The sequence below is a fragment of the Macaca mulatta genome, chromosome 17, assembly GCF_049350105.2.
Source record: "Macaca mulatta isolate MMU2019108-1 chromosome 17, T2T-MMU8v2.0, whole genome shotgun sequence".
NCBI classification, from domain to species: Eukaryota; Metazoa; Chordata; class Mammalia; order Primates; family Cercopithecidae; genus Macaca; species Macaca mulatta.
The window spans coordinates 82,855,454-82,927,542 of record NC_133422.1 but is presented as its reverse complement, the minus strand read 5'-3'; the positions used below and the strand labels follow the sequence as shown (position 1 = coordinate 82,927,542).

The window sequence follows — 72,089 nt, the reverse complement described above, 5'->3', positions numbered from 1 at the left end:
TACAAGAATGAAAAGAATTTTTGAAAGAGAAAAAGTCTATAAACTGAGACCTAATAAGCGCATTTACCAATGGCAATTTATAGACCTTATTTGTATCCTTATTTTAAAAAACAAAACACTTGCCAGAATTATTTGAGATAATAAGAAAATTTGAACACTGCATGTTCAATGATATAAAGAATCAATCTTTATCCATATCCAGCTTAAATATTTTTGGTTAGTGTTGAGAACAATTAACTTTTTCCTGTTTCTCCTAAAATAAAAATGTCCAGTATCTGGTAAAATCTTACCTAAGAATTCTGCAGCCCCACTGCAAACATCAAATTAGTGGTTTGCTAATACTATAACATTCACTAGTGGCAAAAAACAGAAGTTCTTTCTTTAAGTCCATTCAATATGGTTACTTAGGAAAGTTTCTGCTTGTGTCCAGCGTAACCTGGTCTAAAACGTATTCCAAGTTAAGTGCTGCAGAAAGTCTTTTTTTTATAGGGAGAAAATAATATTTTAAAAAGGAATGAATAACAAATATACCCACAGTACCTAATTTACTAGCTATTGAATGTAATCAGCTTAAATTTCTACACAGACAAATATGTGATTACTTTAAACATATAGAGAAGTTCTGGTTAATATGTCTCAATGAGTTTTTCTAGCCACGACAAAAACTATATCCTTCTATATAGCTGGAGCTGAAAGGCTATCAATATTCAGGCTCTACTCTAAATTTAAAATAGAGACCAAGAAACTCTACTTGCTTAGGGTCACAACTAGGACTAGATTCCAGACCTAATCCTAGACCATTATTTTTCTAACATAGTGTAACATGTTGAAGCTGTCTGTATGATCATTTCTGGCTTTACCTAGGAGAGAAAAGAAGGAAATAAGTCAAAGTTTCAAAATAACTTTGTATTACTATTTCTAGTAAAATGTCAGCTGGGTAGCTTCAGAAAGAGGCTACATTTCAATAAATGAAATTGCTAATGTTCAGTATTAGCCTCTATAGTTAAATAAAAACTAATCATGTCATTTGCTTGGTTTGAGTATGGTTTGTGCCCTCAAACTCATGTGATATTGATTTCTATTTTGGTACTGTCGGGAGGTAGGGCCTAATGGGAGGTATTTAGGTCATGGGGGCAGATCCCGTGTGAATCGATTAGTCTCAAGAGCGTGAGTTTTCACTATTGTGGGACTGGATTAGTTAACATAGAGCAAGATGTTATAGATCAAGGTGAGGTTCCTCCTTAGGTTTATTTTCTCTTTGTACGTACTCGTTTGCTTTTCTGCCATGTTTTAATGCAGTATGCAGCACATAGTACTCAACAGAACCCAAGCAGATGCTGGTGCCATATTCTTGGGCTTTCAAGCCACCAGAATTATAAACCAAATAAACCTCTTTTCTTTATGAATTACTCATTCTCAGGTGTCCTGTTATAGCAAAACAAAGAAAATTTGTAACCAGGAGTGGGATTATTGCTATAAAGAATACCTAAAACCTTTGAAGCAGCTTGGAACTGGATAATGAGCAGACATTGCAAGGGTTTACAGGAGTATGCTAGAAAACGTCTGCATTACAATTAGTCAGTGAAGCATTAGAGGCAGTTCTGGTGGGTGCTCAGACGAAGAATTAGAACTTCTTAGAGACTGTTTCAGTGGTTTTGACCAAAATGCTGAAAGAAATATGGATGGTAAAGACATTATGAGGTTACAGATGAATATGAGGAGTATCTTATTGAGTAATGAAATAAACGACACCCTTGTTAGACGGTTGTAAAGAACTTGGCTGCAGTGTGACCAAACCCTAGTACTTATTAAAAGTTAAATTTCAGAGTGACAAACTAGGATTTCTGGCAGGATAAATTCTAGCGAACAAAGTGCTCAAGAAGCTCTATAGTTACTGCTAACTGCTTACATGGAACTAGGGGAGCAAAGGAATTATCTAAAGGCAGAATTTATATCCAAAAGGGAAACAGAAAGTAAAAATGTAACTATGTATACGTTCAGGAGATTGTTCCAAAAGTGTGGGCCCTATGACCATTTTGTGTTAAAGAGATTAGCACAGATCAAAGGGATCCACGTGCTGTGTAATCAGGACATTGGAAAGGCCTGGAAGCCTGAGAGAGCAAAATTTATTTCAGGGGACAGAACCAAGGCACTCTTCATGGGCTTACTGTCGAAGGCCACCCCAGGACATTGTATCCCATATCCCAGTCATTCTGGTTGCTCCAGTCATGCCTAAAAGTGGTCTCAGGAGAGGTTCGAGCTGCTGCTTCATAAAATATAAGCTGTAACCCTGGGTAGTATGAAGCCATAGCTCATGTGGACCAACGTATGGCCTATTTTACAAATCTAGAGAGAGAAGCAGTAAGCAGGTGCACTGAATGTGTTGGCTCTGGAGTCCTGGGAGCTTCCACCTAGATATTAAAGGATGTAGTAAACAACTGGAAGTCCCAAGCAGAAATCTGCTACAGGGGCAGAGCTGCCACAGAGAATCCCTCCAGGGCGATGTCTAGTAGAGCCATGGGAACAGGTCTGCCCTTGAGACTCAAGAATCATAAAACCACCAGCAGCATGAAACACCTGCCTGGGAAAGCTACAGGTTCTGGAGGACAACCTGTGAGGACAGTCATATGGGCTGTACCCAGCCAATCCTGGGGACAGGGCTACCTGAGGACTTGAGAAAGCTAATGCTTATACTAGTGTGTGCAGAAAACACTGAAAATTTATTTTGAGGTTTTAAGATTTAATGTCTGCCTTCCTGGATTTCAAACTTACCTGGGGCTTGTCACTCCTTTGTTTTGGCCTATTTATATCTTTTCGAATGGGAATGTTTACCCAATGTCTGTATCACTGTGTCTTGGAAGTAAATAACTTGTTTTGTTTGTTTGTTTTAATTTCACTGGCTCTCAGGACTTGAACTTTGAATTTTTAAGTTTGTGTTGAAACAAATGAAGGCTCGTAGTACTATTGGAATAGACCGATTGTATTTTGTATTGTAAGAAGGAGGTGAGTTTCAGGGGCAGAATGCAATGCCTTGAATATGGGCTTTCCTCTCCAAACATCATGTGGAAATTTGACTGCCACTGCGGCAGTGTTCCAGGAATGAAGCCTAATGGGATGTGTTTGAGTCATAGGGGCAGAGCACCCATGAATAAGTTAATCCAGTCTCATGAAAGTGAGTTTTTATTCTTTTATGGCTGAATTAGTGAGAGACCAGGTTTCATAAAGCAAAATTCCTTCTCTTGCTTTTATCTTTGCACAGGCTTACTTGGCTACCCACTTCTCTGCAATGGCTTGATATAGCACACAGCCTTCAAGAGAAGCCAAGCAGATGCTGGCACCATGCTTTTGGACTTTCCAGCCACCAGAATTTTGAGCCAAATAAGCCTCTTTCCTTTATGAGTTACCTAGTCTCAGGCATTCTGTTATAGCAACACAATGTTGGTACTAGGAGTGGTTCTAGATAAACAAAATTTTAAGAATAAATCTTAATTGGTTTTAGAGTTTCTGGAATTGGCTCTCTGGTATGATTAGATCTAAGACTGCTAAAGACTGTATTTCTAATAATACAGAGAACACTGACGGTCCACAGCATTAACTGTTTATAGAAATATGCAAAATGAATGCGTTTGATACTTCTAATTCACCACTTAGAAGCAGGAAATTTGGTGGCTGTATATGATACTTTCAAACACTTATGGAAAATCAGGGAATATAATTATATTGGTTGGTTGCTACTAACATTGCTGGACAAATTGATGAAAGAAAAAGATGAGCTCAGGGATTCAAATTCTTGGCTCCAGACGTGCATAAATAGCCTAAAAGCTTCTAAATATGCCCTGAAGAATCTTCTCTCCTGTACTCATAGGGTTGAAATTGCTGCAAATCACACATAAGCCTTCATTATGCAATTAATTGGCTGATGTACAATGAAAGGCAAACTTTCATCCACTCAGGGTATCTACTGTTAAACAAGAATTTTGGGAAACAAGAGGATCCTGTTGGGATGAGGATGTGTGGGAGGACAATTATGATGTTGCAGACATTGGGCTCCTAAATTTTTATTAGTGTTTTTTGCCAGAGGAAGTAGCCCCCCCACCCCAATACCATCCCCAGTGGTATCGGCCTTTCTACTTCTTTCTGAGGGAATTAACCCTGCATTTCCTAAGGAAATGGTAATGACTTCCCAAGTCAGTCACCAAGCAAGACAATGCTTCTTTTCTTCAGAACCCACCTCCACCACCCCTTTTTGCTTCTAGACCTATAAACTATACTCAAGTCCCAGCAAGCACTCAAAGGTGCGGTGCACAGTATAATTCTAAGAAGATACGCTACACTCCAAAATAACTACTTAAGTTTTCCAGTGTATACATTCAGACATCCATAGAGCTTATGTGGGAATGGATATTAAGAGTGTGAGTAATGGTGGAAGAAACATACAATTGGATTAGGCTGAATTTGTTGATATGGACGCACTAAGCAGAGATTCTGCATTTAATGTTGTAGCTCAGGGAGTTCAAAAAGATGCTAATACTTTAGTTGCTTAGCCAAAACGTGTATCAAAAGATGGCCCAACATGGGTAAGATGAAGATGCCTGATCTCTCTTGTTTTAATGTAAGGAAAAGGATTCAAAGGCTTGCGGAGATTGGAATGTTAGAGCAGTTCTGTCACATAAAACCTACCCACCCACACTGGGAGAGTTCAAAAGATACGCTTTCCACCAATACTTTGAGGAATAGATTGATGAGGGGACTGCCAACATCCGTGAAGCACCCTGTGACTGCTCTTTTGTATATGCTAGACTTTACAACGGGAACTGCAGTCACTCAATTAGAAAGCTTACATCTAGTGGATGTAATTTTATTTCTGGGTAGCAGAGCCCAGGTGGCAGTACTCAGCCACCTAAGGCAAGGTGGGTATAGTTAGCATAATAAACAATAGAGGCAAAGGAACAGTTAAAATAGTCTGACTCATTCAGACCAATGATGTTAGTTAATAAACGGAATGTTGCTAGAAGTGATACAGATGGGAACTCTATTACATTCTTAGTTGATCCGTTACAAGCAGAAAACTCCCAGGTCAAGTGAACAGAAGAGTCTAACTCAAAGGATAACAGATACCATGGCCCTTCAATCAATTTCCAGACTTGAGCCAGCTTACAGACCCCTAAATGAAAGGGAGGTCCTTAAGGAAGGACTGAAAATTTATACCGTTAATCTTTGTCCAAATCCTCACCGAAAGGGACCTCCAGCATTTTACCATGGTAACTGTGCATTGAAAAAGGGGAAACAATAAGACATTCTGAGGACTTCTTGACACTGGCTCTGAATTCACACTGATTCCAGAACACAGAAAACATCATTGTGGCCTCCAATCAGGGTAGGGGCTTTTGGAGGTAAGGTGATCAGTGGAGTTTTAGTTCCAGTATGGCTTACAGTGGGAACAGTGGGTCTCCAAAACTATCCTGTGGCCATTTCCACAGTTCCAGAATGTATAATTAGAGTAGACATATTTATCAGCTGCCAGAATTCCCTCAATGGTTCCCTAACATGTGGCGATGAGGGATATTATGATGAGAAAAGCCAAATGGAAGGCATTAGAGCAGCCTCTACCTAAGAAAATAGTAAATTGAAAATACTTCATTCCTGAAGGGATGACAGAGATTAGTACCATCAAGGACTAGAATGACATGGGGATGATGATTCCCACCAAATCTTCACTAACTCTATTGTAAGCTAAACCACAAGTGAAGTGATGACTTCAATGGCAGCTGCTGTACCAGACGTGGTTTCATTGTTTGGGAAAATTAACGCATCTCCTGGTACCTGATATGCAGCTCTTGATCTGGCAAATGCCTTTCTCACCATCGCTGTCCATAAGTCCCACCAGAAGCAGTTTGCTTTCAGCCAGCAAGGCCAGAAATATACCTTCACTGTCCTATCTTAGAGTATATCTATGCCCTATGTCATAATTTAGTTTGCAGGGACCTTGATTGCCTTTCCTTTCCACAAGAAGTAATGGACCACACTGATCCATTACATTAATGACATTATACTGATTAGACCTAGTGAGCAAAAAGTAGCAACTGCTCTGGAGTTATTAAAAGAAGTGTGTATCAGAGGGTAGAGAAATAAGTCCAGCTAACACAATTCAGAGGTCTTTTACCTCAGTAAAATTTCTAGGAATCTCATGGCATGAGGCATGTCCAGAGACAGCTCATATAATGTGAAATATAAGTTGTTGGACCTGACCCCTCCTACAACCAAGAAAATGACACTATGCCTACTGGGCCTATTTTTAGGAAGCAAAAAATTCCTTATTTGTGTGTGCTACTCCAGCCCATTTATCAAGTGATCCAAAAGCTGGTAGTTTTGAGTGAGATCCAAAATAAGAAAAGGCTCAGCAGTAGGTCCAAGCTGCTGTACAAGGTGATCTGCCACTTGGGCCATATGATCTAGCAGATATAATGGTAAGTGTAGTGTAAGTGGCAGACAGATATAAACAGCATGCCTGTCACTGACACCTCATGTACCATTGTATCTGCTAGATCATATGGCACTGTAGGTGAATCACAGCGGAGGATTTTGGAGCAAGTCCCTGCCATCATCTACAGTTAACTACTTTCCTTTTGAGAGGCAGCTCTTGGCCTGCTACTAGATCTTTGTAAAACTGACAACTTGACCATGGACCACCAAGATACCATGTCACCTGAGCTGCCCATCAAAAATTGGGTGCCATATGACCCACCAGGCCATAAAGGTGACACGCACAGCAGCACTCTGAGCAGGTCCTGAAGGCACAAGTTACATGAAAGGTGGCCAAAATGCCCATGGTTCCTTCCTGTAATACACTGCCTTCTTTTCCCGGCCTGTACCTATGGTGTCATTGGAACAGTTGAGAAAGGAAGAGAAGACTAGGCTAGGGCCTGGTTTACAGGTGGGTAAATCCAGCACTGCAGCCCATTCTGAGACATCCCTGAAGGACACTGGTCAAGAGAACTCTGACTGGCAAAATTTTGGCCAGTGCACCTGGTTTCACACTTGGCTTGGAAGAATAAATGGCCATATGTACAATTAAATACTGATCCCTGAGCTATAGCCACTGGTTTGGCTTGGATGGTCAAGGACTTGAACATAATATAATTGGGAAATTAGTGACAGAAATTTGGGAAGAGTAACGTGGATAGACCTGTCTGAGTGGGCAAAAGATACCTATATCACATGGGAAAGCTCTCCAAAGGGTGACCTCAGTAGAGAATAATTTTAATAATCAAGTAGATAGGATAACCCCTTCTGTGGCTTCCAATTCGCCTCTTCCCTTGGTCACACTAATCATTACCTGATGAGCTTATGAACAAAGTAACCAAGGTTGCAGGGGTGAAAGCCGTGCACAGCCTCAGCAATATGAACTTCCAGTCACCAAAGCTGACCTGGCTATCACTGAATGCCTAATCTGCCAGCAGCAGAGACCAATATTGAGCCCTGACTATGTCATTATTCCTTAGGGTGATCAGCCAACTAACTGGTGGCAGGTTGAATACACTGGACCAATTTCATAATGAAAGGAGTAAGCATTTTGCCCTCACTGGAATAGTCATTTACTCTATAAATGAATTTTCCTTCCCTGCAAATAATGTTTCAGTCAAAACTATTATCTGTGCACTTATCCACCATCACAGAAGCCCACACAGCACTGTTTCTGGCCAAAGAACTCACTTGACAGCAAAAAAAGGTGCAGGAATGGGCCCATGCACATGGAATTCACTGGTCTTACCATGATCTCCAGCACTCTGGGCAGGTGGCCTAACAGAATGATAGAAAGGCCTTTTGAAGTCAGAGTTAAAGCATCAGATAGGTGACAATACGTTGCAGGACTGGAGCAAGGTTTTCCAGATGACTCTATATTCTCTGAATCAGAGTTCAATATATGGTGCTGTTTCTCCCATAGCGAGGATTCAAGGATCTAGGAATCAAGGGATGAAGATGGGCATGGTACCTCTCACCATTAACCCTAGGGACTCACTAGTAAAATTTTTGCTTCCTGACCCTATGATATGTTCTGCTAGCCTAGAGATCTTACTTCCAGAGGGAGGGAAGCTCCTACTAGGAAAAACAACAATTATTCCATTGAACTGGAAGATTGCCACTGGCCCCTTCAAGCTCAATGTCTCTGAGCCAATAGCCTAAGAAGAAAGTAACGTTGTTGGCTGGAGTGATTGATTCAGGCAACCAAGGGGAAATCGAACCATTGCTCTACAATGGAGATAAAGGAAGAGTAACTCTAGAACACAGAAGATCCCTTGCAGTATTTCTTAATATAACCATGCCCTGTGACTCAGTTCAATGGGAAACAACAATACTCCAATCCAGGCAGAACTAATGGCCCAGACCCTTCAGGAATGAAGATTTGGGCCACTTCATCAGGTAAAGAACCATGACCAGATGAGATGCTTGCTGAAGAAAAGGGGGAAATAGAATGGGTAGTAGAAAGTGGTTATAAATACAAGCTGCAATCACATGACCAGTTACAAAGAATAAGGACTCTAATTGTAATAAGTATTTTCTCCCTGTTTTGTTGTTTGTGTATCTATACACACATAATACATAAATAAATTTCATTTATTTGTGTTACATATTTACAAAGAACTTAAGATTTACTGACTTTGTATCAGTACTTAAGTATTGTCAACTTAATGTCTTAATATTTAAGTTATAGGACGTCAATAGAAAAGTAAACCTCACTCAAGAATTTTACCTCCTCTGGAAAAAGAATGGGCATGTTTTGGGTTGTACAGAGGATAGTTGTATTGTGTTAGGTGTAATTATGACCTTGACATTGGTTTTATTCAGAATTAACTATGCTTTACGAAGATGCCTATAGGTGTCATGTTGACAAGAGGTGGACTCGTGATGGATAATTTTATGTGTCAATTTGACTGGAGTAAGGGATGCTGGTAAAGTACTGCTTCTGGATATTTCTGTGGCAGTGTTCCCAGAGAACATTGCTATATGAGCCAGTAGAATACTAAAATAAAGAGCTACCATTGATGTGGGCAGGCACTATATAATTGGCTGGTGGTCTGGCTGGGACAGCTAGGCAGAAGGGGAATTCTCTTTTTGCCCTCTCTCTCTTCCAGAGCCTTTTCTCCTCCTGCTCTTGGACATAGACTCCAAGTTCTTTGGCTTCTGAACTCTGGGGTTTGCACCAGCAGCTCCCTGCCCGCTGTTGGCCTCAGATTAAGGGCTGCACTGTTGGCTTATCTGGTTCTGAGGCTTCTGGATTGAGCCATGCTACTGCTTCTCTGGTTTGCCAGCTTGCAGATGGCCTAACATGATACTTTCTTCACCTCTAACAATGTGAATTTCCTCTAATAAATTCCCTTTCACATATCTTATGGATTCTGTTTCTCTGGAAAACCCCACACATGACCATAAAGACAAGTACCTCTGTCATGACTCAACTGTATTATGTTAAGTAGGTCATGTCACCTCTCAGCATGAGCTGCATAAAGTACATAATAAGATGCTTTTGAAGGTAATTGCCATCACTAATGATTCCGAATTATAAAATTCAGATAACTTTCAAATTTCTTCACATGGCAATTTAGGTAGTAGAACTGTCACTTAAATTCTAATAGAATAGTAAGTTTCCTGTTACATATGCAGAGGTCAATAATTAGTATGTTGTTATTAATTTTTTCAAGTCTTCCTCTTCTGTAGACTGTAATATTGCAATATACTCCTAACTAGCTCTCCCATGTGGACTATCCATACTGCTGCCAGGATGGCATTTTACAAGTAGAATCTTATCAGACTAAAAATCCTTCTATGGCTTCCCCAACATTTGTAGAATAAAATCCACCCTTAATGTATCATAGAAAGTGCTTTGGCCGGGCACGGTGGCTCACACCTGTAATCCGAGCACTGTGGGAGGCTGAGGTGAGTGGATCATGTGAGGTCGGGAGTTCGAGACCAGCCTGACCAACATGGAGAAATCCCATCTCTACTAAAAATACAAAATTAGCCAGGCGTGGTGGTGCATGCCTGTAATCCTGGCTACTTGGGAGGCTGAGGCAGGATAATTGACTTGAACCCGGGATGCAGAGGTTGTGGTGAGCCAAGGTCATGCCATTGCATTCCAGCCTGGGCAACAGGAGTGAAACTCCATCTCCAAAAAAAAAGAAAAAAAGAAAGTACTTTGCACACTGGTTTCCACCTGCCTCTCAAGCTTCCCCTGGACTGCTTTCCACATTTCTGTATTCTCAAATCACATTATATAAACTCTCTAACATTTTTATAGTGTAGGTAACTTGATACAGACAACTGAAATTTTTTGATCATCTTTTATGTTTAATAGAAACAAACAGGGGGGCGGAGCAAGATGGCCGAATAGGAGCAGCTCCAGTCTCCAACTCCCAGCGCGAGCGACACAGAAGACCGGTGATTTCTGCATTTTCAACTGAGGTACTGGGTTCATCTCACTGGGGAGTGCCGGACGATCGGAGCTGGTCAGCTGCTGCAGCCCGACCAGCGAGAGCTGAAGCAGGGCGAGGCATTGCCTCACCTGGGAAGCGCAAGGGGGAAGGGAGTCCCTTTTCCTAGCCAGGGGAACTGAGACACACAACACCTGGAAAATCGGGTAACTCCCACCCCAATACTGCGCTTTAGGAAACAGGCACACCAGGAGATCATATCCCACACCTGGCCGGGAGGGTCCCACACCCACGGAGCCTCCCTGGTTGCTAGCGCAGCAGTCTGTGATCTACCGGAAAGGCAGCAGCCAGGCTGGGGGAGGGGCGCCCGCCATTGCTGAGGCTTAAGTAGGTAAACAAAGCTGCTGGGGAGCTCGAACTGGGTGGAGCTCACAGCAGCTCAAGGAAACCTGCCTGTCTCTGTAGACTCCACAGCTGGGGACAGGGCACAGTAAACTAAGACACACAGACACCTCTGCACAGACGCAAACGACTCTGTCTGACAGCTTTGAAGAGAGCAGTGGATCTCCCAACACGGAGGTTGAGATCTGAGAAGGGACAGACTCCCTGCTCAAGTGGGTCCCTGACCCCTGAGTAGCCTAACTGGGAGACATCCCCCACTAGGGGCAGTCTGACACCCCACACCTCACAGGGAGGAGTACACCCCTGAGAGGAAGCTTCCAAAGCAAGAATCAGACAGGTACACTTGCTGTTCAGAAATATTCTATCTTCTGCAGCCTCTGCTGCTGATACCCAGGCAAACAGGGTCTGGAGTGGACCTCAAGCAATCTCCAACAGACCTACAGCTGAGGGTCCTGACTGTTAGAAGGAAAACTATCAAACAGGAAGGACACCTACACCAAAACCCCATCAGTACATCACCATCATCAAAGACCAGAGGCAGATAAAACCACAAAGATGGGGAAAAAGCAGGGCAGAAAAGCTGGAAATTCAAAAAATAAGAGCGCATCTCCCCCGGCAAAGGAGCGCAGCTCATCGCCAGCAACGGATCAAAGCTGGACGGAGAATGACTATGACGAGATGAGAGAAGAAGGCTTCAGTCCATCAAATTTCTCAGAGCTAAAGGAGGAATTACGTACCCAGCGCAAAGAAACTAAAAATCTTGAAAAAAAAGTGGAAGAATTGATGGCTAGAGTAATTAATGCAGAGAAGGTCCTAAACGAAATGAAAGAGATGAAAACCATGACACGAGAAATACGTGACAAATGCACAAGCTTCAGTAACCGACTCGATCAACTGGAAGAAAGAGTATCAGCGATTGAGGATCAAATGAATGAAATGAAGCGAGAAGAGAAACCAAAAGAAAAAAGAAGAAAAAGAAATGAACAAAGCCTGCAAGAAGTATGGGATTATGTAAAAAGACCAAATCTACGTCTGATTGGGGTGCCTGAAAGTGAGGGGGAAAATGGAACCAAGTTGGAAAACACTCTTCAGGATATCATCCAGGAGAACTTCCCCAGCCTAGTAGGGCAGGCCAACATTCAAATCCAGGAAATACAGAGAATGCCACAAAGATACTCCTCGAGAAGAGCAACTCCAAGACACATAATTGCCAGATTCACCAAAGTTGAAATGAAGGAAAAAATCTTAAGGGCAGCCAGAGAGAAAGGTCGGGTTACCCACAAAGGGAAGCCCATCAGACTAACAGCAGATCTCTCAGCAGAAACTCTACAAGCCAGAAGAGAGTGGGGGCCAATATTCAACATTCTTAAAGAAAAGAATTTTAAACCCAGAATTTCATATCCAGCCAAACTAAGTTTCATAAGTGAAGGAGAAATAAAATCCTTTACAGATAAGCAAATGCTTAGAGATTTTGTCACCACTAGGCCTGCCTTACAAGAGACCCTGAAGGAAGCACTAAACATGGAAAGGAACAACCGGTACCAGCCATTGCAAAAACATGCCAAAATGTAAAGACCATTGAGGCTAGGAAGAAACTGCATCAACTAACGAGCAAAATAACCAGTTAATATCATAATGGCAGGATCAAGTTCACACATAACAATATTAACCTTAAATGTAAATGGACTAAATGCTCCAATTAAAAGACACAGACTGGCGAACTGGATAAAGAGTCAAGACCCATCAGTCTGCTGTATTCAGGAGACCCATCTCACACGCAGAGACATACATAGGCTCAAAATAAAGGGATGGAGGAAGATTTACCAAGCAAATGGAGAACAAAAAAAAGCAGGGGTTGCAATACTAGTCTCTGATAAAACAGACTTTAAACCATCAAAGATCAAAAGAGACAAAGAAGGCCATTACATAATGGTAAAGGGATCAATTCAACAGGAAGAGCTAACTATCCTAAATATATATGCACCCAATACAGGAGCACCCAGATTCATAAAGCAAGTCCTTAGAGACTTACAAAGAGACTTAGACTCCCATACAATAATAATGGGAGACTTCAACACTCCACTGTCAACATTAGACAGATCAACGAGACAGAAAGTTAACAAGGATATCCAGGAATTGAACTCATCTCTGCAGCAAGCAGACCTAATAGACATCTATAGAACTCTCCACCCCAAATCAACAGAATATACATTCTTCTCAGCACCACATCATACTTACTCCAAAATTGACCACGTAATTGGAAGTAAAGCACTCCTCAGCAAATGTACAAGAACAGAAATTATAACAAACTGTCTCTCAGACCACAGTGCAATCAAACTAGAACTCAGGACTAAGAAACTCACTCAAAACCGCTCAACTACATGGAAACTGAACAACCTGCTCCTGAATGACTACTGGGTACATAACGAAATGAAGGCAGAAATAAAGATGTTCTTTGAAACCAATGAGAACAAAGATACAACATACCAGAATCTCTGGGACACATTTAAAGCAGTGTGTAGAGGGAAATTTATAGCACTAAATGCCCACAAGAGAAAGCAGGAAAGATGTAAAATTGACACTCTAACATCGCAATTAAAAGAACTAGAGAAGCAAGAGCAAACACATTCGAAAGCTAGCAGAAGGCAAGAAATAACTAAGATCAGAGCAGAACTGAAGGAGATAGAGACACAAAAAACCCTCCAAAAAATCAATGAATCCAGGAGTTGGTTTTTTGAAAAGATCAACAAAATTGACAGACCGCTAGCCAGACTAATAAAGAAGAAAAGAGAGAAGAATCAAATCGACGCAATTAAAAATGATCAAGGGGATATCACCACCGACCCCACAGAAATACAAACTACCATCAGAGAATACTATAAACACCTCTACGCAAATAAACTGGAAAATCTAGAAGAAATGGATAATTTCCTGGACACTTACACTCTTCCAAGACTAAACCAGGAAGAAGTTGAATCCCTGAATAGACCAATAGCAGGCTCTGAAATTGAGGCAACAATTAATAGCCTACCAACCAAAAAAAGTCCAGGACCAGATGGATTCACAGCTGAATTCTACCAGAGGTACAAGGAGGAGTTGGTACCATTCCTTCTGAAACTATTCCAATCAATAGAAAAAGAGGGAATCCTCCCTAACTCATTTTATGAGGCCAACATCATCCTGATACCAAAGCCTGGCAGAGACACAACAAAAAAAGAGAATTTTAGACCAATATCCCTGATGAACATCGATGCAAAAATCCTCAATAAAATACTGGCAAACCGGATTCAGCAACACATCAAAAAGCTTATCCACCATGATCAAGTGGGCTTCATCCCTGGGATGCAAGGCTGGTTCAACATTCGCAAATCAATAAACATAATCCAGCATATAAACAGAACCAAAGACAAGAACCACATGATTATCTCAATTGATGCAGAAAAGGCTTTTGACAAAATTCAACAGCCCTTCATGCTAAAAACGCTCAATAAATTCGGTATTGATGGAACGTACCTCAAAATAATAAGAGCTATTTATGACAAACCCACAGCCAATATCATACTGAATGGGCAAAAACTGGAAAAATTCCCTTTGAAAACTGGCACAAGACAGGGATGCCCTCTCTCACCACTCCTATTCAACATAGTGTTGGAAGTTCTGGCTAGGGCAATCAGGCTAGAGAAAGAAATCAAGGGTATTCAGTTAGGAAAAGAAGAAGTCAAATTGTCCCTGTTTGCAGATGACATGATTGTATATTTAGAAAACCCCATTGTCTCAGCCCAAAATCTCCTTAAGCTGATAAGCAACTTCAGCAAAGTCTCAGGATACAAAATTAATGTGCAAAAATCACAAGCATTCTTATACACCAGTAACAGACAAACAGAGAGCCAAATCAGGAATGAACTTCCATTCACAATTGCTTCAAAGAGAATAAAATACCTAGGAATCCAACTTACAAGGGACGTAAAGGACCTCTTCAAGGAGAACTACAAACCACTGCTCAGTGAAATAAAAGAGGACACAAACAAATGGAAGAACATACCATGCTCATGGATAGGAAGAATCAATATCGTGAAAATGGCCATACTGCCCAAGGTAATTTATAGATTCGATGCCATCCCCATCAAGCTACCAATGAGTTTCTTCACAGAATTGGAAAAAACTGCTTTAAAGTTCATATGGAACCAAAAAAGAGCCCGCATCTCCAAGACAATCCTAAGTCAAAAGAACAAAGCTGGAGGCATCACGCTACCTGACTTCAAACTATACTACAAGGCTACAGTAACCAAAACAGCATGGTACTGGTACCAAAACAGAGATATAGACCAATGGAACAGAACAGAGTCCTCAGAAATAATACCACACATCTACAGCCATTTGATCTTTGACAAACCTGAGAGAAACAAGAAATGGGGAAAGGATTCCCTATTTAATAAATGGTGCTGGGAAAATTGGCTAGCCATAAGTAGAAAGCTGAAACTGGATCCTTTCCTTACTCCTTATACGAAAATTAATTCAAGATGGATTAGAGACTTAAATGTTAGACCTAATACCATAAAAATCCTAGAGGAAAACCTAGGTAGTACCATTCAGGACATAGGCATGGGCAAAGATTTCATGTCTAAAACACCAAAAGCAACGGCAGCAAAAGCCAAAATTGACAAATGGGATCTCATTAAACTAAAGAGCTTCTGCACAGCAAAAGACACTACCATCAGAGTGAACAGGCAACCTACAGAATGGGAAAAAATTTTTGCAATATACTCATCTGACAAAGGGCTAATATCCAGAACCTACAAAGAACTCAAACAAATTTACAAGAAAAAAACAAACAACCCCATCAAAAAGTGGGCAAAGGACATGAACAGACATTTCTCAAAAGAAGACATTCATACAGCCAACAGACACATGAAAAAATGCTCATCATCACTGGCCATCAGAGAAATGCAAATCAAAACCACAATGAGATACCATCTCACACCAGTTAGAATGGCAATCATTAAAAAGTCAGGAAACAACAGGTGCTGGAGAGGATGTGGAGAAATAGGAACACTTTTACACTGTTGGTGGGATTGTAAACTAGTTCAACCATTATGGAAAACAGTATGGCGATTCCTCAAGGATCTAGAACTAGATGTACCATATGACCCAGCCATCCCATTACTGGGTATATACCCAAAGGATTATAAATTATGCTGCTATAAAGACACATGCACTTGTATGTTTATTGCAGCACTATTCACAATAGCAAAGACTTGGAATCAACCCAAATGTCCATCAGTGACAGATTGGATTAAGAAAATGTGGCACATATACACCATGGAATACTATGCAGCCATAAAAAAGGATGAGTTTGAGTCCTTTGTAGGGACTTGGATGCAGCTGGAATCCATCATTCTTAGCAAACTATCGCAAGAACAGAAAACCAAACACCGCATGTTCTCACTCATAGGTGGGAACTGAACAATGAGATCACTCGGACTCAGGAAGGGGAACATCACACACCGGGGCCTATCATGGGGAGGGGGGAGGGGGGAGGGATTGCATTGGGAGTTATACCTGATGTAAATGACGAGTTGATGGGTGCAGCACAGCAACATGGCACAAGTATACATATGTAACAAACCTGCACGTTATGCACATGTACCCTACAACTTAAAGTATAATAATAATAAATAAATTTAAAAAAAAAAAAAAAAATAGAAACAAACAAATTCTAGGAGAGAAAAAATTAACAGTAGACACAAATTCACTGTGCTTTATCAAAATTTCCACCATATTCTGATTTTAGCTACATTTACTGTTTAGAAAATAACATGGCCAGTCAGCATCACATTTAAAAACACACACACACAGACAAAATCCTGCCAATATCCCCAAGACAATCTACTATATATAAACCTGGAAGGTGAAGATAGTCTGTTTTCTGCCTAATTGATATTTCCTTGGTAAGGTATCACGAATCTATAAAGGCTGCAACTATTTTCAAATACAGGTTTTTGGTCTTTTCCAAAGACATTAATAGCAGTTCATTAAAAAGCATAATTCCTGTTATATGACAAATGATATTCCATGTGCTAAGATACAATCGTGAACAAAATAAAGTGCCTGTTCTTTATGGACTTTCACTCTATGGAAGGATGTAGACAATAAAAATCAATAAAGATGTGTTAGATCAGTACTAGGAAGAAAAAGTAAGGTAAGAAAGAGAAAGATATTTTAGATAGAAGTCAGAAAAGACCTCTCTGATAAGGTGATATCTAAACACAAATCTGACTGAAAGAAAGAAGCCAGTCGTGCAGATATCAAGGCAACAAACAGAAGGAGGAAAGGGCCTTCAGAGGTGGGAGATTGTGGTGATCCAACAGGAAGGAGGCCAGCAGGGCCTGCATGGTATGAGTAAGGGAGAAAATGGTAGGAAGTTAAATACTAGAGGCAATGGATGTATGGGGCCAGAACAGGTAAGACCTTGTAACAGTTATCAGTTACACATAAGGCACTCTATTTTTGCCTTATATAAATTATTTAGTCTTCATAGCAACCCTATGAGGTAGATATCATCTCTATTTGAGAGATGGAAAACAGATTTATAGAGGTAAAACAAAATTTCCAAACATTGTATTGTAAGAGGCAGTACTGGGATTTGACCTTATGGTCTACATGACTTCAAGGCATTTAGCAGGCACTAACATATATATGTTTTGTGAATGCCTTATATATGTATATTTTACCAATAAACCAGTTTTCAGCCGCCTGTTTATATAGGCTTACGGGTTAAATACTTTGTAAACAGGTAAACAGTGTAAATTAACAATTTGGCTTCTGCTCAATAGGAAATTATCACCTACTACAAAGTTAGGGTAGGCATAGAAATGAAGCAAGATTTTAGCTAAACAAAAAGAAATAAACTTTCAGAATGTTGCAATTATCATATCATTCCTCATTGTAGTAAACTGATACTTGGTAAAACTACAAAGAAAAGAAAAATAAAAAGAAAATGGGATATAGATTTTAGTGAGTGGATATAATTGAGTCTACTTAATCATCAGCTTTGTGGTTGTCTTAAAAAATGTAGAATATGCCTTTGTCAAATATGTCAAAATTTGGTTATCTGTTTCAAGTTATGGTTACAGTGTAAAAATTTTTAAGCTCCGATTTTTATTGAGCAAATTACTTCCTTTATTTATAGGATATTTTGCTAGAGAAATGAAAGTTATCATTGTCCTTAAATTAACCTAAAAAGAAAACCGATGCATGCCATTATAATAATAAGGAATTGAGGGGAATTATGATTAAAAAAAAACTGCTACTCTTTTAGAGAAAATAGAATGTATAAGATGAAAGCATAGGTAAGTTCCTAAAGGATATTAAATCTCCACTTAATGCACTTGTCATAAATTTTAAGTATGTCATTTGGAATTTATCTTTTGTGTTGCAATAAATACAAGGAATGCAGGGAACCCCTAAAGTGTACTCACTTGTAGCATAGTTTTGTTACATAGCTACTAACAATTTTAACATCTTTACCATGAAAATTGCTAACATACACACGAAGTCATTACTATTTGTATATTTCCAATACAAAAACATATGGATAATTTATCACTCGGCCATTTCTATGATTTTCATTTAAAATAAGAATTTTTTTATGTTGTTGGATTTTGTGGGTTTTTTTAAATTTTCATAATGATATTTTTAAATTGCAGATACCTTCCAAAAAGCATGTGAGCAATTTTGAGGAAGGAGGCAGGACTCAACTACAGAAGTGGGGTTCAGATCGAGGACCAGCTAAAACAGGGCCAGGGCTAAAGCAGCTTTCATTCAGACACACCCACCAGTGTGCCATGTCAATTTACCGCTGACATGGCAATGCCCAGGAGTTACCACCTTGTTCCATAGCAATAATCCAATGACTCAAAAGTAACTACCCCTTCCCTAAAAATTTCTGCATAAACCACCACTTAATCTGCATGCAATTAAAAGTGAGTGTAAGTATGACTGCAAAACTGCCCTGAGGTGCTACACTCTGCCTACAGGGTAGTACTGCTCTGCAGAACAGTCACGTAGCTGTTAACACCCCGAGAGCTGTAACACTGCATCTTTAGTAAAGCTGTTTTCTTCTGTCTCTGGCTTGCCTTTGAATTCTCCCCTAGGTAAGGCCAAGAACCCTCAAGGAGGTAACCCTCCCCTAGGTAAGGCCAAGAACCCTCCACTTTGGGGCCCAGCTGCCCTGCACCAGCTTGACTGTCAATGCAGGGTGAAGATAGAAGGCAGTGATTGGTGATGTGGGAGTGGCAGCCTGTAAGGACAGCAATGTGCAGGATGGCCGTCTGGGAAGTGGCAGTCAGTGATCAGCAAGGGTTGCAGTCAGCAGGATAGCAGTTGGCAGGGCAGCAGTTGGCAAGGCAAGGAGTGGAGTGACAGAGAATCAGGGCTATATCACCTGAGCTCTAACACTACCCAAAGGCTCTCTTCAGAGCCATCATTTACCCTGGCAAACAATGGAGCCAGTTAAACAGGCAAGCAGCCATAGTACCATCTGCATCCTGTGACACCCACCTATCTGACAGGAAGCCCAGTGGGTTACAGACCTGTGCAGATCTCTCCCACCACAGCAGCTGAGCCCACTGGTGGGTCGGCCATAGTGCCATCTGTCTTGTGTGACACTCGCCTCTCTGACTAGCAGCCCAGTGGGCTACCATCCATGCAGGTCCCTCCAACTGAGACAGTTGAGCCCCAGTGGGCTGCTGGTCAGGGTAGCTATAGTGCCGTCTGACATCTGGGGTGGCCATAGTTCCATCTGCCTCATGTGACACCTGCCTCTCTGACCAGAAGACTGGTGTATTACTGCCCAGTGCAGGCCCTTCCCACCATGGCAGATGTGCTGAGGCCACCCAAGTTGAGGTACCCTGGAGAGATCTTCACCTGGCTCCCACATGGAAGATCAGTCAATGCCATTTATGTCTGCTGAATGCGTGAGTGTCCCTTCTGCCCCCACTCCATAGTATCAGGACAACTAGGGAATAAAAAGCCTTTGGCGAGGTAATTAGCTAGGCGTCCCTGATTGTTTGAGTGTCCCAAATCATGTTTTTGTCACCCCTTCTCCTGGTCCTTTCTCTTTTGACTCCATTGTATTGTCCTGGTATTAGTCCCTTCTTACGCTACTATAAAGAACTACTTGAGACTGGGTAATTGATGAAGAAAAGAGGCTTCATTGATCATAGTTCTGCAGGCACAAACAAAAGCATGACTTGGAATCCTCAGGAAACTTACACTCACGGTAGGAGGAAAAGGGGAAGTAAGCATGTCTTGCCATGGTGAAGCAGGAGCGAGAGAGTGAAGGGGGAGGTGCCACACACTTTGAAACAACCAGATCTTATGATAACTCACTATCATGAGAACAGCAAAGGGGACATCTGCCCTCATGATTCAATCACCTCCCACCAGCCTCCTCCTCCAATACATGGGGATTAAAATTTGAGATGAGATTTGGGTGGGAACACAGAGCTAAACCGTATTAGTTCCATCAGTCATTTTATTTTCAGTCCCAAAATGTGTGCAGTCTTATGTTTTCTCTTAACTTTCTGTTAATTGTGTGTAGGCAATTAGAGCAGGACACTTGGCTACGTGAGGTCCCCCTTTGTGTTGACTCTGGAATGCCAGAGTCACATTGTTCTGTGACGCCAACTTGGTGTTCGATTCACTGTTGGCTGCTCCCTGGGTGCCCCAGGGTTTTCGGTGTTTGGTGAGGGAATCCTCATTGGCTGAAGCTTGGGCACTCCCAAGTTTTCAGCATTGGTATTTTGGTCATCTCCTCCCCACCAGATGCTCTGTGGTATTAGGTATTGACATTCCCTCCAGGATTGTGGGTTATAGCCCCTCCCCCAGGGGAATATTGATCTTGCCTTTTCTGTCCCAAGGTTAGAAATATTATTTTCTAACCAAAGGCTAGAAGCCAAGTTGCTAGCCTCTTCCTGTGTGCCGTCTTACAAATGCCTTGCTCAAGACTCTCTTGGTTAAAGAAATGGGGAGTTTCCAGGCCCCTGGCCTGACAGTCGGTCACCTACAGTGGTAGAAAGGTGGTCACCCGAATATTTTTGTTTCAGTGTCTTCACTACTGGGAAAGTTCTCTGGCAAGTCAGGGCCTCTGAGGTCTCCCCTTGGCCAATGCTATTTACCCTTCCCATCCTCCCTTCCACAGTCACCATCTGCTTAGCTCCGCTCTCTGCGTAACCCATTGCTGTCTGTGGAATTTAGGCTTAACATTCAACTGCCCATGTGAAGCTGATAATCTGCTTTTGTAACATCTTGCTATTTATAGAAAGTAGGAAAATAAAAGGGAAAATAAGTAGGCATTTGCTAAACTTAGTCTAACTGAAACCCTCCATAGGGATCCTTACTAACATAGGACAGTAGCGAGAACCTCAGAGGACTCACCAGTGAGGTAATTTTAGGCTATTGGAGCAAATTCAAATTTGGCTAAAAGAAGAAGAAACTCATTTACTATTGCAATAATGTCTGGGTTCAATACATATTGGCAAACCAACGGACTTTGCCTAAACATAGTTTTACATGTTATAATATTTTACAGTTAGACTTATTTTGTTTAAAATAAGAGAAATGGGAAGAGGTTCCTCATATGCAGGGTTTTATGGTCCTTTACTGGCTCACAATACTTGCAGGCACCAGAAAGCCATTCCCAGTGGATCTATTCCTAGTTGTTCCCGCAGAATTCCCATGCCCTCCCCAGGGTCTCCTTAGTCCCCCAGTTCTGACGGGTTCCTGACAGTTCTTTAATTCAGGATTCCACCCCAGGGTCATCAGGCACACCTCCCCCTTATCCAACCATCCCTAGCCAAACCCCCGCTGTCTAAGAAAGTAAGCCCAACAAGTACCACCAGGACTGGAGCCCCGTGTCAGCCCTGTCAAACCTGTTTCCATTGTGGGAGGTAGCTAATGGAAGAGAGGGAACAGTTGGAGCCTATGAGCCACTTCCCATGTCTAATTTGGCTTTACAAAAGAAAAGATTTGGAGTTTTCAGAGAATCCAGAAAGCTTTTCCAAGGAGTTTATTAAGTTGATCATGTTCTTTGATTTAACTAGTCATAACTTACAAATATTATCTGTTTAATATGCTGTGGGAAAAAAAGCAAGAGAAAAAGCATGTGGTTAAGCCAGTCAATTACGGTGAAGTTAGAGAAATAACTCAGGACAAAGATGAAAATCGCACTTTCTTTCAGGGTCATTTGGGTGAGGCATTAAGGAAATACACTAACACAGGCCCTGACTCTGCAGAAGGACAGGCTTACCTGGGTATATATTACTCAATCTGCCCCTGACATTAGGAGGAAGCTCCAAAAAGCAACCATGAGACTTCATACGCCTGTGAGCCAACTTTTAAATGTACACTGCATTTTTAAAAAGTTCACAACAGTAGGAACAAGATGAAAAAAAAAAAAAAAAATAGCCAAAACATATAATTGATAACAGTTGTTTATGCACCTTCCCCACTGAAGGTTACCCATCTTAAGAAAATGTCATGAAATTGATGTCTGGGATGCCCAGACAAGAGCCACCAACTCACTGACCCCTGGATCAAAATTAGTGTGCCTACTGTGAGCAAGAGGGCCACTGGCAGTGAGAATGTCCTAACTGTCCCTGGTGAGAGAGAGGAAAAATAACTCCCCATCAATAATAGAGCTAACCTTCCTCCACTAGCCCCAACAAGCTGCCTTGATCAAGTAAGCTTACTGAGAGTCTTAGACCCTTGACCCAGCAGACAGCTTCCTACAGTGGCAGGCAAATAGCTGCCCAAATATTTTTCTTCAATATCTCCGCTGCTGGATGAGCTCTCTGTGGCTTGGCGACTCTGGGGTCTCCCGTTAAGCAATGCAGTTTGCCCCCTCCCTTGTTTATTCGATGCTATGGGATCCCCTTCCCTGCCTCTTCATGTTTTCTATATCTATTGTGGCAAACAAAATTTGATGAGGTAAATAGGTCTGAATTATGTAAATAATTTGAATCCATTTGTCTTGTATAGGTCATTTTATTTAATGTACTTGTTTAGATGTATATACAGGTATTGTGATACATGGTATATCCAGCGTGCTATCAAATGGGCTTATAAAGAGAAGAGCGCTCATAAATAAGACTAGTCAAAGATTATTAGTTTGAAGAGAGTATTATTTCTTCTGAAATTTAACCTTAAGATTTTTACCTAGGTAAATCACATATTTTCATAGGCTTTAAATGTTTAAAATGGCTTTAAATGTTGACTGGCTGTGCATAGTACCTTGATTCTTAGAGGTGGTCTAGATAAAACTGTTAAAAATAGAAAAGTCAAATATGTGTGAATGGAATAGATGCATAAAAAGTGAAATTACTGTGTGGTTTAAAATCTTAAAATGGTAGAACGGTTCTCATCTATAGAATGCCACTGTCTGATGGACACTTCAGAACTACTTCCTACCTACGTTTATATACAATATGCCAAAGAACTGTTTTTCTTTAATGAGAGTATATTTTTTGTCTAATTTGGAAGTTATTAAAAGGGATGTTGAAAATCTTAGCCAGTAAGTAGAGAAAATAGATATGAAGATTGTAATGGATAGGAAATGTATTGTTTTGCAAGGAAGTATCTAAAGAAAGAATAATTTAATATGAGGAGAGATCTTCTGTAGTAAATTATTGTCCTAGAATAAAATTGCTGCTTAAGAAAGAGGTAGTATAGGACACATCAGGAAGCTCAAGAATGTTGTAGTTGGTCTGTGTAAGTTATGATACAGTTCATAAAGGGCAATTTATGAAAGGAATTTTGTGCATAATTAAATTTGCTATGATTAAAGAAAATTGTTGTTGACATTCTACAGATCGGTCTATATATCAGAACAAAATTTTCTTAAGATATTAATTTGCTAAATTACCAAAAATTTTGCTTTTCAATCACACTGTCTATTTAACAGCTTCTCAGATTCATGGAACTCTCTCCTTTAGCATTTTTATCAGCTCCTATGAGCTTTTCTCCTATAATTACGACTGCTGCTGTTGTCCGATGCTGAAGTGTTTTGTCTTAGTCTATGGGAGCAGCGTTTTCTCCTAACATAGCTTAATTCTGTGCTCATTGTTTTCCTTGGTGTGTGCCATCATTTTGGCTTTTAGTTTTTGACTCTTACATTGCTTAAAAGGGTTCTGGGGGCTAATGGGTAGCTGCCCAACTCCATTCCTTTTGACCTATGCTTTTTGTTTTATATCCCCCCTTTTAGTAAGAGTGTGCCAGAGGCAGTGTTGATGGCCAAGCTTTTAGTTTGTCCTGTGCCTATGCTACGGTAGTGTGCTGTCTGCCCTAGGTCCATTGTGACCCTCAGTAATACCTGCAACCTTTGGCTGGGGGACTTGGAGTCAGGGCAATTACAGCCAGTTGGATGTTCTGGGCTGGACAAGAGTAGAAGTGGGTGGACACTCATTGACTCTTGAACCCATTTTGAGCAGCGTGGGAGCCAAAAACTAGGAGCCAGGAAATGAGGTTCTAAAACTGACTTCTCTGTGGATTCTGGGTTTAGCTGCTGTGGTATTGGCTTGTAGTAACTAGCTATACAAACCTTTTCCCTCTCCTTTAGAATGTAGGCAAGGTTCTGAAGGCTTTCCAATAAAAAAATAAAATACTGCATTCCCTGCAAAGGAAGAAAAAGCTCCTCTGTTCCATCAGGAGACTTAGTCTTGCTAAAAATGTGGAAAGAAGGATCTCCTAAAGATCAATTACAACCAAAATGGAAGGGTCCTTTTCAGGTTTTATTGAAAATTTCAGGGAATAACTAGTTGGGTATATTTGTCCAGAATGTAACCTGTTTCTTAGGAGTCACAGGCACAAAAGGAGGGCACCACAACCGACAGCTGTGAGCCTTTGGAAGACCTCAGCTACCTATTTTTAAAACATCAACACTCAGCCAGAAGTCATAATGTGATACCGTGGGTGGGAATAGGAACTTTAGTTTTTCTCTTCTTCCTGAGTGTAGTAATTCTTTTCTGTAGCTTTAATCTCCAGGGAAACACCTCCTTTTTCCTTGTTGGGTGTAGAGGCCACACTAAGGCCCATCTTAAAACCATGTAGTCACTGTTCATCTTTTTCATTCTCCCAATTACCATGATCCAGTGTGGGTGGGGACATAACTCTGGAGTAAATATTACAACAATTATTGCTTTATGCATCAGGGAATCATCTTCATGTTTGTTGGATTTATCATCAACATTCCCAGGATCCATAATTTTATCTTCTGGTTTATCTGGAAAATATCATGACCATTCCCCTAGACCTCCTAACTAACCATAGCAATCCCAGAATACCCAAACTTGTACTTGTTAAATGGAACTTTTCCCCACTTAATGGACTCCACCTGAACACCCCACCAACACTACCAGTATTACCTGGGCAGGGAAAGTTGGATATCTATATCTCCAGTGCACTAATCGTTATACCTTTTTAACCCACCATTGCATTACTGACACAAAAGTAGAAGCTTCCCTTCAGTGCTCTTGTCCAACTTCAGTTGCCAAGTTCCCAAGGCCGCAGCAAGGTAAATGAGGTTCCACTTGTCAGTTAGGAGATCATATATGGTGCCTTCTTCCAGACCAGAAAATACAAGAAAAAACAATTGCCTAGTTTGGGAAGGTGGGAGTACTACACCTTCTAGAAAACAAAGATTGGCTGACCACCCCCATTAGAATGGGAGAAAAACATCTCTATAGACTCAACTTGGCAGTAAAGAGTAAACATCACAACCCATTGAGCTTTTGTGTTCCAATTCAGCTCGTTTTTGTTTGTGGCGATAAATGGGAAGAAGTCACAGTCCGTAACTCCTCCCAACTCCATAGAGAATCACCTGTTCTCGCAGTAGTAGCTTTCCCTTGTATATCAAAAACTTGGAATAGAACTGAATATGTTGGCCACCCTTGCTCCCTCCAGAGGTCACTCTCTATAATCCCGTAAGACACAAAAATACCGGAAGTAAGCAAGCAATAGGATTAATTCTGTCAGGAACCTGGGCAGTGATAGGACTAGCAGTACCCTGAGGCAGCTTTGCCTACCATGAGTTAACCCTAAGGAACTTGACTCAAATCCTGGAAGCCTGAGCCACTAATACAGGTCAGGCATTAGAGGGAATTCAAGAGTCTTTAGACTCTGGTAAGTGTAGTTCTTGATAACATACTACACTGGATTATTTACTAGCTGAACATGGTGGAGTCTGTGTAGTTATTAACAAAATCTGCTGCATATATATTAACAACTCTGGACAAGGTGTGATTAGCATTCAAAAGATCTATGACCAAACTACCTAGTTACCATAGTCATAAGTATGGCACTGATCCCAAATATAGCCAGTCAGCTATCAAAATGTCTTCCCAACTCTCACCTGGTTTTTACCTAAGACCTTTTGACAGCTATCTTGTTGTTAGTAAGTTTTGGATCTTTCTTGGATAACTTCTTAGTAAAATTTGTGTCTTCTAGATTAAACAGTTCCAGGTAAAAACAATGCTTGCACGAAACTTCCAAACCATCACATCTACTGACCCAAAGAATTAAAACCATGCTGCCTCTGGGCCCTTTAGATCAGGTATCTAGAGATTTTTACTCCTCCGGTGCTGGGCAGGACCTATGCCCATGGACCTGCACCTTTCTGCAGCCCCTTAGGATGAAGAAGTATCTAATCTCTGAGGGGGAATGAGGTAGGTGGCAGAACTAGACACCAGAGGTGGGGCTTGGACACCAGGCCAGACTGGGGATGAATTGGATATGAGTGTCACTCAGACACTCCCACCAGTGTGCTGTCAATTTATCATCCCCTGGGAGTTACCGCCCCATTCCATGGCAATGAGCCAATGAACGAAAAGTTACTACCCTTTCCCTAACCACCCTTTATATCCACATTTAATTACATGTAGATTAAATGTGACTGCAAAACTCTCCTGAGCTGCTATTAATCTCTGCCTACAGGGTAGCCCTGCTCTGCAGGAGCAGCCATAGACCTGTAACACCACTGGAGCTGTAACACTGCCTCTTCAATAAGGCTGTTTTCTTCTACCTCTGGCCTGCCTTTTAGTTCTTTCCTGGGCAAAGCCAAGAAATCTTGTGGGCTAAGCTCCACTTTGGGGCTTTTCTACCCTGTATCAGTTTTAAGAACTGAATTATGGCGAACTTAACTAGATACCAAGTTGAAAGTAGGTTTACCACTGATATGGCACTTAATTGCTACTGAAAATAGCCAGGAGTGGCATTTGATAAGATCTCAAAACTAATCCGGGTCATCCCTGGTGTCCAAAACCCAGGAACAGGATAGTACTACCTTCAGCCACAATAACTGTTAGTTAGCAACTAACTAAATTTTTTTAAAATACTGAACCGATAAAAGTTCCCTTATCCCCCTCACAGGGTGTGTGATGGGGGAGTGTCTGGCTTCTTCAGTGCCCAGCTGCTCAAACCTCTAGGGGAGCATACAGACTGGCAGGCTATGAGGCTCCGACCCCACGGCAGTGTCTAGGGGTGAATGTTTACAGCTTCTGAAGCCCCAGTGGGCTTGTGTTAGAGGGCGCTCTTTTAGTTTAGCCATCCGTAGGCGGCTTGTGTTAAGCAGCTCACTTAGACCCTCTACCTTGTCAAGAGGACAGAAGACTTTGTGTATCCCTGGTTCTTGCCTTGGTGTACTGAAGAATCAAATCACTCATGGGCTTGAAGAATGAGTGGAAGGTTTTATTGAATGGAAGTAGCTTTCATCCAGATGGAGGATCCAGAAGGGAGATGGTTTTCCCCTGGAATCCCGCTGCTCAGCGGCCAAGCGCTCCTCCAACTGCCCCACCCAAACTCCATGTCATTCTGCTGGTCAGTGGCCTGCCAGCATCCCAGTGCCTGTCAGTGCATTCCTCTCAATGTCTAGCCCTGTGTGTTCCCCTGCAGATGTGCTTCTCTCAATGTCTAGCTGTTTCTATCTCTGTCTTGTTAGAGTCTTGGGTTTTTATAGGCACAGAATGGCGGCAGCATGGCAGGCCAGGGTGGTCTTGGGAAATGCAACATTTGGGTAGGAAAACAAAAATGCCTGTTCTCACCTAGATCCGTGGGGTAAAGCCCTAGCCAGCGACCACACCCTCCTCTCCCCAGCACTTCCCTTCCTCCCTTCTGTATCTTTTAAAGGGACCCGGCTCTTCTCTTCCCAGCACTCCTGTGTCAATACCAGAGGTTATAAGTGAGATTTAAATGCATTCGATGCCTGCTCAAGTCTTCATTTTATTATTTGCTTAATAATATCTAACATTTGAGTAATACAATGTGATAGACCTAGTCTTTCCTCATTTAATATAATGAACTTTTCTGTGAAATAGTTATTAACAGGCTTATTTGGAGAAACTTAAGACTCAGTGAGGTAAACAAACTTGCCCTCACATATTAGTCTTCCTTGGGATGCAATAACAAGATACCATATAGTGAGTGGCTTAAACAACAGAATTTTATTTTCTCAAAGTTCTGGAGGCTGGGAAGTTCAAGATTATGATTTTAGCCAATTTGGTTTCTGGTGAGGGTTCTCTTCCTGGCTTGTAGATTTGCCTTCTCACTATGTTCCCACAGAGCACCTTTCTTAGGCTCACCCACTGAGAGTAGGGTGGAGGGTAATCTGATATCTCTTCTTAAAAGGACACTATTCTTACCAGATCATGGCTCCACATTTATGATCCCATTTAACTTAATTACTTCTTTAATGGCCTCGTCTCCAAATATAGCCACACTGTGAGTTCAGTCTTCAATATGTAAATTGTGCAGAGATGGAAACATTCAGTCCAAAACACTTCCATCATCTACCTAGAAAATATATAGTAACTTTTTATAATACTTGAACGTTAGAAATCAGCCACCATATAGTTTTTATGTTAACTTCTCATTGGAGACTTGGGTTAAGTAAAATAACTTTAACAAGAGTCGAAGATACTAGAAGAAAGAAAATGAATCTAAGATGTATGAACTCTCAACCAAGCTATTTAAAAATATTTAGTAGTTACCATCCTAAACTAAGGTAGGATACCAAAAACTGATATTAAAATACCTGCTATAGTACACAAGTACAAGAAGGAAGACAGGAAAAAAAAAATGGCAAGATTCAAACTCGTAGGAACAGGCCAGTGATATTATTTATAGAGCTCATCTTAAATGTTAATACCTAAGGTACAAGTAGGTTATCGTAAAAATCCTTATTTAAGGCTGAGACACTTATTAATTTGAGATCACTATGACAACTGAAAGGGGTAAAAATGAGAAAAAATATAAAATCTTAATGACATGGAAAAAGCTAATTTTCACAGGGGAATTTAGAGGTACAGAATAAATTTTCCCATATTAAACTGCTGCATAGATATGGAAATTAGGAAGTTGTTCAGACTGAGTAACACTACAAATAATTTAAGAACATACTAGTACAGAATAGTACATACCTGCAAGCCTCACAGTGTTTCCAGAGTCCTCCAGGCATGAGACAATTCAGCAATTTCAAGTCCCCTCTCTTCTCGCTATAATTACCAACAATTAAATCTTCGTGTATTTCCCCTCTACCACCACCAGTCACAAGTGCAAACTAGATCATGTTCATACAGATACTTTAGCAAATAATGAGCCTTAGATGTGACAAATACACAGCCTGCCAAAACCTACTCGGGTAACCTGTTTTTGTTTGGTTTTGGTTTTGGTTTCAGTGCTGCCTTGACCAGATGAACACAGATTCCCCACATGCTGGCTGAAGGCTACTTACTTATTATCATCTAAGACCAAATAAGAGTTGAAACTGAAACAAACTCAACAGTTCCATAGACAGTTTTTTTTGTTTATTATTTATTTATTTTAGTAAACATAGAAATTGACCCCTCTGGTCTTAAAGGTTAAAATTTACATTTGTTTTTTCTGAGCTCCTTCCTTATGAAATGACCCTCAGGCCTCTCACAGTATCAAAGGAGTGAAACTCACCAGATCACCATATGCAAACAATGAAATGGCAGATGCATCATTCATCACGATTGCTTCCTTACCCCTTTCTAGTTCCTGTTTTCCCACACATAGTTACATTTCTTCCCTGCTATATAAATCCCTAATTTTAGTTGATCAGGGAGATGGATTTGAGGCTGATATTCCATCTCCTCAACCTCAGCACCTGATTACAGCCTTCTTTCTTGGCAGTACTCATTGTGTCAGTGACTGGCTTCCTGTGCAGCTAACAGCAGGACCTAGACCAAACCCCTGGTGTTTCCATAACAAATTGAATACGGGTACAAGAAACTATGGCCCAATAAGGTTATGTGTTATTTCTTAGCAGGATTCAAGAGAACAAAGAATTTGTTTTACATTTTAGATAAATCTAACAATCAGAATGTAAACTTCAGCTTGTCTTCAAATCACTTGCATATGATCAGGAAAACTCATCCTTTAAAATCTCTATCTACATCCTAATGCTGATTCATTTCTGCCTGGTAAAGCATTTTTTGAATATCCCGACCACGGAATCAGAGTCTTAATGTCTAGCTGTGACAACCCTGGAGACTTCACCATTGTAGAATTGTTTCTTCAACAAATACAAATGTTCAACACTATGTTTAAGATTAGTTTGGGGTATAAGTTAATGATTTTAGGATGGCAGAGACTGAAATTGTAGTTTTCTCCATTTAGATATGAACAATCAATAAAAGGGGGCAGATATATAAGTAAGAAATAAAGCATACAGACAAATTGGATCCCATCAGATACAAAGCTTTAGCAAAGTGGCCCAACAAGCTTAGATGTTACAGCAAGATCTATAGCTCGTACACATGCTCTTAAGCACTGTGTAATTCTAGGATAGTTGTACACATGCTCTTAAGCACTGTGTAATTCTAGGATAGTTAACATTCACTTTTTAAGCAGACTCTTTTTTTTTTTTTTTTTTTTGCTTGAAAACAATATTATTTTTCAAAAGCAAAGATGTTCCTACACAGTTGAACGTTTGAATTAGAAGTTTAACTCTTGCTGCAAAAATTAAAAATTTTTGCAGCAAGAGTTAAACTTCTATCATAAAACAGTATTAAACACTAACATTTGCAATAATATTAAAATCATCTCTGCCTCTAAGGATGCGCACTAAATAATCAACTTATTACAAAAATTCCCTAAAAATCAAGTCGTAAAGCAGATACATCAAGTAAATGACATTTACTCAAAAGTTACAAGGGGGTAATCATTATCAGCCATGATCCATACAGTGAGCATCAATTATGGCCCGGCTGTGAAAACTACTTGAGGGAAAAAAAATTTTCTATAATCACTTCTAATAGTGAGAATGTATTAAAATCCTTCAAAGTAGATCAATATACACATTACAAAATTGGTCCCCAATGTAAGGTAAACAAACAGAGAATTACTAAAACACAATATATCTAAATGAATATTTGATCCTTTTCTTTTCATTCTGGGTCTTTAGGCTGAAAAAATAAAATTCAAATGGTCCATGTTGTTCTGCAAAACTTTCCAAAAGTTTAAGAAACTAAGAAGCAGTGGGCTAGGGATTTAAGAAACAATAATCTAATACATTTCTTTCAAATGTCTCCATAGCTTTCAAAAATCCCATTTAATTAGTTGTCTTACAGATTATTTCAACTTAGTACAGAAGATTATCCAATACATGTTAGTTATAGATTATTGCAATCTACTAAAAACATTTTTAAAGAACTCTTCACCCACCATAGGACATTTGACAAAGTCTAGAGACAGTTTTGGTTATTATAACTGGGCAGCTGGTGGAGAGTGGGTGGAAAGGTGAGAGTACTACCAGCATGTAGTGAGTAGGGGCCAGGGATGCTATTAAACATCCTGCAATCACAGAACAGCCCCTACAACAAAGGTGATGTTAATACTGTCAGGGTTAAGAAAGCTTCGGTTGAGTGAAATACAGTTCAGACATAAAAACTGATGCTAATGCAGCAGGTACAGTGCTAGGTTCTACAGATACAAATAGCAGGACAAGAGCATGGATTTTAGAAACTCGGAAGCCTGGGTTTCATTCTTGGTTCCATCATTCAGTAAAAATGCAATGTTGGACAAATTGTTAAACTTTTATATTATCAAACAGAGCTGATTTCACTTGTCTTATTTACTCTGAGAATCATGAGATAATATATGTAAAGTGTCTAGGACAGTGCCAAGGAATAAAGAGATATATAACTAAATGTGAAAGAGGAAACTGTCACAGCATAGAGCAGCCTAAGGACATATGACAACTCAGTGTAACAGTATCCTGGGTGATATCCTGTAACAGATAAATAACATTAGGTAAGAACTAAGGAAATATGAATGAAGTATGATACCTGGTTAACAATAATGTATGACTATTGATTGGGGCACTAATTGTGATAAATATACTATACTAATGTAAAATAATAATAAGGGAAACTGGATATGGAGTATATGGGAATTCTGTGTACGAACTTGATTGTTTTGTAAATCTAAATCTATCCTATTTAAAATATATATATATATATTAAAAGGAAGGTAATCATTTTCTCATTTTCTCCTTAAACTCAGTGATCCTGTCCCCACTGTCAAATTTTCTCTGTACTTACTCTTGCCATCGGGATAATGATGTTTGGCTCCAACAGCATTCAGATAAAGACTAGATGAGAAGGCAAGATGTGATACATACTAGAGAGTTTAACTCTATTAAAAATCAAGATATATAAGTCTTAACGTCATTTAGAACATAAAATAATTTGCTTTTTCAAAAGAGGTTTCAAAAACTTAAAAAATTGTCAAGATATAAAGGAAATGGACAACACTTACTACATAGTAACCAAAACCTTATAAAAATAGATAAATGAAAAAAGCATTTGGGTGTTAAGGCAGTCCTGTGACTGAGTGGAAAATACTTTCTATGCTATGATCCCAAGACAACAACATGTTTACTGGATGGATATTGGCTTTTCTAGTGTAAAATTTATTTTTCTTTCTATATGGAGTTTTATAGAGATTTCATGCTAAAAACTGAGATTGCCCCTGAAAACAAGGCTGCAGGCAGATAAAACATGTGAAGTGAATCTCTACTAACAAGAACCATTTTGAAATATGTTAAGATAAATATTTAAATACTAACAAGCACAAATTTTAAATATGTAAAGAGAGAGAAAAGTAACTACTGGCCCCTGCTTTAAATCATACAGATAAATAATACAGCATATGGAAAGTACCTTGAGCTCTCCAGAAAAGTGGTATCAGGTAAGTTCAGGAATTAGGTTATAAAATAAAGAGGTAGCAGCATAACATACCACTTCCTTGGTACAGTTGTGTACATTAAAAAACAAACAAACAACCAGTGTATTTGAGTTACTGGCTGAAGGTTGGCATAGAGACCTTATTTTTTATTTCTTACATAAATCAGGTGGCCAGTCTTCACAACTTCTTTAAGGGGTATATAAGAGCTACAAATTGGTAGAAAACCAAAGTGCAACGCTGCTTGCCAGAGCACACAGAAATGGAATGGTAAATTTTATTAGTTGAATTATTTCTGCCAAAAAATAAATTGATATTCTAACTCCAGATACCTGTGAATATGACCTTATTTGGAAATAGGGTGTTTGCAGATGGAATCAAGTTAAGATGAGGTAATCATGGATACTAATCCAATATAACTGGTAACACAGACCTTTGACCAAACATTAGGTTTCTCTAAGCCTCCTGCTTGACTAGACTCAACCTTGGGTTTTCCTCTCTGTCCTTGTAGAATCTAATTTATGCAAGAATCCTGATAAATCAGTTTACAAAAGCAAAGACGTTCCTGATCTGAGTATCTGATCACCATTGCTCTATTACCACTCTGGCCTGTCTTCAGTAATATCAAATTGATTTAGCCAGAAAACTTTTATCCTTCACATTCCCTTTTAATGATTTTCCATCCACTGACCCTGACTCTGCCCCTTGGTTATAAATCCCCACTTCTTCTTGGAGTCAAAGTTGAGTTCAGTCTTTCCCCCCCAACTATAAGACCTCATTGCAGTGGTCCCTATAGCTATTGCTATGACCTTGTCCTTCCATAAGGTTAGCGTTACTGTCTTTAAGAAGTGTCATGAATAATTTTCTCTTTAACACCTGCGTCACTATAAGACAAAGGCACACGCACAGAAGACAGTCATGTGACAACAAAGGCAGGGATTGGAGTGATCCATCTAGAAGTGAAGGAACACCAAGGATTAGCAAGGACAACAACAAGCAGAAGCTAAGAAGAGGCAAGGAAGGATTGCTCCATAGAGCCTTTATAGGAGGAGAGAACTGCTGACACCTTAATTTTGGACTTCTGGTTGCCAACACTGGGAGACAATATATTTCTGTTTTAAGCAAGCTGGTTTATAGCAATTTGTTATGGAAGCCCTGGGTAACACACATAGTAAGGAACCAGGACTCATAGGTTCCCATCACTGTGCTCACCAGAACTGTGACAAGGCAACTAAATAGTGGAAGAGCAATTAACAAAATGCCAGCAGATAGGGAATCCAACTGCAGCAAGCCAAAAAAGCAAGAAAGCCTAATGGGCCCATCCCTGCCCACGGCACGTGAGGTGGAGAGCAGGGTGGTCTTTTCCTTGGGATCAGATCCCACTAACAAATCTAACTCTTTCCTCTGAGCGTCATCCGCTCGATTTCCAAATACACCTTTACAGCTCTAGGAACTTGTTTAAAAGTACCCAAAGCCAACGAGTACTCCTGCTGTGTTAGAAGACAGGTGCCATGGTTTTTGTCACCTAAAATCTGACAATTTCTTTTAGTCAGGAAGTGAACCTAAGATTTTTCAAGACTGTCTCCAAATATCACTTGAAAATGTTTTAAATGATAAATGCCGAAGAATTTCCCTTCATTCCACAGTGTAAAACAAGCCACAATCCTGTCTTTTGCAATCATGTGCTTATATAAGTTTTTCAAATGGGAGCAAAGTAAGGTCAATATTCAGATCTTTCTTAGAAAAGTGGTTCTCTATCAACATTTATCATTATCATTTTGAAGATTAAAGGAGCATTAATTAGTAACTCAGACATAAGACTGGAGCCTGTGAGATGCACCCATTGACCTAAACCAGTTCACCTTCAGGAAGAAATCAGTTTCACTGTTTGGGATTTTACAAAGAAAGTCTTTTGTCAGGTGAGAGACCAATTCCTAGATCACTCCAAATGCAGCTCCAGAAAGGTGAAAAGTTGTAACTTATCTAAAAGAGAAACATAGTCAACAGGATATCATAGTCATCTAAGTAACCCCTATTTACTGACTTACAGACATGCTAGAATTAGAACGTTAGAACTGATCATCCGATTCCATTCACTTGTTTGGACATACGCAGAAATCGAGATCCTCAGCAAAAATAATATTAAGCTGGTGGCAGAAGCTACCAACTTCTCTACCAATGTCATGTAACAATAACAACAAAGTCAAAAACTTGTTTTACTTAAATACTGCTCATCCACAGAAAATACGACAAATATCTTTTATGCCACGCTTCTGCCTTTGGAATTTATACAACAGAAATCTCTCATCTTAGGAAGTTTGGAGGAGACAAGTGGGGACCCCTGAACCCCACCCGACTGGAGAACAAAGGGGACAAGCGAGGCACCCCACTGTACTCCTGGGCGGACTGGAAAACCACGGTTGGTGGCTAAGACAGGGCAAAGAGGGTCACAATTTTCATCTGTCACCAACCCCCCATGTCACCTCACTTGTCACTAATAATGACTTGCAGCACCTAAGTGCACTGGAGGTTCACTGGGTGGGGGGCCTGGCCCCGAGCGCGCTGGGAGCCCAAGGGGCCCAAGATTTAGAGTCTGCCTAACTCAGGGGAAACTGACCTGTGAGTGGGAATCAACCACGGGGTTGCCAGCGACAGTCCATGGGAGGGAGGGGAGCTCAATTCACCCACACCCCATAGGGTCGCCTTGGAAGGCCACGCAGAGTGGCCTGGAACAGGCTGGTTGCTGAGGGAGTGGCTGCCCTAAGCCAGGCACCTCCACCACCGCTGTCCACCAGTCCTGGGCGAGGACCATGGTCCACGTTACCCGACTGCTCCAGCCCTGGAGGGGGTCGCCTTCGCCTACCTGGGGAGCCTCTGTGCCGAGCCTTGGCAACCTAGAAGTTCCTCCGGCGTGCTTTCTCCCCAGATTGCCACCCTGGAGAGTCAGCACCGCTGTGTCCGCGACTCATTAACCCACCCCCTGCCATGCCTGCCCGGGACATGACCCATGCCTAGACCTCATGCCTCCTTGGTCCGTGTGAGCACGTGGCCAATAGGGTTAGGGGCAGGTGCCATCCCACGCACTCCTGAGACACTTAACAATGCCAGCAGATAGCCAGGTGGAAAGTAATTCACTGTCTCTTCTCTGGCAGTGCTGCACTGGTCCACGCCCTGCCCAATCGCAGGAGAAGGGCCAGCGCAGACCACTTCGGTTCAAAGCAAAAATTCACCCTAGATTAACTTCCTGACTTAAATAGTGGTTAAACTATTTAACCTACTCTGTGCCTAACTTCCCTCATCTGTCGTCTGGGTAATATTAGTACCCACTTGATGGAGTTTTTTGTGAATAGTACACAAACTAATCTGCATTTAGTAATTGGATCTGAAACATAAATGCTTAAATGATGTTATAGTAATAAATGCACTCAGTTTTTCACATATAAAGAATAAACAAATCTGTATCAGGCGCAGAAGAGCAGTATCTGGAGGTCACAGACAGGGAGACCTGAAAGGCTAGGTAGGAGCCAGTTGCTCAGGAAAGGGAAGAATTGGGCTGGGCGTGGTGGCTCATGCCTGTAATCCCAACACTTTGAGAGGCTAAGGTGAGCAGATCACGAGGTCAGGAGTTCAAGGCCAGCCTGGCCAACGTAGTGAAACCCGGTCTCTACTAAAAATACAAAAATTACCTGGGCGTGGTGAAGTGCATCTGTAATCCCAGCTACTCGTGAGGCTGAGGCAGGAGAATCGCTTGAACCCGGGAGGCGGAGGTTGCAGTAAGTAGAGATTGTGCCACTGCACTCCAGCCTAGGCGACAGAGCAAGACTTAAAAAAAAAAAAAAAAAAGGGAGAGGATCCGGCTGATAATATGAAGCATCTTAGTTGCAACAGAAGATGAAGCCAAAGAATCCAAGGAAAAGTCCATTGTGGGGACAGGCAACCTGGAAGCTGTAGTTACCTCTGAAATGATAAGGGGTCTAAGAGATGAAACAATTCAGTTGCAGGCACTTGCTACATTTTCAAGTTTTAGAATTTTGCATTTATTTTAAACCTTTGGTAAATATATTAATGTATTTTCTTCCTAAGAAGGATGTTTGTGTGATTTTGTTATAAATTAGTAGAAGGTTTAAGAGGGAGCTCATTATTTTGTTTATTGGAAAAATCTACATGTAGTTGTTTTAGAGACTACATAGTAAGAAGCTGTGATCTTAAGGGTAGTGACTAAATCGTGGGTGGGAGGTGGAGGGAAGGGGACAGGAATAACTTATCCTAAGACTGAAAAATTTGTCAACCAGTGGGTTTATGTACTCATTCCTTTGTGGGTGGGGGAGGGATAAAATCCAACCTCACTTCTCTTCAAGAAATCTCCTTTGTAATTGATCGACTATTGCTTACAGAGTTAAGATACAACTGAGGGCCAGTTTCAGTCATCAGATAGATGCGTGTTTAAAAAAAAAAAAAAAGTAAATATGGCCTCAGAAGGTCTCCCTGCTTATATATTTGAGTACTTGTGGATGAACTGCAACCTAACTTAATCGGTAGACAAGTTTGGAAACCCAACTTAGGAGTTTGTGCCTATAACAATAGATGAGTCTTGGCCAATCCTAGCAGCCATACTTCAAATGCTGAGTGTTCAAACTATGTTCAAATAAGGCAAACACCAACCTATAACCAACCCAACTGCTCTGTACCTCACTTCTGATTTCTGTACATCATTTCCCTTTTTTTGGCTATAAATCTTCTACCACGTGGCTGTGCTGGAGCCCCTGAATCTGCTGTGATTCCAGGGGCTGCCAGATTCACGAATGGTTCATTGCTCAGTTAAACAACTTCAAATTTAATTGGGCTTAAGTTTCTTTCTTTTAACATGGGTTACTTGTAGTCTGTCCCATGCTGCATAATTGAATGAACACATAGGCTTTTTCTCACTACTTGGGAGGGAAAAAAGCTGATCCTGTTTCTGAATACAGATCTGGACAATTACCTTATATCTTTTGAAAAGGCAAGTTACCTCCGTGGCCATTTTTATACCTTATATAGCATTTCAAATAATTTTTTGCCAGTTTATAATGTATTTTCCTCTTCTGAAATGCTGTATTTTCTCTTCTCTACCCATTCACAATTTGAACAACCCAGAAGCCTAATCCAAATCCCACCTTTATCGCCGAATTTTTCCAGGTTACCCTGATAATAGATTCCCTCTGTGACCTCTAATGATACCTATCGAGTACATTACTGTTTAACCACATGTCATATTTTTTAATTAATAGATTTCTTAAAGCTATTATAGTTTTATAGAAAAAGTAAGCAGAAAGGACAAAGAGTTCCCATATGCCTCTCCTTCCTTCTCCCCCTATTTCTGTTATTAATATCTTGCATTAGTATGGTACACTTGTTAAGTATGATGAGCTAATATTGATATATTATTAACTAAAGTACGTACTTTATGTTAGAATTCACGCTTAATGTTTCATAGATCTGTGGGTTTTGACAAATGGCTGATGTCATATTCACCATTACAGTATCATGCGGAATAGTTTCACTGCTCTAAAAGTCCCTGTGCTCTACCTATTTATCCATTCCACCCTCTACTCAAACCCCTGTCAACTGCTAAATTTTTTGCTCTCTCTATATTTTTGCCTTTTACAGAATGTCATATAATTGGAATAATACAGTATGTATTTCAGACTGGCTTCTTTCACTTAGCAATATGCATTTAAATTTCCTCCAAGTCTTGATTAACTTCTCTATTTTTTTGCTCATAATATTCCACCACCTAAATGTATTACAGTTTATCCTTTCATCTATGGGAGTATATCTTGATTGCCTCTAGGTTTTGGCAAATATAAATACAGCTGCTATAAACACCTACATGCAGGTTTTTGTGTGGATATACATTTTCCTCGTTTTTTGTTTGTTTTCTTTTTGGTTAAATGCTAAGAAGCACAATTGCTGGATATGACAAGATTATGATTAGCTTCCTAAAAAACTGTTACACTGTCTTCCAAGATGGCAGTATCATTTTGCTTTTCTACCAGCAATAAATGAGAGTTCTTGTTGCTTCACATTCTCTGTAGCATTTTACGTTGTCAGCATTTTGCGTTTTAGCTCATCTAATAAGTTTGTAGTGGTTTGTCTTTTGTTATTTGTACTTCCCTGGTTACTTATGATACTAACCATGTTTTCATAAGCTTATTCTCCATCAACGTATGTTATTTGGTAAAATATTGGCTTTGATTTTTCCCAATTTTTATTAGGTTGTTTGCATTATTATTGCTGAATTTTAAGAGTTCTATGTATATTTGGCATAGAAATTATTTATTGGATATGTGCATTTAAATATTTTTCCTAATGTGCAGCTCGTCCCTTTATTCTGTCTTTTGCAGAGACATTTTCAACTTCACTTAAGTCCAACTTACATATTTCATGGAGAGTGCATTTGGTGATGCATCTAAATGCAAGGTTACTTGGATTTTCTCCTATGTTATCTTCTAGGAGATCAGAGTTTTGCTTTACATATTTCTGTCTAAGATCCACTTTAAATGATTGCTTTTTGAAAAGTAATATATGTCTACATTCATTGTAATGTGTGTGACTGTACATTTGTTGCAGCACCATTTGTTGAAAATACTATCTTTTCTCCAATGATTTGCCTTTTCCCTTTGGTCAGAAATCAGTACTTACTTGTATGTGCTTATTTCTGGACTTTCTGTTTTGTTCTATCAGTCTATTTTTCTGTTCTTTTGCAAGTACCACACTGTCTTCATTACTGCTGCTTTATAGTAAGTCTCAAATTCAGGTGGTTGAGTAACTTTGTTCTTCCTTAATGTTCTGTTAACTATTTTGGGTCTTTTGCCTTTCCATATAAACTTTAGAATCACTTTGTTGATTTTCACAACATTACTTTCAGGGATTGTGATTTGGATCGCATTGAATCTATAGATAATTTGGAAAGAACTGGCATCCTAACAACATTGAGTCTTCCTATTCAAAAACATGAAATACTTATCCATTTATTTGGACGTTCTTTCATTTCATTCATCAGTTATATTTTCCTCGTATAGATTTTGTACATATCTTGCTAGATTAAAATCTAAGTAATTAATTTTTTGATACTAATATAAATTGTATTTTATTTTATTTTTTGAGAGGGAGTCTTACTGTGTCTCTTATGCTAGAGTGTGGTGGCCCGATCTCAGCTCACTGCAACCTCCACCTCCCAGGTTCAAGCAATTCTCCCTGCCTCAGCCTCCCAAGTAGCTTGGGTTACAGGTGTCCACCACCATACCTAGCTAACTTTTCTATGTTTTTGTAGAGACATGGTTTTGCCATGTTGGCCAGGCTGGTCTCGAACTCCTGACCACAGGCAGTCCACCCACCTCGACCTCCCAGAGTGCTGGGATTACAGTCATGAGCCACTGCACCCTGCCAACATTTTCTACATTTTCAAATTACAATTGCTATTGGTATATATAAAAAAAAAGATAGATAGATAGATAGATAGATAGATAGATAGATAGATAGATAGATAGATGTATATAACTTTATCCATTGTTGAATTGGATTTGCTAGTATTTTGTTGAGCATTTTTGCAGATATGTTCATAAGAGATGTTAAATCTGTAATTTTCCCTTCTTATAATGTTTATATCTGCTTTTGATAATAGATAATGCTGGCCTAGTAGATAGGGTTAGGAAGCATTCCCTCTCTTATTTTCTGGAAGAGATTGTAGAAAATTGATATCATTTCTTCCTTAAATGTTTGGTAGAATTCTATGGTGAACCCATCTGGGCCTGTGCTTTCTGCACTGAAGACTTATTAATCATTAATTCAATGTCTTTAATATATATACATGTATATTCAGATTATTTCTCCTGTGAGTTTTGGTAGATGTGTCTTTCAAGGGATTGGTCTATTTTATCTAAATTAACAAATTGGCTGGCATAGAATTGTTCATAATATTCCTTTTTATCCTTATAACCATCTTGGATTCAGTAGTGATGGTCCCTGTTTCATTTTTGATATTATTAGTATGTGTTTTTTCTCTCTTTTGTCCTTTGGTTAGCCTGGCTAGAGTTTTGTCAGTTTCGCTTTTCTACTTACAGAAGCAACTTTTGATTTCATTGATTTTTTCCTGTTGATTTTCTGTTTTCAATGTCATTGTTTTCTGCTATAACTTTTAATATTTATTTTCTTCTGCTTACCTGGGATTTTGTATTCTATTTTTTTTCTAGTTTCCTGAAGTAAAAGCTTAGATTATTGATTTTAGGTCTTTCTTCTTTTCAAACATACACATTCAGTGCTATGAACTTCCCTCTAAATCTTGCTTTCAATGAATCCCACAAATATTGATAAGTTGTATTTCCATTTTCATGTAGGTCAAAATATTTTAAAATTCCTCATAAACTTTCTTTCTTGGCTTATTTGTTATTTAGAATTGTGTTGCTTATTCCAATTTGTTTTTATTTTCAACTATATTTCTGTAATTAATTTCTAGTTTAATTTCATTGTGGCCTAAGAATGAAATTGTGTGATTTTTATTTTTACGTTTGTGAAGGTATGTTTATGGTACAGAATGTGGCGTAACTTTGTGAATTTTCTATGTGAGCATGACAAGAATGTATATTCTGCTGTTTTCATGTTAAATATTCTAAATGCTAATTAGATACAGTTGATTGATGATACTATTCAGTTTAATCATATTCTTTATGGATTTTTAACATTTAATCAAGGTAACATATTTTAGACTTTTTCTGGTATGAACGTAGACTTCCAACATATGTATGTCTGTGTGTGTCTGTGTTTGTGTGTTTGTGCGTGTGTGTATATGCTTAATGATTCTGTGCCTAAGAATCTTTCAATTAGATCTGACAGAAGTGTCTTGAAGTCTCCAAATATATTGGTCATTTCTTATTTCTCCTTGCAGTTCTATCAGTTTTTGCCTTATGTATTTTAACACTTTATTGTTAAGAAAGATACAAAAAAACCACACGTTTTCTTCCACACCGAGTCCCTCCTATGAGCCCAGTGGCTCACGCCTATAATCCCAACACTTTGGAGAGGCCGAGGCGGGTGGATTACCTGAGGTCTGGAGTTGTCGACCAGGCTGAACAACATGGAGAAACCCCGTCTCTACTAACAATACAAAATTAGCTGGGCGTGGCGATGTGCACCTGTAATCCTGCTACTCAGGAGGCTGAGGCAGGAGAGTTGCTTGAACCTGGGAGGCAGAGGTTGCGGTGAGCCAAGATCGTGCCATTGCACTCCAGTCTAGGCAACAAGAGTGAAACTCTGTCTCAAAAAAAAAAAAAAAAAAAAAAAAAAAAAAGAAAAAAGGAAAGATATAATTTAAAGACTATGGACTTTTTGTTTTGTTTTGAGAGAAATAACCCCTTTATCATTTCATAATGCCCTTTCTCCACATCAAAGGCTAGAGGGGCCCATAATTGAATATTTCTCTTATACAAGATAGATTAGGCTCTGGCGAAAACTAAGTTGATTAGGCTCTGGGAAAATAGTTTTGTTGGAGGTCAATTTTTTGTTAAGGGAAATAGACTGTTCTGGCCATATTTCAAAGGGGTCACTCATCTCCTCCCCCTTTGGAAGGTTCAAAGGTAATTATTTCCAGATTTCATCTCTAGAAAATGGTGGAGCTACTAGGAGGAAAACTCATAAAAATGTAAGAATCCATTCTAAGACTAGGCCCCCAGAGGTTTTAAGCCCCCAGCTAGTTTCACAGAAAGCCTCCAGTAGTTGGTCAATCACAGTGTATATGCCCTTTCCAGTACAGGCTCCAGAGATGGATTTCTACTCCCCTGCTTCTACTCCTAGTAATCTGTGAACCTTGATGTCTGTCTTCCTCTACAATTTTTGGTGTAGTAGTTTGCTGTATGATCCCAAATGTCTAATGGATCTAAGCAGTATTGTTGATTTTCAGTTTGTTCCACTTTTTTTCTCATTAAGAGAATAGAAATGACTTCCAATCTTTTTACCTGTAGTATGCCAACCAGAAATCATCCTGTCATATTTTTATTCTCTAAGTATTTCAGGATGTATATCTTGATTACTTGACAAAATGGATAGGTGTTTAAGGCAAGGAGCATATTTTATGTGCTCTCATATTAGATGCTGATATAGTTTGGATGGTTGTTCCCACTCAAATCTCAGGTTCAAATGTAATCCCCAATGTTGGAAATGGGGGCCTAGTAGTGATTAGATCATGTGGCATAGTTCTCATGAATGGTTTCATACCATCTACTTGGTAGCATTCTTGCAGTAGTGCGTGAGCTCTAATGAGATCTGGTCATTTAAAAGTGTGTTGTACCCGCCCTGCTCCACACCCCCATCTCTCTTTCACTCCTGCTTTCAAAATGTGACATTCCTGCTCTCCCCCTTTGCCTTCTGCCAAGATTGTAAGCTTCCTGAGGCCTACTTAGGAACCGAGCAGATGTCTGCACCATGCTTTTTACAAAGCCTGCAGAACTGTGAGCCAATTAAACCTCTTTTCTTTATAAATTATCCAGCCTCGGGTATTTCTGATAACCGATGCCTCAATTATTCTCATCAAAATACAGAGCTTAAAAAATTTGTTTCATTCCTTTGTTAAATTTAAGGTTTGGAAACCTCTAAATTAAAAAAAAAAAAAACTCACATACTAAGTAAATATTACAGGCAAACCATTTATGACACGAAAGGAAATTTTATTTCATCTATTTTTTTCTTAACCTACTGAATACCTGCATAACTTAAACTGATTTTTTTTCGTTTGTGCTATAAAACTACCAGCAGCATATGCAGTTATAATGTTTATGGATGTATTTTTTTTAACACTTATACAGTGCTTAAAATCAATTTTATTGATCATTTCTCCAAATAGGTGTGTCAAATCAGTACTATAGTTAGCATATGAGAAAACTTCACAGTTAAGCATGGCTAGGGAGGCCTCAGAAAACTTACAATCATGGCAGAAGGAGAAGCAAACACATAATTCTTCACATGGTGGCAGCAAGGAGAAGTGCTGAGCCTTAGGGGAAAAGCCCCTTAAAACCATCAGATCTCATGACAACTCATTATCATGAGAACAGCATGAGAATACTTGCCTCCATGATTAAATGACCTCACACCGGGTCCCTCCTATGACATGTAGGGATTATGGGAACTACAATTCAAGATGATATTTTAGTGAGGACACAGCCAAACCATATTATTTCACCTCTGGCCCCTCCCATCTCATGTCATCACATTTCAAAGAACAATCATGCCCTCCAAACAGTCTGCCAAAGTCTTAACCCATTCCAGAATTAACTTGAAAGTTCAAGTCCAAAGTCTCTTCTGAGACAAGGCAAGTCCCTTCCGCCTATGAGCCTACAAAATCAAAAGCAAGTTAGTTGCTTCCCAGTTACAATGGGGATACAGACATTGGAAAATACCCCCATTCCAAATGGGATAAATTGGCCAAAACAAAGAGGCTACAGGCCCATGCAAGTCCAAAATCCAGTAAGATAGCCTAAACCTTAATGTTCCAAAATGATCTTCTTTGACTCCACGTCACACAACCAGGTCACACTGATGCAAGGGGTGGGCTCCCACAGCCTTGGGCAGCTCTGCCCCTGTGACTTTGCAGAGTGCAGTCCCCCTCCTAGCTGCTTTAACTGGCTGGCATTGAGTGTCTGCAGCTTTTCAAGGTGCAAGCTGTCAGTAGATCTACCACTTTGGTGTCTGGAGGTTGGTGGCCCTCTTCTCACAGCTCCACTAGGCAGTGCTCCAGTGGGAACTATGTGTGGGGGTTCCAGCCACACGTTTTCTTCCACACTGCCCTAGCAGAAGTTCTCCATGAGGCTCCCACTCCTACAGCAAACTGCTGTCTGGATATCCAGGCATTTCCATACATCCTCTGAAATCTAGGTGGAGGTTCCAAAACTTCAAATTTTTTACTTCTGTGTACCCACAGGCTCAATACCACTTGGAAGCTGCCAAGGCTTGGGGCTTCCGCCCTCTGAAGGAATGGTCCAAGCTGTACCTTGGCCCCTTTTAGCCACAGCTGGAGTGGCTGGGATGCAGGGCACCAAGTCCCCAGGCTGCACACAGCAGAGGTCTCTGGGCCAAGCTCAGTAAACCATTTTTTTTTTTCTCCTAGGCCTCCAGGCCTGTGATGGGAGGAGCTGCTGTGAAAGTCTCTGACATGATCTAGAGACACTTTTCCTGTTGTCTTGGTGATTAACATTTGGCTCCTTATTATTTATGCACATTTCTGCAGCCAGCTTGAATTTCTCCTCAGAAAATGAGTTTTTTCCTTTCTTTTGCATCATCAGGCTGCAAATTTTCTGTACTTTTATGCTCTGTTTCCCTTTTTAACATAAGTTCCAATTCTCTACCTTACATTCATGAATACTTAAAACTGAATGCTTTTAACAGCACCCAAGTCACATCTTGAATGCTTTGCTGTGTGCAAATTTCTTCTGCCAGACAACCTGAATCATCTCTCTTAACTTCAAAGTTCCACGGATCTCTAGAGTAGAAACAAAATGCTCCCAGTCTCTTTGCCAAAACATAGCAAGAGTCAGCTTTATTTCAGTTCCCAACAAGTTTCTCATCTCCATCTGAGACCACCTCACCCTGGAATTTATTGTCCATATCACTATCAGCATTTTGTTCAAAACCATTCAAGTCTCTAGGATGCTCCAACATTCCCACATTTTCCTATCTTCTTCTGAGCCCTCCAAAGTGTTCCCAACCTGTTTGTTACCCAGTTCCAAAGTCACTTCCACATTTTCAGGTATCTTTAAAGCAGTGCCTCACGACCCAGTACCAATATACTGTATTAGTCCATTCTCACACACTAATAAAGACATGCCTGAGACTGGGTAATTGATAAAGAAAAGAGGTTTAATTGACTCACAGTTCATCATGTGTGGAAAGGCCCCACAGATGGTGGCAAACTAATTTCAGTTTGTTTTTAAGGGATATGAAAAGATTAAGAGAATAGGGCAAAGTGATAAGAATACCAGGGGAGAGGGAGGAGATTTAATTTAGACTTCTCCGATGTGATGATGCTGTACTGGAAATCTGACTGAAGTGCAGGAGGCAGCTATAGGAAGACTATCCCAGAGGAACTATCAAGTACAAAGATCCTAAGGCAGGAATGCGTTTGAAAGCTTGATATATTTGAGAGACGAAATAAATCTAGTGGGTTGGATTTCTGTGAGGTAGGAGAGCCTGTGAGGTGGCCAGCAACCAGATAAAGCAGAGATTTTTAGGCCAAGATGAAGAGTTGGAATTTAATGTTAAATGTAAAGAAAAGTCATTCCAGAGACTTAAGTTGGAAATAGCATGATCCAGTTTATTTATTTATGTGTGTATTTATTTATTTTTGAATTGTCCTGGCTACTGTTTGGAGAATGGTTAGAGAGGTCCAAGAATAGAATCAGAGAGAACAGTTAGGAGGCTTTGAAGCAAATAAGAACTCCTGGAAGAGTCAGATGTCAGATTAGTAGACATAAATATCTTAAAAAGTTCTTCCTGATTCAATAAGCATGGAGCCTGAACTGAAAATAGAAGCTGTGCAGAAAAAGATCTGTTCATAAATCCAGGAAACCAAAGGTAAAATCTGACAGGCTGTGATACTATAATTTTAGAAGAACGATGCTAGGCATAGATGATTTCTAATAGCCTGTAGCTTAACTGACCATGAGCTCCCTTCTTTGGTGCATTTTATAAGGTACTTAAGCTTAAAGAAACAATTGGAGGTTAGTTAAAGATGATCACCAATTAAATGGTCACTTTGTACAGGTGTATTCTAAAAGTTATTTACTGCTCTTTGAATTAGATGTCTAATTAGTTTCTTACTTGAGTGTTAAACAGGGCTAATGGCAATTGATGCGTATCTAGTAAGAAGTTGAGCTTTCCAACATTATTTCTTTCAATGAAAGCTAAGTTACCCTTTCTCTGTGTTAGGACAGGTTCTTTATATGTCTTTTACTTCCTGCCCACCCCTTATAGTTCCCTTAGAGCAGAGCATTTTTACCTACCTAACTTTAACGTGACTAAAATCGTAACACGAGCTTTTGAAATACATTTCTTTCTAGTCTTAAATTGTAAAATTAATATTTGCACAAGAACAATAAGCAAAAGGTTGGTGCTTAAGAATGCAGGTTTGGAAAGCATGCTTCTTGTGTTAGAATATTGACTCTACCAACTGGCTGGTGACTTGAAGCAAGTCATTTATTTTTCATAATACCTCAGTTTTCTCATTTGTAAATGGAGATAAAAACAATAGCTCATCCTAATGTTGTTTTGAGAATCCAAGCCTGCCTGGAAATCTCAGTCTTCTTTATGTCCGGGAAGGACAGGAAACAGGTGTAGGGAAGCTCTTGAGGTCTGTTCCACTGCAAGCGATGCAGAGGCAGCTTTAAAGAGATGTCATGGATTTAACACCCACACTAAAGGAAATAGGATTGATATCCTCCACGATTCTTTCTTAAATGAGAATGGTTGTCACGTTTGGTGTACCTAATGCAATGTACATCATACTAGATGATGACTTGTCAGATTTTGAGGAGATGCAGATATGCTGGAGTGGGTAAGGAAACAGATTTGAATATTAGAGTCAACAATGCTCTGCAGATTATATGTCCAACCTGCATGACTGCTATTAATCTTATCTCTACATAAGTGCTACCTAGAAGTCCCAGGACCATCCAAACAGGACTTAACAGAAGATAGATAAAATGGCAAGTTCAAAGGCAAAAGAGGAGACTCATCTTTATGGAGTTGAAAAGGTTTACGTTCTTCAGGCTTAATAAGAGCAGTGGACACATTGGCCACTAACAGACCTGACAGCATTGGGCTTCAAGATTTGTGGAAAAATAACTACTAATACATGGAAACTATGAGGTAAACCTACAGTTGCTGGGGGATTCATAAGTGGGGGGATTCATAAGTGGCAGAAGTAGTAAGTGGTACTTTGGCTTCCTAGGCTCTTTAAATCTGAATAGAGTAGCTGGCATTCCATTCTTTTCATGGTATTAGCCTACTATTGTCTTGAGTTGTCTAGGGAGGAATATGTAGCCTTTAATCCAGCTCTAAGTTTTATGAGCCTTATAGAGAAGATTGAAGACAAAGTAAACAGTCCTTAACTCCCATTTGCCTACAGCCCCTAGATGTGGAGCTGAGTGTTAGAAGATGATGGTATCTTTACCTGTGCATTTGCCTAGAGACTGAGGATGGGAAGAATTATTAAAGCAAAATTCATTGGGTTTTCTTCCTTTATGAGTTGTCGTAATACTGCGTAGAATACAAAGGACCCCTGATAATTCTGAAGGGATTCTACATGCCTCCTTTCTGTCCAGATATGATTGTTTGGGGAATTATAACAATAACACAAGAATTATTGGACAATGACAATTCATGCAGATCCTAGGGTTCTTTCCCATCTATTTCTAATACCTGTATTAGTTTGATAGAACTGCTGTGACAAAATAACACAGCCTGGATGGCTTAAACAACAGAAATATATTGTATGACTGTTTTGGAGACTGGGAGCTCAAGATAAGCTGCTTTTGGGTTTGGTTTCCCCTGACACGTCTCTAACTAGCTTACAGATGGCCCCCTTCTCACTGTGTCCTCACACAATCTTTTCTCTGTATGTGTACTCCTCTGGAATCTCTTTTTCTTAAAAGGACACTAGTCATCTGGGATTAGGGCCCCAACCTTTGGACCTAATTTAATCGTAATGACCTCTTTAAAGGCTTTATGTCTAAACACAGTCACATTTGGAGGTGCTTGGGGTTAGAGGTTCAACATATAAATGATGGCAAGGATGCAATTCAGTCCATAACAATACCTAAAGCATATGTCACTTGAAGTAGTGTTTCTATCTTTGCACTGTCCAAGGAACACAATACTATCAATCATCCATATAATAATGAGTGAAAAGTGAAAACCTAATATCCCTAGGAAATAGCTTTTTTTTTTTTTTTTTTTTTTTTTTTTTTTTGCAGTAGTAGCAGAATAGAAGCCTAAATCTGTAGTGACCTTTACTGCTAACTAACAATGATGGTAGCCTAGAGTTTGGCAGGCTTGGAACACATAAGGAGGGTATTCTTGAGAGGCCTGTCATGGGCTGAAAATTTAGGAAAGTCTAGGAATGTCCTTAACCCTTTCATGGCTCCCATCTTTTCATCTGAAAATTTGTTATTATCTCTGGCTTTATTCCAGAGGTGTTAAAGCATGAATCTGGTCAAGTTGTAAAAAGATGTATAGGAACTGTATATTAATTATATATATTTGAAATGAAATAGCTAAACTATTTTATATAGATAGGGGGTCTTACCAAGTTGTCCAGGCTACTCTCGAACTCCTGGGCTCAAGCATTCCCCTTGCCTCGGCCTCCTAAAGTGGTGGGGTTACAGATGTGAACCACTGTACCTGGCCAGAATAGCTAAACTAAATGACAACAAGAGTAATTCTCACATTTTGTGGTTTCCCATGAGTGTTCTAAGAAAGAGACTTATTTCCCAAGTTATAATAATAATAGTATTTATCACATTTATTTTTTGTAAGGTTTTTTTTAAAAAAAGATTTTACATGTATTAGCTTGTCTTTCCCACAGCACAGTCTTATTTTATGAAGATAAAATTATGTAGGAGAGAGATTTTAAATAACTCGCCTAAATGTGAAGAGCTAACAAGCGATAGGATTGTAATTAAAATTTAAGCACACTGGCTAAAAGTCATTATGCACTGTTTGTACCTCTTTCCCACTTACCAAGGATGACATATTTAAATTATTTAAGTTATTCCTTTTTAGTCAAATTGTTTATCATATGAACTAGTTAACAAAAGAAGTAATGAAAACACCTTGGTCTAAATACCTGCAAAGGTTTACTATGGAGTATTCATGATAGGGAAATTCGTATAATGCAAATATATGTTTATGAGAGAAGTTTAGCATTTGTCATTGTGAATACTTGGGATGAAACATGTTTAGAAAAAAATGGGAAAAAATTTCAGCATATGCAAATCAACACGTGATTCACCACTTAAATATAATTAAAAATAAAAACCATATGATTGTCTTAATTGATGCGGAAAAAGCCTTAGATAAAACTCATCAACAAACTAGGCATCCAAGGATCATACCTCTAAATAATAGGCATCATCTATGACTAACATGATAGCGAATGGTCAAAAACTAACATGATACTGAATGGACAAAAACCGTAAACATTCCCCTTGAGATCTGGAACAAGACAAAGATGCCACCTAACCACTCCTATTCAACACAGTACTGGAAGTGCTAGAGCAATCGGGTAAGAGAAATAAGTAAAAGGCATCCAAATAAACAAATAAGAAGTAAAACAATCTCTCTTTGTGCACAATATGATTATATACCTAGAAAACCATAATGGTTCTGCCAAAAGACTGCTGGAACTGATAAATGACTTCAGTACAGTTTCAGGATACAAAATCAATGTACAAAAATCAGTAGCATTTCCATATGCCGATAATGTTCAAGCTGAGAGCCAAATCTAGAATTCAGTTCCATTTAAAATAGCCACAATAAAATACCTAGAAATACATCTAACTAAGGAGGTAAAAGATCTCTACAAGAATAACTACAAAACATGGCTAAAAAAAATCATAGGTAACATAAACAAATGGAAAACCATTTCATGCTCATGAATTGGAAAAATCAGTATCTTTAAAATAGCCACAACACCCAAAGCAACCTATAGATTCAATACTATTCCTATCAAACTACCAATGACATTCTTCACATAATTAGAAAAAACTATTTTAAAATTAATATGGAACCAAAAAAAACCTGAATAGACAAAGCAATCCTAAGCAAAAAGAACAAAGCTGCAGGTATCACATTGCCTGTCTTCAAACTATACTATAAGGCTACAGTAACCAAAACAGCATGGCACTGATACATAAACAGAGCGTAGACCAATGCAACATAATATAGAACCCAGAAATAAAACTGCACACCTGCAGTCACCTGATCATCAACAAAGTTGACAAAAACAAGCAATGGGGAAAAGATTCCCTATTCAATAAATGGTGCTGGAATAACTGGCTAGCCATATGCGGAAGAATAATCTGGACCCATGCCTTTTATCATATACAAAATTCAGTTCAAGATGAATTAAAGATTTAAATATAACACCTGAAAATAAGAATTCTAGAAGAAAACTTAGGAAACACCATTCTGGACATTGGCCTTGGGAAAGAATTTGTGACTAATTTCTCAATAGCAATTGCAATAAAAACAAAAATTGACAAATCAGACCTAATTAAACTAAACAGCTTCTGTGCAGCAAAAGAAACTATCAACAGAGTGAACAGACAATGTGTGGAATGGGGGAAAATATTTGCAAGCTATGCATTGGAAAAATATCTAACATTCAGAACCTATAAAGGAACTTAAACAATTGAATAAGCAAGAAATAAATAACCCCATTAAAAAATGGACTAAAGACATGAACAGAAACTTCTCCAAAGAAGACATACAAGTGGCTAACAAACATATTTTAAAATTTTCAACATCACTAATCGAAGAAATGCAAATCAAAACCGTGAGATACCATCTCATGCCAGTTAGAATGGCTATTACTAAAGAATGAAAAAAACAACAGATGCTGGAAAGTCTGCGGAGAAAAGGGGAACACTTATACACTCTTGGTGGGAATGTCAGTTAGTTCAGCTACTGTGGAAAACAGTTTGGAGATTTCTCAGAGAACCTAAAACAGCACTACCATTCAACCCAGCAATCCCATTACTAGGTATACACCAAAAAGGAAACAAATTGTTCTACCAAAAAGACGTAGTGCTTGTATGTTTATTGCAGCACTATTCACGATAGCAAACACATGTAATCAACCTTGGTGCCCATCGGTGGGGAATGGATAAATAGGACATGGCACATATACACCATGGAATACCACACAGCCATAAAAAAGGAATAAAATAATGTCTTTTGTAGCAACATGGATGCAACAGGAGGCCATTATCTTAAGTGAATTAATGCAGAAAGAGGGAACCAAATACTCTGCACATTCTCACTGATACATTTTCTAGAAGAAAACTTGGCAAACACTTTTAGAACTACAAAACATGGCTAAAAGAAATTTTTGAGAGTTCATAGATATAAAAATGGCAAAAATAGAGAGTGGGCACTACTAGAGTGGGCAATGAGGGAGGGATGCAGGGGTTGAAAAACTATTGGGTACCGATATGGTTTGGCTCTGTGGCCACACCCAAATCTCATCTTGAATTGTACTCCTATAACTACCATGTGTTGTGGGAGGGACCCAGTGGGAGATAATTTGAATCATGGGGGTGGTTCCCCCCATACTGTTTTCATGGTAGTGAATAAGTCTCATGAGATCTGATGGTTTTATCAGGGGTTTCTGCTTTTGCATCCTCCTCATTTTCTCTTGCTGCTGCCAAGTAAGAAGTGAATTTTGCCTCCTACCATGATTCTGAGGCCTCCCAGCCATAGGGCACTGTAAGTCCTATTAAACCTATTTTTCTTCCCAGATTGGGTATGTCTTTATCAGCAGCATGAAAATGGATTAATACAGGTACCATGGTCAGTACCTGGGTGATGAGATCATTCATACTCCACACTTCAACATCACACAACACACTCAGGTAACAATCTGCACATGTGTCCCCGAATCTAAAATAATTAAAAATAAATAAATAAAAAGTATTAGAGTATAGTTGCATTCAACACCAACAATTATAATTACACTAATTGAACAGATAATAGCTATGGAGAATGTTGAACAAGGAAAGAGAATAATGAAAGTTTGTCCTTCAGATTGAGTTTGAGCATCAGTTCAGAAAACAGCTCCAAAAGGAACAAGGTATTTTGGAAAGAAGCTATTTCTAGAACTACAGATCTCCACATTAGTAAAGAGAGGCTTAAGAGTTCTCTCTTATTAGAGCTTTCACTGTCTCGCACATACTCATTTCTATACCCATGCATAAATATCTTCTGTTTGACAATGATGGTTTCACAAATGGCAAGTTAAAACAAAATAAAACCATGCTTCTGAATGTAGTGATAATTTACAATCGTATTTCTTGTCTAGAACTGGGTATAAACTGAATTGTCTTGAGTACTCTAAATATGTTACTCAAAAACTTTTTTTAATGAATTAAAAAGCAAGATTTTCAGCATATGACTAGAAAACTGAAGATAGTCTATTAAATAAGACCTCATAGAATGCTTTTGCTGAAGTATCTAGAAAAAGGACTTTCAATGTTGTTTCTTAAGAAAGTCTCAACATTTTAGTCCATTATAATAACTTATCAAAAATATTGAACAACTTGTGTAGGTTTATGGATGAACACAAGGAAACAGTGGATCTGGACTGAAGGGGATAGTTACAACTATTCAATTCAACCTTTTATATCAAATATTTAAATAAAATTGTTAAGTTCTGGCTTCCACTTTGGTATATATAGAACTGGAATATGTAGAGAATTGGTGATGATTCCAACCTTATGACAAAAAGGAATCAAACTACATGGAAATTCATGACTTTCAACAATCTTATTGGAAAACTGAGTTCACAGAGTAAATAACTGGCCCCAACTCTAAGATACAGTGTCTGTAGAGAGAAAGGACCACACAAAGGCATGCCCACCTATGGTCGATGTAACTGAACACCAGTAAGAAGAATTCAGCTAGGATTGCTGAAAAATTGAGATAGGTCTAGTGTGGGTTGTTAGAATAGTGTGGAAATACGTGGGTGCTACAAAAATTTAAAGAGTCTTTACTCTTTTTCAGGATCTGTCTCTGTTAACCACAGTGAGCACTCAAAATACAGATCAGAAAGAGCCACACAATCTTGGAAGGCAATCACCCTGCAGAAGGACAAGAAACCTCAGTTTTCCACCTATACCCCTTTTGTTTTATGGTTATTGCTTTTATCTAAACCACCCTTTCCTCCAGCATACTTTGCAATGTCAGTCCATATGGCTTCCCCAGCTACCAATATTCCAGAAAAAAGGATATCACAATTTATTTTTTTTTATATTTGTTGATTGGAATAGCAGTAGTATACTGCAAGACTAATTTCTGTTAAATAAATGATCAGAAATCATGTAGAATAAGTCTTCCATTTCTGATAAAACAATAAAAACAGGCTGGGCACGGTGGCTCACACCTGTAATCCCAGCACTTTGGGAGGCTGAGGTGGGCGGATCACAAGGTCAGCAGATCGAGACCATCCTTGCCAACATGGTGAAACCCCGTCTCTACTAAAAATACAAAAATTAGCTGGGTGTGGTGGTGTGTGCCTATAATGAATCCCAGCTACTCAGGAGGCTGAGGCAGGAGAATCACTTGAACTGGGGAATCAGTGGTTGCAGTGACCTGAGATGGCGCCACTGCACTTCAGCCTGGCAACAAAGAGAGAATCCGTCTCAACAAACAAAACAAAAAACAATAAAAACAAACGAAGAGATATTCAAGTCAATGTGGTGAATATATGTGTACACATACATATTCATGAACATACATGCCTTCATCTGCAGAGCAAAATCCCTTGAGTTACTCCCTTATTTCTACTCGGTTTGAATTTATGACCATAAGTGGCTGTATTATGTTGGGAAGGAGACAATGCCTATAAGGTTATCAAAATTATATAAAAATCATCAAAAACTGGCATCTGTTTTTACTAACAAGCCTTCCTTTTCTATAATAATTCAAGTTTTTAAAAAATAATTTTAAAATTGAAAACATTAAGGAGGTCATCCTGTTAAATGATAGTTATTTTTTTTTTTAATTTTGTTTACAACAAACTCATATAAAAGAAAAACTGAATCACACAAGTCAGAGCCAAAAAAAAGTAAAATTATAAGATATGAGATATGAACCCATGGAGAACCCTGAGATCTATGAGCAGATCTAACAGCTACAGCATCGTCTGAGAACTAGAAAAGATTTAGAGGTCTTCTAAGTGCATGTCCTTCTGTACTGTTTCCTCTTGTTCTGGTTTTTATTGTGATCACCTGTCCACTGATCCGAGACAAAAACATTCCTGAGTCACCTGACTTGTCATATACAGATGGAACTGGCATAATGACATTGGAACTGGTTTCTTTTAAATGTTTTTGGCAATCTTAAGTCAAATTATTTTGCATTGCCTCTTAACACATTGTGGATCTGCACACATTCTGTACAGTCTGTTGCATTCGAATTCCCTCGTGTGTATAATGAAGTTACCGACGCATGGTTGCTGAGGCCTTTCTTGCTCTAACATCAATCCTTCAGTCTTCTTAGAATTCTAATGTGTCATTCCTCATGTGACTATTGAGTGTAAATAATATGTTTACCAGAGCCAGGGTCAACATAGCCCACTGGCTACAAAGTAATAAATTTACTTCTATAAATTAAGGTTTATATAATATTTTATTTATACACATGGATTTTTATTAATCTTTTGTTTTTTTTTTTCCATAATTGTCTCCTCCTTTTTTCCTAGGCCTTCCCCCCTATTTTATAAAGCTGCCACCCTTCCCCCTGGGTATATTGTATATTATAACATATACTTGTATATCGTATTTGTATATTTGTATATTATAATCTATACTCTATAAATGGTATAAATGTATTATACTATAATCTAGTTATTTACTTATTTATTGGCTTTCGTTTTTACTTATTTTCTTCTACTTTTGATCTCTTATTAAATATCTTTGTGAAAGTCATCTATATGTATTGGTATTCACAGTCAAGATCTGAGATTTTACCCTTCTTGCAGGCCAAAGCCTGTGGCAATTTCATGGGTTCTGGCAGAAGACAAGAGGAACCTTATAATTCACAGTACAGCAGGCAGACGGAGCGTCATGCTCATGTCTCTTTCTCTTCACCTCAAATTCCACGTGGACTACAGTGAGGAGCCCAGGTGAATGATTTGGACGCAGCTAAAGAACCTCAATCTTAGGGAGCTCAAATATTTTATCAAGCAAACCTGCCTCATCTTTGACCAAAGAGATGCATTCTTTTATTATAATGCATATTACTTGTCATTATTCTATTACTACGTTACTGGAGAGTAAACAAACCTGCCCCCTACTCTGTAAGGAGACTCTCTCTCTGTCTTCCAAGGCTTGTTGCTCTATACGAACATTCCTGACAAGATAATTCTAGGATAAATTGCTGACAATACTTAGATTTGCATGAGAGACTCATAAGGTTCTTGTTCATTCACTGTTTGATTTTTTCTCATGTATTTTTCTTAAATGCAATATTACAGTTCTTGTATATCTTGAAATGCCTTTCTCTAACAAGTCATGATAGCTTGACTAGATAAAGATTACAGGATGACAGCCCTCATTTTACAATGTTTATTACATGATAATTTCTATTATAGCAGTTAATGGCAGAAGTTTGATGTCAAAATATATTTTCCTTGTGATTTTTTTTGGTATTGCATGAAAATTTTAAGATTTATTTTCTTTAGCAATGTACTTCTCTTGTACTTCTATTAATTATTGTCTTAAGGACACTTATTGTGTGTATTTTAATTCTAGAGATGTCCTCTAGTCATCTTAACATTTTCCTCATGATTTCCATTTTATTACTCTGGAATTTGAAATATTTACTGTGATATGTATTATATATGTATATCTAACACAAATATAGAAAGAGGTATCTATCAATAAAGTATAACCCTGGAGAAAACCTTGCTGCTCTCCAAAATTCCTGTATTCTCACAGTGGCGAAGCAGGTCAAAGCAGGAAAGATTTAGCCCATAACCCCAACATTTGTGCTTTTTAAAAAATGAATGTTAGGGTGAAGGATAGTTATGCGTACTTCTTGACCTCAGCCTGGAAATTCAAAGTTCAAACCTTTCTTGTATGCTCTGTTCTCCATTTCTAGAACCTTCATGAAAATATTTTCCACCAGTGTTATCCGTGCTTTACTGCACGCAGCCACCTGTAGATCATAGCATTTACTGTACAATAAAAGAGAAGTATCTTAGAGTTGAGATTAGAGGAGAATGAAATTGAGTTCAGACCATCATGTTCTAGAATCCCTACACACATCTCAAAAGCTTTTAAGTATTTTCTTTCAATTTAATCTTTACATTATTTTGAAAAGAAATATCAGGGTTTATACACCAAACACAGAGAGGTTAAGACTACAAAATCTAGCACTTTTTCTAGATGGTAACGATAATAAAAATAACCCAAACCCTAAAATCTTACTTTTCACTGTGTTACTTCTGACCAAGAGAGATAATCATATAATCCTCTATGCCTATAAACAATACCAGAATTTATTTTGGGAGGTTTTCAAAATTTATTGTATTTGCTTTCTTCCCATGGTAGAAGAACTTGTTTAAACATCATATTTATTAATATAGCTGTTTCATCATGTATAAGAAATGAGGAATTACAGTCTGACATAAAGAATGTAATACGCCAAAAATATAAATAATGTATTTTATTAATCTAAATGCTTAATTAAGAGAATCAGTTTAGCAAACTCTACTGCTAAGAATAGAATATTATTTATTTTCTGCTTATTCTATCTCCAAGCAACTTTTACCTGGAGAGGATTAAATGTGATGGACGATCTTCTACCATAAATAGAGAATCCTTTATGGTGGAAGAAAAAGTCACAGTCCTTTTTAAGGCAGCCTGCCTTGCTCTGTTATCAGGCACAATATACATCTCATTTTGTAGTAGCAGACTTTTAAGCCCTAGTAACTGATGTATCAAAATGTAAGCCTGAAATGTTACAGTGCTGCCTTTATATGATTTAGATTCATTTTAGGACCAAATATCTAACACTGGAGAGAGAGAGAGAGAGAAAGATCCCATGTAATAGATTTGTCATTTTTGCGCTCTAGTTCAAAGCTGTATGATTTTCTCTATCACTATCAATTATCTTTCAAAAGCTGTCAAATATGTTCTCTTGTACTTCCTATGCAGCCAGAAAATAGAAATAAGAAATGAGATTTCTAAAGGTAGATAAGTTATCAAAGCAGAAATGTCTTTGAATTAGATCATTCTTCTAGAACATAATGAATTTGAAATTCCCAGTAGCATTTTGTAAGGTGCATTTAGCAATACTTACTTGGGGAATATCAAACATTGGGTATCAGTGAGCCTTTTCTCATAGTCCACACTTTATACCATAACCTTAACATTAACTGAGAGCGGGGGCAGCTCAGTCGGTATCTGGTAACACAGTGAGGAAGGATGTCTGTCTCTCCATGAGGTGAGCAGTTCTAGTGGCTATTCTTTCACATTTGTCAAAAGTCATCATTTTCTAGGACATAGTTCAAGGCAGGGACTAAATGAGGCTTTTACTAGCACAGAGGTGTAGTAGCTATGTTTCAGAGGCTTTTCTGTAAAGTTTGTACATGTCCAAAGCATCAGCTCATTGGAAAGGGATTCTACATAGTGATTTAACAGAATACCGAGAAAGGATACAGAGAACTCTTCAAGCTTTAATAAATAGAAAACACATTTACCAATGCAGAGAGAATCAAGCTATGAGGATGATTTTTATCTATTATGCATTTCATATATTGTTACCCAAATGATTTCAGATCTCTTACAAGGGTGTATAAAATGGAAAGATAAGAGTGCTGTTTCAGAAAAAAAAAAAGATGGGAACAAAGTGGAATCAAGAAAGAGAAAAATATGTCATAATAACTCACAAACCTACTGCAGATAAACCGTAATAACCCACAAGTCTACTGTAGATCTAAAAAGAGATCTGAGTGATAAATAAAAGATTATGTTATAAAATTTACAATGTCCATGAGATAAAACAATTGCTAAGGAGAAAATACACTATACTTCATACTTAAATCAGATAGCAATTTCTCCTGGGGGTCCTTGTGAAAGGATGTTGAGAGGCAAATGAATCAGGCACACCCAGAGTACCACAGTCTACTCTTAACAGATGAAAATTTGTTTCAGAACCTTATATCTCTTGAGGTAAAACACTATTATGAAATTTATCATTAAAAAAATTCTTACAAATTGTCTTCGCAAAATATATTTAACTTTCTAAAAATGTAGATCCATAGTTGAAATAAAATAAATATTACTAAACTCACTTTAAAGATTAATGTTATATTAAATTTGAAAAGCAAGGGTCATATATTACAGTAAAAGCAGATGCTACTAAATTCCACAATCTTTTTTTTTTTTTTCTGTCTCTTAGGAATTCACCTTTAAAATCAGCCTTCTCTTTGGCCAAAGACATCTCTTGGTACCATGGATGTAGGTTCTACTTTGTTAATATCTCCTAGTTCTTGTCTATTCCTTAGAGCCAGCCCCGCTGCCACCAGCGGCTTCCCATCATCTCTCTGGGGATCATTCCTCTAACTGCCCCTTACATTCCAGTTTTGCCATAAGCTTTGTTTCTCCTTAATCATGTCTATTTTCCACTTCAAGGTTGATTTTTCTGAATTGCAAATGTATTTATGCAAATCCTGTATTCAATATATTTTAAGTGTTCCCATAGTGAATCACTTGCCACTTTATATGTTCCTTTCTTTCCTTTACAGATGTATTTGGAGCATTAACTTCAAACACTCAGATACTTTCCTCTTTTTCAGTCCTCCTGAACCACATGTACTTCCCTAATTTTGTCTTTTTTTTTTTTTTTGCACATTTTCTCTTTGCATATCCTATTGTCACTGTTTTAAATGTCTTTCTTTACATTAATTTCAGTATGAATGTCACCCTTTCTGAGATCCTTGCCCTGGTGTTGCTGGCATGTATTGGCTTAGGTTGATGGGGTGATGTCTTAGTCCCTTAATGTTTATTTTGGCCTTCATCTCTGTTAAAGCAGCTTTTATCTCTGCCTCCCACAAGACTGTGAGTTTTCTAGGGATGGCAGTATGTCTTTTTATTGTTCTAACTCAACTTCTTATAGCTTTTTTTTTTCCCCAAAAAAGTATGATCCAAAGATCCATCAACTTCTTACAGTTTTACTAGGATAAGAAGTTAGTAAGTTTTGCTAATGACAAAAACAACTGTCATATACTTAATTCCTCAACTGGGACAACCTGTATTGTAAGGCTTAGCACATATATACACATCTAATTCACACAATAACTGTGTGAGATAAGTAGTAATGTTATCTTTAGTTTATAGAGTTAAAAAAAACTGACAAATGAAAGGTTAATCAACCTGTGAATCCAATACAGATTCCCAAAAGGCTAAATAACTGCAGTGATTAAAAAATTAAAATGTCTAAATGAAAAACTGTCATTCTTAAGCTCAAAAACAAAGACCTGAAAGAGGAATATCTTTTAACTACTTTAGCAGAAAAGGATTAGATACCTCAATTAACAAAGAACCAACTCAAATCCATGCAAACAAGATGAAATCAAATTAAAAGAAAGAGAAGCAAAAGTGGGCAAGGCAGATGCTAATGATATGATAAGTAAAACTGTATCAATACATTGTAGCTAACTTTTATTTAATATAGGCACTTTGCGTGATAACACTGCACTATAAAAATGACCATGTAAGCAGAAGCTGTGCAAAGCAATCATAGTCGATGGAGAAAATTACTATTGTTTCATGGCTTTTAATTTTTTGACAATATTTCAATAACTCTTTACTGCATGAATGTAAAGAAAAATAAAATTAGTAAAATTAGCGTTTATTTAGTAAATTGTAATTTAAAAAATTAACAAATAGCAAGAAGCAAAGTGTTTCATTTCTTTGTAAAATATTATCAGTAGCTAGGACATTGCTTCCTTCTACCTCATGTTGTTTAATTTTCAACAGAGTGTACTTCTATGCCTTGGCAAATTGTCATTCTCCGTTCTAACATTGGATCAGCTCCGAACATTTTATCCTTTTATCCTTTGTGCTTTCAGTGTTGTAAAATGGCTCTGAGAGTTCCTTTAATATGAAGTACTTCTGCCAATGTTACTTCCTTCAGGACATCTTCATTCTTTTTGTCACAACCATTTTATTCATGCATTTTAATAACTATCTCCTTTAACTCCATTTACTTTATGATTCTAATTTCATTTTCAGAGTTATTTCTTTTCATTTATTTGCTGTACTTTTATCCTTCTTGTTCAATTCCCTCTTTCACTTACCTGACAAGGAGGAGACCCAACTATATGCTTTACTGTCTGTGTGGGAACTGAATAACAGGTGCACAGTGACCAGTCAAGGACAGAATTTGGAAGAAGTGATGGGAATGGCCACTGATCTTCATGTACATCTATTATTTATATAGGTTTTCTGTGTGTGTGTGTACTGAGGAGCTAGCAGAGAAGATTCTACTGTGAGCAAGTACCGCTCTTAATATAATGTGGTAACTGAAGTTGTAATTGTGTTTTGGGGAATTGATGCTATTTAAACTATGGTCAATGAAATTACTGCACATCAGAACCATGCAAAATGAAAATTCTTATACTTACTATATACCACACCTTCTGCTTCCTATTCGCTAAATCTTGTCACAATGACAGTAAGCAGGCACTATTACTATTATTTATCTGTTATCAGGATTTGAATCTAGGATCTTTGGGAGGCTGTGTTCTCAGTCACAACCCCCTACAACCTCTGATATTCTAAATAAATGAACACATTAATATACTAGATATGAGGTTTTCTGCCCTTTGTGGTTTTACATTAGAGTTATATTATTAAATCCTCTGTGAATTAGTTTTAAAACCTCATTACCTGATAATGTTAGATACAAATGAATAAAACATGAATGTCCATTTTTCAGAAAGAGAGAAAATATGCCAAACAAAACACTGTACAATAAGTGAGAAGATTAATAATGCAACTTAGATTTTAAGTTAATGTCATTCACTCCAATTTGATGTGAAATACCTGTATGCAAACCAAATTTTGTTTTCATTTTGGTTTTCAGTTTGTTTAATTTGTGAGATTCTGGGAAGCCGTGATGACAGAAAAGAGATCAAGGATGTCCTTTTAAGTTCTGACTAAACTGAACCCTCTTCTCAAAAAAATACACATATACTCAATATTTTGCATGTAAATTATGTGAACACTTTGACTCTTTGAAACCTGAAGATTTCCTATGAGATAAAGACCCTAGGTCTCAGCTTCTTAGCAGAACAAAGGATCATTTCTTTCTCCTCTTACAACATTTAGTGAATCTAGGCTGACTAGATTAGTTGAGTCTCCAACATGATATGATGTAATTGTCTCAACACTAGGCTGCAGCATTTACCACGGAGGAGAGAACAGCGTAGGTTAGTATGCACTACCTCTAGAAGTTTCCTTCGCAAGAGACTGCAACACTATCACTTATACAACACTTTGAAAAGCAGAGTTTTAAACATTTGTACATTTTTTGTTTTACCTCCTCCTTTCATTTCATATTATGTCTTGTATTTGATTATTTCTTTTTTTTTTTTTTTTTTTTTTTTTTTTTGAGACGGAGTCTTGCTCTGTCGCCCAAGCTGGAGTGCAGTGGCACGATCCTGGCTCACTGCAAGCTCCGCCTCCTGGGTTCACGCCATTCTCCTGCCCCAGCCTCCCCAGTAATGAGTCCATATTGATTACCATCCATGTAGTTATGAAATTAACTAATATTTATTGGGTACAAAATATGCTAGTCCTGTGTCCTAGGTGCTGAGGATACGTCAATGAACAATTCATACAAAGAGTGTGTCATCAAGAACCTCACAAACTGATAGGAGCATAAACGAGTAAAAAATTTAAGTAAATATTAAATTTAGTATATTAGTATATTCACAAAAATTGATTACAGGGTGATATATTACAGAGTGACTGTTAAGAAGAGCTTACTTAGTATCTGTAGTGCAGTGGGTCCCCTGCCAGGTTACTTATTCAACTGCCCAAACCCTGAAGACCAGGCAGTAAGCCAAGGCCATGATGCCCAGCCAAGGAGCCAGGTATCCCTGAGAACCCAAAGGAACCTACCAAGGAAAACAGTCCCATTGCACAATATTAGAACTAACAAGGAAAACAGTCTCATCGCACACACATGGTAGCCAAAAAAAGCCAGAATATTAGCTTAAAAGCAGTTTAGGAATGAAGAGCAGCCCAGATCTCTAGAACTGTCCTGCTGCCACCCAAGAGTACTTCGTAAGTCTTAATAAACTCATCTCTTCGCCAAGCTGAACTTGGCCAAGTCATTCTTTGATCTCTCGGCTCCCTCCCAGTTTGGGGAAAGATTTTTTTTTTTTTAATACAATTGCAAGTTTTTCTCATTACAGCATCTTTTGAGGAAAATAATAATTTAAAGACATAATATTTAAGTTGAGATCTTTTGGGTTAAGGGAAGAAATATTCCAAGCTGAGAGAACAGCAAGTTGTCTCTGTACAAAGTCTCCTAAGTTAAAAAGACCCTGAGAGGAAGGGATCCTATCTGCATTAGGAAAAACCTGCACATGTTGAAATGAATTAAAAGTGATAATAAAAGAAATTATTAAATGTACATCAAACACCTTCAGGATTCTGGAACAGAAATAGAAAAGGACAGAATAACTGATGTTAGTAAGTGGTTTATGAAATAGAGTTGGAGTGTTATACAGGATATTTGAAACAATTGAAAGTAAGTGATTCATCTAAAATATCTCTATAATGTATTTTATATGCACCACTCTGACTCCTTCTGAAGGTTTGTAAAGAGGTGTTTGGGGAAATACCTTGTAGTAATACCCCCACAAGGCTGATTTTATAGTTCAGACCAGAAGTGATGGGGGTTTACGGTAAGGTGACGGAAATGATAAGAGAGGGGTGAAGAAAGCTTAGAGACTGATTTTAGATAGCCCTATCTAATTTGCATTAGGGAAAAAAAAAGCTTTGTTCAAGTTAGTGACAAGTTATATTGATTTGAAATGTTTGTAGAACCCAATAATTTTTAATAATAAAACTTCAAAGTTTTATAATGAATGTTTTCTCAGCTAAGCTCTGTATATGTGAAAATATCAAGAAATTTCAATATGTACATTAGATGCCTATGCACTTTGCTGAAATGCTTTCTAAAGTTTTAGATAAATATTTCATAGTATGGTGTTTTTTTTTTTCCCATTTAATCAACTTTGCTCTCAAGTTTTAGATATCATAGTGGTGTATTTAGAAATAATTTCTTCTGTGATATTTAGAGCACATTTTTTACTTTTCAAAGCAAAATAGTTTTCTAAATATCAAGTAACTCATACATTATTCTCTTACAGCTTCTTTGATTTGGTTTATATAATATATCTCATTTTTTAGCTTTTATTTTTTCTTATCTAAAAGTCTTCCGTGTTTTAGTTGTACATATTTGAATACTGTGATTTTAGATGGATTTTAAATATTTTTAAATCATAAACATGCTATTGTAAATTTCACCAAAATATGTCAATGCTAAGGTGCAAACTTATCTTCATCATATATAAACTAAACCAATGGCTCAGGTGAGAAATATGTGCCTAATAATTCAGTTCAGCAAATCTCACTGGAGAACGTACCCTGACAGGCATTGTACCGGTTGCTGTAGGAGGCTCCCTGTGCCTGAGAGTCATTACCAGTCTTTAAAATTGAATTTACATCATTAACATAGTAATGATTCTCATTTTATTTCTTAATAGCATGTTGATAGTCGACAGGTACATCGACCTCGCAATTTTTTCTTTCAAATGTCATTTATCATGCTCCCACCAGTGGCTATGATTTTCAGTGATTTTCTTGACTCATACCAGTTGCTAAGTAACATGGAAAAGTACAGCTGCAGCTTCACTTTCTTCAAACTGGGGCTCCTAAATATGAATAAAACCACAGACATTCTATTTTTGTGTTCAGATCTCACTGCTTTCAAAGCTTCTGTGTCAGATACTCTGAAGCATAATGGTGAAGGCAGTAAAAATTACAGGCCAAATAATACTTGTAAAACATATTTGCTTCCTTTTTTGTCTTCAGCTGCAATAAGATTTTTTTTTTTCTTCTACCTCTAAAATCAATTAGAGTCCTATAATGGACAAAAAAACTAAGAACAAAGAGGACTCATTACTTGACCTTGGGCAAATTATTAATTTCTCAATAATGATATCTGTGTTTCTTAATCTGTAACATTTGAAGTGGCTAAATTTGATGATTGTTCTTCTTCCAGCTGACTGATTCTATGAAGTAGTTGTATACAATAGCACTAAACCACCAAATGAAATTATTTCTAAATAAATTTCAAAAATTGTCTTTTTTATTTTTTGAGATGAAGTTTGTTCTTGTCACCCAGGCTGAAGTGCAGCGGCCCTCAATCTCGGCTCATCTCAACCTCTGCATCCCAGGTTCAAGCAATTCTGTCTCAGCCTCCCTGGTAGCTGATATTACAGGAGTCCACCACCGCACCTGGCTAATTTTTATATTTTTAGTAGAGTTGGGGTTTCACCATGTGGGCCAGGCTGGTCTTGAACTCCTGACTTAGGTGATCCATCCGCCTCGGCCTCCCAAAGTGCTGGGATTGCAGGCATGAACCACCACACCTGGCCAAAAATTGTCTTATTATTTGTATTTCATCTCTACTTAGTTTACACAGAATATAGACTAAAGATATTTAAAACAGAATTCTACTTCTAGTAACTTCATAGTTCATTGCACTCTCTATGGATAAGTGAAAATATTCACATAAAGATAATGTGAAGTAATGACCCTATGACAACGTTCTAAGTCATTTCTCTTTTCAACATCTACATTAAGTCAAAACTTCAGTTCAGCTCACTTCTTTGGGAATAAGCAAGATTATATGTTACCTTGCCTTCTGTCTCCCTGAAATTCAAGTTCCTGATTGCTTTAGTAAGGGCTTTCTTGGTGAGAAGAGTTCTGGTAGAGTGTGCTGAGTTTTTCAAATAGAATGTGTATCCTTGTCTGTTATGACTATGAATGCAAGTCTGTCTTTCTCCTTGGGTTGTGACTTCCTGCAAACAGAATGTTTTGTGTATTTCATTTTTACATTTTCAGGTGTAAAAACTTAGCACAGTTTCTGGTGTTTTGCAGTTATTAGGACTTAGCACAGTTTCTGGTGTTTTGCCATTATTAAATATGTCCTTTTAACCCACAAATGTAAAAATGCTTTAGGAAATTTTATATATCCTTTGGCTAGTGAGGATACAGTTAGCAAATTACTTCGTTTTGGAACAAAATTTCACGGAAGATGTATATTCAGGCTCTGTAACCTCAAAAACAATCTAATAATTAACATTTTATTTGTTTCCATATGGCATACCTTTATTTAATTATAAAGTAAGGTGTAAACAGAAAATAAGCAATCAATTATTTGAGACTCATCAACTTTCTGTTTTACCATTGTGCTAGCACATGTGTAGTACTGGGAGTAGTTGGAAAGGGAGTTACCCATTACTTCAAAAGAATTTTTATATTAACAGCAATATTTATAAAATATATTTTAGTATAGAATTAATATATTACAAGAATGCTTTAATTTAATTTGTAGTTCAATAGAATGTCTAACAGCACCTTCTTTCCAAGTAGCAGTATATTATATTCATATATTATAAAATATATATATAATGTGTGTCTGTAAAATAATCTCTGTAGAACTAAAGGAACTAGCATCATATCAGATTTATATAATTTAGAGTTTTTTAAATGATATGAGAGCTTACTAGCAAAATACTCATTCTTATTTCTATCTTAAACTGATTAAATACAGTGTTAGGTAGAGAAGTAAAAGAAATAATATAAATATTTTATCACAGAAAATGAGTAAAGACAAACTCTTCTTTCTCAGTACACTAAATAGGCTCAGTTCCCACAAAATTTAAACCAAATTTTAAAAACTTGAATAGATTATTTCCTACTTTCTTGCTTTCTTTTCCAAATATGTTGTTGTTTTGAGTAGTAAGGTGTAGGTTTTCAACATTTTCTTTTTTTTAGATAATGGTTCTCTATACTCAGTAACAAGTTGAATGAGGTTTCCCCCAAAAATGTATTTTCTTGCAATATTGATTATTTTCTCTCATAAATCTTTGGTTTTTTTGAAATGCATTAATAATTTATCTAAACTGTTTTATGTTTTTTGTCTTTGTACAATTTAAGGATACACCCTATTTTTTAAGTATAAGCATAGTATCATGGAAGAATGTGTGTAAAATACATTATAAAATACAGTGTATACTTATAATTTTGTAGTCTAACATTAAGGAATTTTTTATATCATGAAGGCCAATTTGGATTAAGTGAAAGAAACAAGAAAAGGGAAGGAATGTAAAAAGGGAAGGAAGGGAGGAAGGAAGAAATGAAAGAAGAGAGAAACAAAAGAGAGGAGACAAAGATGGGAAAAAGAAATATGGGAGATTTCTCTTTTTTGTTTTTGTTATTTTTTTGCTTTCTATTTTTAGCACTAAAATGTGTATGAAGCAAACTAAATGTAACATCTTGGCATAGCACTTACCCTACATATCACTTAAGCTAAGACTCTTAATTCAGGAGAAAGACATATTTATTAATACGTTGGCAAGGTTACATCTCAAATATTACATCAGTGTGCTTTTTACACATATCCCAGCTTCTTTTTCAGTAGGACCAGCAACAGCAGTTTTGTACACTATTCTAGCCTGATTTGGACTTGTCTCTGATTCTCAGTCAGCTGGTGTGTAGGCTGAGGATGACTACTTAGGATGGCCTTGACTGAGACAACGCAGTTCTGCTTCACATCGTTCCTCTTCTTTAAGATAATGAGTATGGACATGTTTTAATGGTAAATCCAAAGGAATAAAGGAACAAGTGGAAATAAGAAAATTTTCATCTTTCTGACTGCATTGCAAGTCTGCTAATGTTCTGTTTCCCAAACCAAATCATGTGGAGAAAACTAAGAGTGGGCATGAACTACAGGTTGATAAGAAAAAAAGTTTGGCTACAGGAACACCATAAGCTGTTCGTTCCAGCAGTGAAGCCTGTTACACTCTTCAGAATGTGGAGGAAGGGCTGTTCCACTGAAAAAGGAATATAATAGGGATCAAAGGATCAACATACTTGGATTTATTGGAATACATCCAAACACCTCTTTTTCTTGTCGTTGGCTTCCTTTCTTTGCTGAACAATGCCCTAAATTTGACATAAGAGACCTGGAAGTGTTGTGAGTTCAGCCTTCATTTTATTGCAGCCACTTATAAAATTAAAAACTGATTTTATTCAGAAAACTTGTCTTGTAGCTATAAGATGCGATTCATTCAGGGTAGAACTAGAAACTTTTTTTTTTTCTCAACCTTTATCTTGACCTGGGAAATAAAAGCTCAGAAAATGAAAGCCAATTGTGAACTGTAAAACCTCCTGGAACAAAGGACTGCATTCAACCCTCTCTCTAAGAGGCTTGATCAAACTCTAGTGTGACTTCTAGCAGCCTAAGGCCCTGTCCTTGAGATGACCCAGCCCTGCTCCACCCCTTAAGTTTCTGCCTGAGAAGCTCAAGGCTTCCAAAAGAACTCTGTTTGTTCCAGTCCAAACGTGATAATAGGCTTCTGACTTCTCTTTTCTGGAAGTATTTGCTTTAAGAAACTTTCCGTTTTAAATCTTTCTCTGTCCTTTAGAGATAGTTACGTATTTTCTACAACCAAGGAATGCCTTTTTCAAAAACTTGGAATCTATTTGTTTGAAATGTAATCTGAAGGAAGGATAAGAACACTATCTCCCGGTTTCTGTGAGAGGGCAGAGGGTTAACTTCAACAAGCACTGGGTAGCAAACATGGTCTAATCACATCCCTTAATGTCCATCAATACTTTGCCTGTTCTTTAAATGGCCTCACATCTTTTTCTTTGACAGACCTGAGTTCGGATTCCCTGAGGCCCCTCCCCCACTGCAGTAGTAATAAATAGAATCTGCCTATGGCTTTTAACTGGTGTTCAGATTTGTTTCACTTTGCCAGAGCCTGAAGGCAACGATCTAATTAAGGATGGGGCCTTTCTGCTCAAAGGTTTGGTTGAGATTCTAAAATTTTAATTTATTTTCATATCTGCTGCCACTTTCTACTCGTCTCTTGATCCTTTCTCATTTGTCTGATTTACACTTTATTTCTCTGAACTTATTATATATATACGTATGTTCTGTTTCCAGTAATTCAAATATCTGTGATCTTTGCTATAGTTTCATTGTTTCTATTCTTTCTAATTCTCTTCCCTGAATACTTGTTTTGTTTAGTTTTGTTTTTGTACATTTTGCATGTTGTGTGCCTGTGTTTATTTCTGATTCCTGTTTGTTGGAAACTTATTTATGAGAATATATAATGACTGAATTGAGGATGCTTTTCTCCAGAACTATTTACATTTTTTGGTTGATGACATACCTAGGTGTAGGCAAAGATTCTTTGCTCTACCAAAATTTAGTCAGGCTTCTAAATCTTCTCATAGGCTCACCTGTGTACTTCCTTGTAAACTCCAGTTTTAGAAAAAATAAAAAAATCTTTCACCCTTCATGCCTGATCATCCTCTGATTAACATTTCTCATGCCCCACCATTGGTATCTGATCACCTGGCTTGCTTTCAGCAGGAAACCTTTAGGTTAGTCCAGCCAGAATTTCCCCCAGAACTGATGTCTTTTAGCAATTTTCCATCCATCAACCCTCCTACTCCTTGGCTATAAATCCCCACTTGTTCCTGCTGTATTCAGAATAGAGACCAGTTCTATGCTGGAGTATCTTTTTTCTATAGCAATAGTTGTGAGTAAAATTTGTCTTCGCCACTTTAATATCTACTTGCCTCTGTTTTGACAGTTAATGTTCAATTAAAATATTTAACATTCAGTTTTTAAAGTACAAATGCCAGATACTCAAACCTGAAACCCACGTGTCAGGTAGTCATTGGTCATGAATTCTTATGGATGACTACTTTTCAACTTCCTGCCAGAATGAAGATTGAGACAACTTCCCTGCTGAATACCACTGCTAAATGTGTATTTTTTTAATTCACTTTTTCCATGTAGGTTTTCCAGAGTTCCAATTCTATGCAGTATGATTTATAATTAGGCCTACTGTGTGTGGGTTCAATAATTTTCTTACATTATATATCCATGAACCAAAGTAGAGATAATCCAAGAGTACTCAGTATCTTCTGAACTCAGCATTGTCAAAGCAAATGATGTGAGGCCATTTAAAACTACTAATGCATAGGTAACCTGACAGTTCTCATTTCTTGATTTTTTTTTTTTTGAGATGGAGTCTCGCTCTGTTGCCCAGGCTGGAGTGCCGTGGCCGCATCTCAGCTCACTGCAAGCTCCGCCTCCCGAGTTTATGCCATTCTCCTGCCTCAGCCTCCAGAGTAGCTGGGACTACAGGCGCCCGCCACTTCGCCTGGCTAGTTTTTTGTATTTTTAGTAGAGACGGGGTTTCACCGTGTTAGCCAGGATGGTCTCGATCTCCTGACCTCGTGATCTGCCCACCTCGGCCTCCCAAAGTGCTGGGATTACAGGCTTGAGCCACCGCGCCCAGCCCATTTCTTGATATTCTTGATCGCAGTTTTTACTGATTTCAGAAATAAATTCTGTTATCTAAAGCACCATTAACCATTTTAATATTTTACTTTCTCTAGCACTGATATGGCTTTGCAGCAAGAACCCTTCAATATTTTTAGCCTACAGAAAAGCTAGAAATTAAACTTTTTTTTGTTTTTTTATACTATTTGTGCTGATTCATCTATAAGCTCCTTCTATCAGAAAATTGAAATTACTGCATTCTTTAAAAATGTCTTCCATTATTTCCTTGATAATTTATTATTTCCTTTTACTCTGTTTTCTCTTTCTGAAACTCCTGTTATTCAGATGTTGGATCTCTCAATTGATTCTGTAATTTATTTAAACTTTCTCTTTTAATTATTTATGTTTATTTCTTCTACTCTATTTTAGTAATTTCATTGCTTTTGAATTTTTTGTCGTAATTTTTAAGTCTATCTTATTCTTTGCACACTTCTTTTTATAATATTATTTTTACTGAATCACATAGCCTGCAATTTTATTTTACGTTTGAAGATAATTAGGGTTTCTAAATTTTTTCAAAGAATAACTTCTAAATTCTTATTAAATTTCTTTCCACCTGTTTATTATAGATTCCGTATGTCATGTTAAACACCTGCCTGTAACTTCTGGTTATTCTTGCTTGCTTGCTCCTAAGAGTAGGATTTTAGAGAGCTACTGGGAAGTTCTTTTATTATTCCTGCTGAACACACTTATTAGAGTTGTTTGCAGGTGTGTGTGCATGTGTTTGTGTAGTCCTATATTTGTTGAAAGTCTATCTATGTGTAAGTTACTTGAGATTTTAATTTGTTGTTTTTCTGTGGGAAATACTTTAATTTGCTTTTAGAAGTTTCAGAGTCATCTACTAAAATTCATCAACTGATTGTAATGATTTGCTTGAATATTCCTGACTGCAGATTCTTTAGGTCTTTTGTCTTTGACTTATCAGAATCCTCAGAGTAATGTGTTATAATCTTATTCCTGGAAAGCATAAACTGTGCACCGGCATCCTGGGAGTAATATGTATGAAGACTTGTCAATCAAAGACATCTAGTTTATGCTGTAGTAAAAATGATCCCAACATCTACATAATTTATACAAATTTTTATTTTGCTGTTATGTTACTTATTTTTGAAGGATCAGTACATCTCCTTTCCATATCATCTTTACTCTACAGCCCAAGCAAGGGATCTGACTTCCCATGGCAAAGCTTTAAATTGCATTGCTCAGAAGTTAAATATCTCATTTTCCTTCACATTTTATAGATCCAATCAAGTAACATGATCAAGCCTTTTTTGATGGCCAGGGAAGAATAATTCTTTCCCAGAGAGAGGCAGAAAATGTATGTCATTAATAAAATAATCTACTATGAAAGAGAACTGTTGATCTTTCTTTCTGTTTGTAGATTTTTATTACTTGTTCTCTTACCTGTACCCTTTCCTATTTTCTATGAGTGTGGAGTCATTCTTAGTTACCTTCTAGAAAGAATTAACTATTCTTCTGCCTGGGTTGTGTTAGGACAGTTTCTTAGCTGCTTAGGGTATGTAT

General features: G+C 38.2%; 1 long non-coding RNA gene across 1 annotated transcript; it reads right to left on the bottom strand.

Moving 5' to 3' along the window:
* Positions 1 to 28,304: 28,304 nt before the first annotated feature.
* LOC144336298 (uncharacterized) lies at positions 28,305 to 29,509 on the bottom strand. The gene is made up of 2 exons (XR_013407930.1): positions 29,300 to 29,509; positions 28,305 to 28,673 (listed from the first exon to the last, which is right to left on the bottom strand). It is a non-coding gene; the product is annotated as an uncharacterized LOC144336298 (long non-coding RNA).
* Between the last annotated feature and the right edge of the window lie 42,580 nt (positions 29,510 to 72,089).